General features: G+C 40.3%; 3 protein-coding genes across 14 annotated transcripts in view; 1 reads left to right on the top strand and 2 right to left on the bottom strand.

Annotated features, from left to right (window-relative positions):
- Window positions 1–18,843: 18,843 nt before the first annotated feature.
- Window positions 18,844–31,436, top strand: lrpap1 (low density lipoprotein receptor-related protein associated protein 1). Its single transcript, XM_086296813.1, has 8 exons — window positions 18,844–19,172; window positions 19,590–19,734; window positions 26,049–26,179; window positions 27,060–27,180; window positions 28,435–28,590; window positions 29,357–29,439; window positions 29,989–30,165; window positions 30,675–31,436. Exons 1-8 carry the CDS (start codon window positions 19,011–19,013, stop codon window positions 30,741–30,743), a joined length of 1,044 nt encoding a protein of 347 aa, XP_086152939.1. The 5' UTR covers window positions 18,844–19,010; the 3' UTR covers window positions 30,744–31,436.
- Window positions 30,982–57,779, bottom strand: LOC147328433 (protein Dok-7-like). Of its 2 annotated transcripts, none has more exons than XM_086296811.1 (13): window positions 57,491–57,779; window positions 57,334–57,379; window positions 56,453–56,535; window positions 55,648–55,798; window positions 53,771–53,971; window positions 48,169–48,288; window positions 45,457–45,567; window positions 44,018–44,892; window positions 38,209–38,280; window positions 35,438–35,486; window positions 34,706–34,858; window positions 34,325–34,546; window positions 30,982–33,052 (listed from the first exon to the last, which is right to left on the bottom strand). In XM_086296811.1, exons 1-13 carry the CDS (start codon window positions 57,542–57,544, stop codon window positions 32,916–32,918), a joined length of 2,274 nt encoding a protein of 757 aa, XP_086152937.1. In that variant the 5' UTR covers window positions 57,545–57,779; the 3' UTR covers window positions 30,982–32,915. The 2 variants fall into 2 exon arrangements, with proteins under 2 accessions (XP_086152937.1, XP_086152938.1); XM_086296812.1 differs by having other exon boundaries at window positions 45,457–45,564.
- Window positions 57,780–64,273: 6,494 nt separating this feature from the next.
- Window positions 64,274–71,597, bottom strand: part of rgs12b (regulator of G protein signaling 12b) — a 43,938-nt gene continuing 36,614 nt past the window's right edge. For 4 of the 11 annotated variants that reach the window (XM_086296800.1, XM_086296803.1, XM_086296801.1 and 1 more), the window contains exons 10-19: window positions 70,888–71,070; window positions 70,336–70,486; window positions 69,915–70,009; window positions 69,577–69,789; window positions 69,036–69,109; window positions 68,804–68,930; window positions 68,624–68,720; window positions 68,446–68,516; window positions 66,665–66,860; window positions 64,274–66,315 (exon numbers count right to left, since the gene is read on the bottom strand). In XM_086296800.1, the coding sequence (XP_086152926.1) occupies window positions 65,705–66,315; window positions 66,665–66,860; window positions 68,446–68,516; window positions 68,624–68,720; window positions 68,804–68,930; window positions 69,036–69,109; window positions 69,577–69,789; window positions 69,915–70,009; window positions 70,336–70,486; window positions 70,888–71,070 (1,818 nt within the window). In that variant the 3' untranslated portion in view covers window positions 64,274–65,704. The remainder of the gene's footprint in view (window positions 66,316–66,664; window positions 66,861–68,445; window positions 68,517–68,623; window positions 68,721–68,803; window positions 68,931–69,035; window positions 69,110–69,576; window positions 69,790–69,914; window positions 70,010–70,335; window positions 70,487–70,887; window positions 71,071–71,597) is intronic. The other 7 variants (XM_086296807.1, XM_086296804.1, XM_086296808.1 and 4 more) reach the window with 7 other exon arrangements.

Below are 71,597 nucleotides of genomic sequence, written 5' to 3'. Positions count from 1 at the left end.
TTTACTAATACAACATTTCTACAACCAAAGCAATTATGTATAATTTAGAAAGTACATATCTTTTTGACTTATTATGAATCCCACATTATTAACAAAGATTTGACTGAATAGTCTTCCAACACAACAAGGTTTGCAAAGTTTGTTAAACTGATTTTGCCCATCCTTTAGTAGGGCGATGAATGATATTCAGGTTTTAAAATCTTGTTCAACCGACATGACCTTCTGGTTCCAAATCAAATAAAATGCAGTAGCATTTATAAAATACGCGTTTTTTATCACAAGAATGCAGCAAGAATAGGCTTCTGCTATAAAGTGACTGCGGGGGCTGTTATGATTATCATTTGAAGGTTTTTAAGGCTATTTAAAACCTTCAGGTGGGTTTAAACTGTTTATAGCAATAACTAAAATTCCACATTGGGTTTTCATTTTGGTTAAGTGAGTATTCATAACAACTGGATCCAAATTTAATTGGAATCAAGTTGACCTTTGTTTTATTACATGCCTGCTAGTGTATGTATTGCTTATTTGATTTTTTTTCTCTCCAGTTCCATTGTTAGTTTTGTAGATAGATGTTGCATAAAAATGTCTTGTGGCCCATGGAAAAGATAAAAGTTACACAGCTGGTTAACTGGGGGTGATACTCATGGGTTGTGGTCTGGTCTCTGCTGATGCACCAGTTAGAATAGAACAGAGCTGCCCTTTTGTCATTGTACATGTACAACAAAATTATGGTTGGTTATCTCTAACCATAAAGTATAAAGCAGCTAATCTCCTGATGTCATTTGTTACAGTAAAGACTGTTGCTTTGTATATTCAGTGTATTTGTGTTCAGCTTGCATTTGATTGCCTTGGCTTGCCATTTTGGACCCCTGCCTTAGTCCCTAGTTCACCTGCATTCTCATTCCCATTAGGTTTGGAGATTTGCTCAATCTTGTCTAAAAGTTACCTAGACTCTCAAACCCCCTGGACCAATGGATTCCTTGTACTTCTATTATTCTGGCCTATGAAAATATTTTAATTGCTGTCTGCTCTCTGTTGATTTCACTGTACTCTCTTATTCGTATCTTAAATACAGAACAGGATTAACAGCAGAGTGCAAACCATAATAAATGCAAATGTATTTTGGGATTTGATGCCACATTGATGTTTTGCTTCACAGCGGATGCCGTCAGAAGCGGATATCGTAGTAGTTAAGTTAATAAGAACATAATGTCGAGGCTGATTCACACATCTCTCAGGCAGCATAGCCTGCAGCACTGTGCTTGGTATCCTATATATACGTAAATCTTCAGTGATGTGTTTTTCCTGTTGTTGTAGAGAGTTTAAGGATGAACTGTGACTTCGGTTACCTCCCAAGACAGAAATTACAGAAAAAAAACAAGAAAAACACCATAATAATCAGACATTAAAGGGAATGCTTAAAGAGAACAAATACAGTGTTTTCACCTGAGGGATGTATTTGTCTTATTTTATTGTGAATTACATTTGTTTGGAATAATGCATAACCCAACATTCTGCTTTTATGTAATTCCAAAATGGTTTTTTATAGCTTCAGGCTTAAAAAAGGGTTAGAATACAGAACACTAGTGACAGAGTTCTGTGTTGGTTACAATCGCAGAGATTGAACAAGGAAAAGTCAAAATGATTGCAGACACAAGCTGTGGGTGCTTTGTTGTACCTTATTATACCACATAATCTGAACTGCTCAATAAGATAAAGGGAACACTTGGTAATCACAGTATAATATAGTCAGTTAAACTTCAGGAATATGAATCTGTCAAGTTAAGAAGCATAAACCATTTTATTTCACTTTGTAAGTGACAACATGTTTAGTGGAAAGGCAACAACGAGACGATCTGTGGTGGCCACAGTTCATTGCTTTCTCCTTAAACCCTCCGTCTGATTTTCTCTCTGATTTTTCTGGTGTCCTTGTCACCAGTGGCATGACGTGAAACCTGCAGACCAATCTGATTGCACAGGTAGTCCAGCTCCACCAGGAAGTCACATCCATCTGTGCCATTACAAGACAGTTTGCTGTGGCTCAACGCAGTTTCAACAGTGTGGCAGAGATGGACCACACGAGAAGAGCTTGACAGGGGGAGAGAAGAAAATCAATCCAGCAGAAGGCCTAGCATCTGCTTCTTTGGAGAAATAGGTAAGACACTGACAGAGTCCTACAGTATGACTTGCAGCACGCTTTTCATGTGTAATTTAACATTTGTTTAACTGTAATAAATGTCTCAGTGAAACACATCAACAACTATTTGCATTTCTGTTTTTGCTTTTCTCTTGAAATAAAGGTTAGGGTTGTGTTTTGAAGCTGGGGTTGGAGCTGTAAACAGTGATGAATTAGACTTAAGAGGCATATCCTGAACAATTAAGCAGGAGTGTGTAAAATTTATTTAGGCTATATATTTACATAAACAGATTGTTCATGATTTAAGACTTTCTGTTTCATGCACTCAGTTACAGTGATTGTGTGGTTTAGAGATATGGCAGGATTTAAAATTATGGTAATTTTTTAAAACTTGAGTTCTTCCAGGGCCATAAAAACTGAGATACAACCAAGGCTTAATGAGGACATGTTAGTGGTATAAAGCAAGTTGCGCTGCAGCCAGGTGTTCCTTCCAGCTCTAAACAGTAATGTCACCCTACAGTTACAGTTACACATTCAACACATTGTTTTTTCCTTGTCATTCCAGATGTCAGTACAGATACTCAACAAGTATCAGCAAGCACAAAAACTCTTTGTGTGCAGTTTTACAAAAACTTTTGCAAGTTTTCCGGTCTGTCTATGAGCTAAAGGTACAGTTGTTTTATTTTCCAGGGAGACAACAAATCTGAATGTGTGATAAGTTATGTCAATAACAGTGTTGAGGTCATTACTCAAAAAAAAAAAAGATAGAGTACTCATGGGAGAAAGTAATTTGTTACACTGCTTGTTGCATCACTTCATCATTACTTGAAACACGCGGTCTCATAATTACCAGTTAACAATATAACCCTTACACTACAGTCCCGCAGTTAATGAAGTGCACCTTTAAACCAGTGGACTATATGTTATTGGAAAAAAGCACAAACTGAAGATTTAAAGCTTTCTAAAGAGCCGTTTGATGTGTTGCAAACAGCAGGGTGTATACCATCACAGCAGGTGGATCTGTAAATACTTTGAGCCCAACTTCACAATTGAGCAGGATGAATGTGGTAATTCAGAATGCTGCTCCTCCGTGGACCTGGATTGGGTTCCTTGTGTTATTTAGGAACATTTATCCTAATCTGATTAGGATTAGCTCAAAAGCAATGAATGATTAATGTAGATAAAGGAAAAAGAATCCTCCCACTCATCTATCCAAGAAAATAGCTTTGAAGGACAATATCACTCATTTAATGTCTACAGCGTCTGTAGTGTCGTGTCTATATCAAATGTATTTGGTTTTGTGTGGTGGTATGTGGTATATGTTGTTCTGTTCCCATTTACATGGCCACCTGGAATCCCATAGTCCTTTGTTTTCAGTGCCAGACTCCCTAGAGAACCACTTCACAGTTTTATTCCTATGTTTTTCTGGCACCTGGCGACACACCGGGATCCCTTTTTTCTACCTTTATTCTTAGTCTCCTCTTTTTAAATTCCAAGGGCAGGTTCATGGCTTATATGCTTTTACATGCATTGGGTGAATATGCTTCTCCTCTGTACATGAGAGCTGGGGATTTATTGAAACCCGAGCCTTGTAAAAAGGATCTGTTTGTGTAGGTGGCCAAATCCAAAACTGCTAATTCAAATATTTATGACTGATGTATTACTGATTGAAATTGTGTTTTCAGAAAATCATCCCAGAGGTGCCTTAAAATGGCTTGTATTTATATAGCGCTTTACTAGTCCCTAAGGACCCCAAAGCGCTTTACACATTCAGTCATCCACCCATTCACACACACATTCACACACAGGTGATGGCAAGCTACATTGTAGCCACAGCTGCCCTGGGACGCACTGACAGAGGCGAGGCTGCCGGAGACTGGCGCCACCGGGCCCTCTGACCACCACCAGTAGGCAATGGGTGAAGTATCTTGCCCAAGGACACAACGACCGATTACAAGACGAACTGCCAACTCTTGAGCCACGATTGCATAAGGAACAAGCTTAAAAACATTCATTGTTGTAATTACTCATTTTTGGCTTGGCCTTTTTGCCTAATTTACATTGTTTTCCACTGGCACTCATTAAGTAATTTATTCAAATAAACACTTAGTCAATTGTTCTGAAGCAAAAGAAAATGCAGGTTAATTGTATTAACTGTAGGCTACAAGTATTATTAATTATTGAAACATTCCAAAAAAAAGTTCCAAATGAATCTCAGAAGGCCAGTATTTAATTGAAAATCGTGTCGTGAAAATGAGGCTTTTCATTACCTCGTTCTAGCACACGATCCCAGAGAGTTATGTTTAGAAAAAAAATGTAGCGTCCTTGAATTTACTGCTCAACGTTTGAAACCACGTTAATAGAACAGAATGTTTTTCCCTACAGCAATATAATCACAGAAATCTTAACAAAGTGAGAGACAGACAAAATGTTTTTACTACTTAAGCATTTTGTCATGTGTTGGGGCGATTGTGGCTCAAGAGTTGGGAGTTTGCCTTGTAATTGGAAGGTTACTGGTTCGAGCCCCGGCTTGGACAGTCTTGCTCGTTGTGTCCTTGGGCAAGACACTTCACCCGTTGCCTACTGGTGGTGGTCAGAGGGCCCGGTGGTGCCAGTGTTCGGCAGCCTCGCCTCTGTCAGTGCGCCCCAGGGTGGCTGTGGCTGCCATCACCAGTGTGTGAATGGGTGGATGACTGAATGTGTAAAGCACTTTGGGGTCCTTAGGGACTAGTAAAGCGCTATACAAATACAGGCCATTTACCATTTAGTGTGGGAAGCATAGTGCCATTTGCAACTTAGAGGCACATAATTTATTAAGAAAGTCACTATCTCTCTTCATCAACAGGGTGAATGAGGCTTTTACATAACCTGACAAAATTCAGCAAAACACCTAAGGAGACTTGAAGGTGAGTTTAGGGATGTCTGCTAGATAAGAAAGACTGAGACATAGAAGATAGCTCGTTTTACATGGCATGTAGAGTCAGAAGCCCAAATAAATGTCACGATCAAAGTTAGGACAAAGTAAAAGGTAAACTAAAATTAACCAACAAAAAAGTACATAAAGTAAAATGTGATGCGTAGTTACAGATTAAAATTTCAAATTATAGTGAAGTGTAGTTCAGGCCACCGTGTATCTACAATATTGACCGTCATTGGCAGAGTGTCCCGTTCCTGTTCTGGATTCAAGTATTTTTAATTATGTGTGTGTATTTCACTATTAATGTTTGTAGCTGTGTCTCACTAATATTAACCTTTCACATCAGCTCTGTATGAAACTATTTTCTATGAAGACAAAATATTTCCAACTCCCTGTTGCTTTCAGCTGGCTAAACAGAGGAAAGCGTTTACTCCAAAAATTTAGAGTAAAATCAGAAATAAAAGTATTTATTGAAAAGACATAAATTTTCACTCTTTAGCCTTAAAAGCCTTCAGATTCAAGGTCAAAGGTCAAGCTCTGTGAAAATCTTGTAAATACATGTTAGAATTAGGTACTGTAAGATTTTCAGAATGATACCATAGGGGCATCTACTAGAAGGCTGAGGGGTAACACTGGCAGAGAGTATTTATTTAGGAAATGATAACAGGTTGCACAATGTATAAAGTTAGAAGATCAATATAATATAGTGCTTAAGTAAAGGTGCCTTTTAATACAATTTTTTACTCTTTAGAGGGAAATACTGTACTTTTCACTGCATTTCATTTATCTAACAGCTTTGTTATTAATTACTTTAAAAATTAAGATTTATGTGCAAAAAACATGTGGAAACAAAAAAACAATATGATGTTGTGTTGCGGATTAAAAAACCTATAGTTTATAAAACAAAGTTTATAGTTTATTATAGCAAAGCTGAAATGTTAGCTTAAGTAATCAATCTGACAAATGAAAAAATCATTCCACATTTTTCACTATTTGTAAATCTGCTATTATTTGTCACTGGAGAAAATAATGAGCAGATTAGTCCATGATTTGTTTTTTAAAGAAATAACAATCATTAAGGACATACTTTTACATACTATGTACTTTCATAGTAAAATCAATTATATAATGATATCCACTGATCAGGAATTGCATTTAACCACCTAACATTGCCTTCCTAATATTGTGCTTGACCACCAAAACAGCCCTGACCTGTCAAGGTATGGACTCGACTAGACTCCTGAAGGTGCGCTGTGATATCTGGCACCAAGATGTTAGCAACAGTTCTGTAGGTGGCGTGGCCTCAATGAACTTGTTTGTCCAGCGCATCCCACAGATGCTCCATTGGAATGAGATGTGGGGAACACCTCAAACTCTCTGATGTTCTCCTCAAACCGTTTGTGAACCATTTTGCACTGTTGAAGGGCTCATTGTGTTGCTGAAAGAGGCCACAGCCATCAGTTAATATCATATCTATGAAAGGGTGCACATGGTTTGCAGCAATATTCGGGTAGGTGATACTTGTCAAAGCAACATCCACATGGATGGCCAAAGTTTCCTAGCACAGCATCGCCCAAACCATCACACTACCCTGACTGGATTGTGATCTCTCCATACTGCATCCTGGTGCCAGGTGTTCCCCAGGGAAATAACACACATGCACCTGGAAATCCACATGATTTAAAAGAAAATGTGATTCATCAAACTCCATTGTTCATTGCTCATATGCCCATTGTTCTTTGCTTGGACCGCTGTTAATAGATACTGACAACTGCAGACCGGGAACACCCCAGAAGAGCTGCAGTTTTGGAGATGCTCTGCCTCAGTCGTCGAGCCATCACAATTGGCTCTTGCCGAACTCACTCAAATCCTTGCGGTTGCCCATTTTTCCTTTTTCTAACACATTACATCTGCCAACAAAATTTTTACTTGCTTCCTAATATATCCCACCCACTGACAGGTGCTGTGATGAGATAATCTTTGTTATTCAACTCACCTGTCAGTGATCATAATGTTTTGCCTGATTTGTGTACACAGAGCCAGTCACAGAGCCATTTTTATGCATTAAGTACTTTTAATAGCTTAAACCCAGGAAATTGATCAATTTTCTCCTCTTATGAGCTGACTTAATGTCATTAATGTCAGGACATCTGTCACATTGTTCTACTTCCCTGCTGGCAGCCGTGTGACTGCACTGGGATCCTCCAAAGAGTTTTTGAAGGATTTATTTTAATTACAAACCATAACATATGCATGGTGTCAAAAACATCCTATGGCACACCTGGGCTTACCTTATATCACATCGTTTGGTAACCACTGTTCTAATCCACACTGATTTAATAGAACTTATCACTTATTATTTGCTCTTATGCAACACTTGGATGTGAATCTTTAACACTATGTCCAGTGTATCAGTACGAAAAACGAAATCATAAAAACAAAACACTGTAGGTGTTAAAAAACAGCAGTTGTGGGATCAACACCCTGATCAACAGAAATATTCTCGGCTGTCTGTCTGGGTCTGTGCTGGTTTCAACACAAGCAGCAGGATCGCTCAGATAACAAGAGAAATCACATTTTCTCTCTTAGGTCTGTAGCCCCGGGCCTTAGCTGGTCTTTGAGAAATAGATTGCTGTGGACAAAGACGCTCTTTGCGAGCAATAGTCTACTGCGTTTGGCTGTCTCTGCTTGTTGTGTCAGCTTTGAATGCATCCTCGTGTCCACAGCAGTAAAGACATTTGGCACTGGTCAGCGGGCATCACACACACAGAAAGAGAGCAAAAAACAACTTCTTATATAGTTGTGGAAAAATTTTGAAACACTCAGTGAAAAAAAATACTAAATACTGACAAAACTTGTAAGGTAATACTCATATAAATTGGCCATAAAACCAACATAATAATTAGAAATTATATGTGTGCAAAGCATTTCACAAAAGCAAGACAAGAGCTATATTATTTACATTAGCAAAATCACTCAATTAAGAAAAATACAAAACCAAAATAAAAAGATATCCAACAGTAAGATTAAACATAAACAGTGTACATTTATTGTACATGCCTGCAGTTGTAAAACTACACTGGTATAGAATTAAGACAATTATCAGAACATAAATTATTGTGATTTTTCTCTCTCCAACCCTCAAAATGACAAAATAAGGATACTCTTACAACATAAACTGGGTCATTTACGTGCCTCTTTTGTCTTTCTTTTTCCTTTCCCCGATCAACTGTCATCCATCTCCTTTCCAGCTGATCTATACTGTCCTTCTTCCTTTCTCTCCTGTCTGTACACAAAGCAATGCCCCCAGGAAATAAATCTGTAAGTGAAGGTTTGCTTTGAAAATTAACGTCTCTTATTGAATCAAATGAAGCATGGACTCAGGGAGGAAGGAAAAGGTCAGCAGACTGAGAACATTTAATGAATATTGAATCCACCATTTTCTCTCTTTTTTTAACAAACACACACACACAAATAGGGGCAGGAAAACACGTGCATATAAGTAAAGATATGTATTCAGCATCAGAATGTTCACAATCTTTTTCACTGTTATGATATCTTCTCATCTCAAAAAGCACTCTTACATCTATTCTGACAAACATGACAAACATTGTTCTCTTGTGAGTCATGCTTGCTGGCTTTCACATCATCAGTGAAATCATCGCAAAGAAAATGCTAACTATTGAAATTCAGGGAAAGAATGTAAACTTTTAAAAGACAATAACAACTGAAATACTTTGTATGCTATATGTTATAGTTCTGCCTCCTAACATCATCCCACTTCTGTCATGTTTACGGCTGAACACATCTGACCAGTAAAAAAATATCTAAGCATCTGCAGTCCCTCTGTGTTTATATTAATCGGCTTCACAGGCAGAACTGATACAGCACATGCTATTCTTTCTGTTTCATCATTACAGATGTAGCATTAGTTTTCATTAATTGTGGCCCACTGTGTGAAATTTTAAAAAAAAATTCACTAAGATACCATATAATAATAATAATAATAAACTTTATTTATAAAGCACACTTAAAAACCAAGGGTATGCCAAGGTGCTTAACAAGTAAAATAGAGTATATGAGGAGGATAATAGAAATAGGACCAAAGCAAGTACTAAATATGCAAGCAGATAACTGTCACTAATACATAGGAAAGCAACAGGTACAGAGCAAACAAGAATTTAAATGAGCATAAAAGTGTGTGATATAAAATCATAAAAGAAATATTAACTAGAGGGAAAGGCAAGATTGAATAAGTGGGTTTTTAATCGTGATTTGAACAGTGCAATGGAATCAGATGCGCGGAGGTCGAGAGGAAGGGTGTTCCACAGTACCGGGGCAGCCAGAGCAAACGCACGGTCACCCCGAGACTTCAGTCGAGATCTGGGTTGGGTCAGAAGTAGTTGAGTGGCAGATCTGAGTGTTCTAGCAGGAGTATGTGGTTTGAGAAGTTCGCTAAGATAACTTGGCGCTAATTTATTAATAGTTTTGAAAGTAAGAAGTAATATTTTAAATTGAATACGGTACTTTATGGGCAGCCAATGCAGGCTAGCTAGGACAGGGGTAATATGGCAAAATTTCCTGGTACCTGTTAAAAGGCGGGCTGCTGCATTTTGGACTGTTTGCAGTCTAAGAAGAAGAGAAGAGGGAAGACCATAGTACAAGGAGTTACAATAATCCAACCTGGAGGTCACAAAAGCGTGAATAAGCTTCTCCAGGTCCTCATGCGGAATATAATGCCTAGCCTTAGAGATAAGGCTCAGTTGGTGGAAGCTAGATCTCACTACAGCAGACACTTGCTTATCGAGTTTGAGCGAGCTATCCAGCAGTACACCCAAGTTACTGACATAGTCACAAGAAAAACTAGCAAAGGAACCCAGGGCAGCACAGAGTTGGGCACGAGGGATTTTACTGTTGAACACCACAATCTCAGTCTTCTTATCATTTAAAACGAGGGAATTACTCAGGAACCATTCTTTGACCTCCCGCATGCATTCTTGGTATTCCTCTGCTACGATCTGGTGTTGCATACTTCATGTATTTAAATATTTCAATAGGTTAGTTTTGTTGTTGTGTTTTTTAGATACACTGGGTGGTTTCTCAGCAGACAGGCCCTTTTCTATTCACTGTATAGTAATATAACTTTTTTCTCTTGTTGTCAGGGGGAAAAAACAAAACATCAAAACTCAAAGTCTCGATTGCTAATTGTACTGACAGACAACAGACAAAGGATTTAATTAAGGTTGGAATCAAAAGATTCAAGGTTCAACATTCCAGACTTTTTATTATCATTATGCAATCAAAAAGAAATTAAGGCAATTACAGCTTTTATGCGAACAAAATCATATTCTCGTGTTTACTCATTATATTCTTATTAAAAAGAAAGAACGAAAGAAAAAAGGAGAAATCATAACAACAGAGATAGGAAAGATAATAACATTTAAAAACAAAACACCCGATTGACCCTGGAATTGTAGACATCCATGTCCATTTTATTGTGGAGGTTTAGATTCTTTATATTGATGAAAACTTTAAACCTAACCTTTACGAATTATTTTATCTGCAGTTTGCTTTTTTTCTATCTTTCTATCTTTGATAACATCAGTGTTAACCATCAACAAACGTTCATAACTAGTATGCTAATTCTTAATCTTGTAATTTGTTTTTGAGGAAATGTTTTCTTCATGTTGTGTTTGTCTGCAGCACATACACCGTCTGTAAACCTGGATAACAAACCATCCTTATCAGCACTTACATTTATGGTTAGTTTAACTTTTTGCTCATTTGGGTGTCACACTGATCCTTTCCTATACTGTATGTCTGAAGTTTTGTCAACTCATTCGTCAAACAAGGCCTTGCTAAACAGATTTTATGTCTGTATATAACATGGAGGCATAAAGTTATTGCAATCACAGAGAAAACTCTCCTAAAACTCTGAGAAAATTCCCACTCTCCCTTCATTGGTCCTTAACCAATTACTTTACCCTTACAATGGCTCCAGGAATAGTTTATCCATAATAGTGTACCAAGCTGGAGCTGAAATTTAAAAAGTGAAATATGGCTTAAATAACAGCATTTGCTGGTGTAAATGAATTGAGTTTTTCAGATCAGTGAAGCTGATTGTATGGTGGAAGGACACATTACTGGCAGCACTTTACATGTTAGTACATGTGCTATTAGTGGCACCTCAACCACATCCATTTTTAAATTTCACGCTGACATTTCAGGCTGGAAACTACATCAATGATGTCAGAGGTCGCGGGCCAACAAAACAGGTTTTATTTTACTCAAAATGAGAACAAACAAAGCTCTGCACTGCAGACATGAGGAAAAATCCATATCGCAGATTTTATGTATCAGCCAGTGTCTAAAGTTAGCACAGACATTTCTGAATTACTTTAATGCAATTTGCTATAAATAGGCAGTAGGCACCAGTAGAAATGGAGAGGAAGTCTGCAATAACAACAAGTAACAGGAAAGAGGGCATGATGATGGCTCAAATAGTAACAAATATATGAAAAACAAAATAAAAGCCCAAAATATAATGTGGTATAGTTCCATACATGATTCATGTCATTGAATTAGCTGCAGTTGCTTTACAACAGAGCTCTCATTTACATGGAGCTATGCAGATGAAGAAGAGACAGTCCAACAACATTTTGAACATGAGTCCTGCTCAGACAGAATGCACCAGGTGCTGTGCTTGGACACAGACATCTGGCAAATTTGCACAAGATCTGCTTCATAGTACAAAGATTGCTGCAAATGCCAACCAAGATGGGGGTTTTGCACTCCCCTTTTTTGTCTTTTGGGTTGTCTTACTCATCTTTTTCAAAAGCTCAGGTTTGGCTGGTACAGAGAAAATCAGATGAAAGACAAATGCTGACTTTGAACATGTTTCACTAAATATGCATCTGATGTGCATGTATGGACTGCATGACAATAATTCAATCATTCTTTTCAGTTGAACCTAAATAAAATTCATTAAACTTCATGTAGAGTGCTGTGCAAAATCTTGAGTTGCCTTTATTTTCATTATATCTTGCATCCAAAGAGCCAGAATTTCTTGCAAGTTTATTTATTAGCTCTCCATGTTTTCTGATGGTCTTTCAAAGTTTTTCTTTGGATGTTGCCCGCTTTCTAACTTGTGTTTTATTTGTTTGTTTGTTTGTTTCTTAAGCCCTAACCCTAACCTCCATCTGTGGGGAAAGAGCGAGACACCTGCCTGTCCCCTGTGCTCTGGAAGAGGGACCCTAGAACACCTCCTTAGCAGCTGCCCAAGGGCCCTGGCCGATGGTTGGTATCGTTGGCAGCACGACCAGGTGCTCAGAGTAGTTGCTGAAAAGATTGCCTCAGCAATCAGCACCAGCAAGCATCATCATGCTCCGAGGAAGGTAATCTCTTTTATTAAGGCTGGAGAGAAACCCCAGGTGCGCCCACATTTGACAACTGGCCTCCTCAACACAGCCTCTGATTGGCAGCTACAGGCTGACCTGGGTAAACAACTAAAGTTCCCTCAGAACATTGCAAAAACATCACTCCGGCCAGACATGATAATTATTTCTGAGGCCTCAAAACAGCTGATCATGCTGGAACTCACAGTGCCCTGGGAAGAGCGGATTGAGGAGGCCAATGAAAGGAAACGAGGAAAGTACCAGGAACTAGTGCAGGAGTGCAGGGGAAGGGGCTGGAAGACTTTCTATGAGCCCATAGAAGTGGGTTGTAGGGGCTTTGCAGGACGATCACTCTGCAAAGTCCTAGGCCGGCTGGGCGTGGCTGGGGCAGCCAAGAAGAGAGCCATCCAGGCTGTGAGTGAAGCGGCAGAGAAAGCCACAAGGTGGCTGTGGATCAAGAGGGCTGATCCGTGGGTAGCTACTGGTACACAAGTCGGGGCCTGATCACCACCGGCTGGGTTGCCTGGGCAAGGGTGTATGATGTTGTGAGACCCGAAACACCTGATGACCCTAGGATACATCACTGAAGATGCGTACCAGTGCATCCAGGAGATGTGTCTTTATAGTATAGCCACTTAAAACTGCTCTATTAATCATTCAAGCATATAAAGGCACTTAACTCAAGAGATGAACCCGTGATTTGTCAACCTAGCAAATAACCAATTTTAAGTTGTGTCTTTAGCCACTTTTTTACTGGCAGCCTGTCACAAAAACATATTATTTATTCCCATTCCTTTAGTAATTTTTTTTTTTTTTTAAAGAGAGAGAGAGAAAAAACACATTTGACAGACATAGAGTCGTATTTTGTCTTCTACCAACAAGGTGATTCCTAAAAAGCTACTAACTGAAAACTTCGCATATCTCAGGATGGTGTGTAGTGTGTCCTTTTGAGGAAATTGGACAAGTGGGGGACAAAAGAAGTAGTGGCAGATGAACAGTATCTGAATATTATTAAGAAATAGGAATAACTGGCACAAGACGTGAGCGATACATCTGGACCTTGAGTTGATTCGTCTGTGCTTTGCTGAAGTCTCATCAGAAATGGCCTCAGTGGAAGGGTGGCTGAAACAGCGAGAAAAGCCTCACGTAACAGTGGCAGTTTTCTTGGTTCTCAGGAGGATATGAACACAAAGTTGTTTTGTTTTCTTGTTTTTTGTTTTTAATTGTCAGAGGTTTCAATAAACACAATTTTCAATTATTTCATGGTTTCAGCTTTACAGGGTTAAAGTTCAGGCTTTGCTGAAGAATAAAGGCCGTCATACTAAATATCGACTTTTAGGCTTATTAGAATTGGCCAAATTTTTTTTTTGCTTTATATACTTTTTTCCGTGATTGCTTGAACATATTTTAAAACATTTCTCCACCTCTTTCCCATTTTCATAATGAAGCGTGGCTCAAGTGTTTTGCACAGCACAGCAAGTTATCTTTATGTAGCACAAACTGACTCAGCAATATAGTCTTTTAATTTAGACATCGTTGAGGTTAAGATTCTTTTTTTATTTCATTTTCACCTCCTACAACAGGATTCAAAATAAAGATGAAAATCCAAGTAAATTTCTTTTCCAGAGAATGTGAAAAGAGCTGCTAAATCAAGGGGTTCATCTGGTTTGCATAGAGTGATAATTAAAAGAAAAATATATAATTAAAAACAAATAGCGGGGGGAATTAACTCTATTTGTTTTCTCTGTCAGCAAACGTAGTTGAAATTTCAGTAGCCATTAAATATGCATTAACACTTAACAACAGTTTTTACTTCACCAAGAGTTATTTAGAAAAGCATACTATATAGGACACTGGGTATTGTTCATATATAAGAAAATTATTGCCAGCTCTGTTGAAACAACCTTGAAATAGTTGTCGACAGATTTTAATATGTTGAAAGTTTTGTTGATGAGGAGCTTTTCCAAGCAGAGCTATACTCCACACTAATGCGATGCCTGCTCCTGTTGTTCTCTGTGGTTGTATTAGCACAAGTAATAAGATAATCGAAGCCTGTTTATTGCAGTGGCTTGGTCTTAACGACTGTGTTTGTTTCAGGTCACTGATTGAATATACTCTTTATTTCATTATGACTTTCCTTAACACCCACAAGACATCGAGCCCCGCTGATCAAATGTCTGCTAACTGAGAGTTTTTCCCTTTTTTGTCGTTTCCTTTCTCCTTTTTGCTTTCTCCATTTTTCAGTTTGTGCTTCACTTGTTTCACTCTTCTTTTTCTCCTGTGTCTCACTGCTTTCATACAACATCTCAAACAATTTCTGTCTTTCCACCTAATGGAAGCTGAAGGGAGACAAAATGATGCCATCATCAAGCATGCTTTATATAACAGTCGTGCCACTGTGGCGCTCCTTGTTGTGACACAGCTTCCCACTGGCCTAATGTCTCTCTCCCCTTCTTGAGTTACCTCTCCAGGGACTTTTGCCAGAGTTGGGCCAGAAATTCTGGCCCAGTGTCATATTTTTTAATCTATAGACATATTGTCTTTGTGCACTGTTTAAAAAAAAAGATAAAATGTCAAGGCAAGAGTACATTTTGAATCATTTTTCATTTGATTTTTCTCTTGTGACTGCTGTTGACTTTACTAAGAGTTTTGGCAACTTGATTTTCTTGCTTATTTAATTACAATACTCCTGTGTGCATCTCATTTGACACGTTTTTACAGGAGCACACATGCTTTTTTTCCCCAAACTATCACAAAGCTGCACACAGAGAGAAACAGAGACCATTCATACATGCCTGTGCCCATATGGCCGATTTCATATTATTCAATTTTCAGTTCAATTAAAGAGAGCAACAGAGAAAGTGAGAGAGAGAGAGACAAATCACAACAACAGTCACCTCCAGATGCTTTATATTTTAAGGTACAGATCCTAGAATATTAGGGAGAAAATCCAACAATCAAACGAGACCCTTTGAGGAAGCACTTGACGACAGTGGGAAGGAAAAACTCCACTTCAATAGGAAGAATCCTCCTGCAGAACTGGGCTAAGGGAGGGGCAGTCATCTGGCACGACAGGCTGTGGATGATATGAGGAAGCCAGAATAACAGACAGACTGTAAACAGAGCCAGAGATTCATGATTACATGCAGTGTGGTGTGGAAGCACATAGTGACTGAAAAAGGTCCACCCACTGTATCATGGGAAGCCCTCAGTAGCCACGACCTATTGCAGCATTACTCATTCAGGTTCACTTGATCCAACCCTGACTATATGCTTTATCAAAAAGGAACATTTTAACCCTAATCTTTAAAGTAGAGAGGGTGTCTGTCTCAGTGAATCCAAACTGGGAGCTGGTTTCACAGAAAAGGAGTCTGAAAGTGAAGGCTCTGCCTCCCATTCTACTTTTAAATATCCTGGAACCACAAGTAAACCAGAAGTCTGCACGAGAAGTGCTCCACTGGGGCAATATGGTACTATGACATCTTTAAGATGGATGGTACCTGATTATACAAGACCTTAACACAAGGATTTTAAAATTGATTCTGGATTTAACAGGGAGCCATTAAAGAGAAGCCAATATGGAAGAAATTGGCTCTCTTTTTCCAGTCCCTGTCAGTATTCTCATTGCAGCATTTTGGATCAATAATAACGAATTACAATAGCCAGCCTAACAGTTATAATCATTGAACATTTTCTCTTTGAATTATGGGAAGAAACTAGAGACACTCAGATAAAACTTGCACAAGGCATAGACTCTTACTTCAGTGCAACAGCACAAACCGTTCTTGCTAAAAATTTACCAACAAAATAGAAAGGAAGAGAAAGTTTAGTTATTTATTCATCAGTTAACTCACTCAAACATTGCTCACTGAGTGTGCACAGATGCATATGGGGATGCTGCAGGTGAGGTAGACCACTGTGATGGGACAGAGAATGAAAAGTATACTTTTTTTGCAATTTTCTGATATTTTTACTGGGTGGTGTTGACCTTTCATGCTAGCCAGCTGTCCATTGGCAGGTAGACAGATTAATTAAGTGCGGCTCAATCAGTAGCAGATTCCTGGTGGACATTTCTGCTCATTAAATACCAACGCCTGTTAGCTGTAGAAGCTGTAAATAGAGATTAAAAACAAAAAAATGCTGAGAGAGAAATAAGGGCTGAAAATTTCAAGAACGTTTTGATTCTTTTTTTAGTTTCTTACATATGTAAATGAACACCAACTGATGAAAGTAAAGAGTTATAACAGCCAAATTATTCTAACTATGAATTAATTTGGTTCATCAAAAGGGGTACATAGTTTGTAGAAACGCCGTTTGATTAACAGTGCTCTAAATGGGTGCTAAAAATGTTTTAACCTGAAAGGATATTTATTGAACATTTGTCTGACTTTGTTTTTCACATTTTATACAACCGGGTAGGAAATTGCAATTAAATCCAGGCATGAATACATCAGCATTCATCAAACATTAGATGCTTCAGCTTTCTGCCTCTGTTCCTCTTTTTATATGCACCCTCTAATTTTGCTTGTAAGTTTGATCCATTATTGCATGAATATTCTGTTGTTGTGTTGTGGCAATGATTCTTACTTTATGCACTGAACCCTGCAAAATCACAGAAACATCTGTTTATTTGCTTTTGGCAGGCTGTGTCTTCAAATTTCAATATATGCACATGTAAATCTTTTCATTTTTAGATGATCAAATTTTAAACTTTTAAACACTAATGTCTACATTATGTTGGGAATATGACTGGATTCATCCTGAAGGACTGTGTTAGATTTCTGATCAAATGACTGTGTGATTTGTTTTGGACTTTTGATGCCACCTGTGAGATGCTGCATAGCACGCACCCACAAACCCATTATTGTATTTCTCTCTCCCAGCCTCACTTCACTTCAATTCAGTTTCAGCTGGATCAGATTTATTGACAATAAAGTTCTGAAACAATTTTATCAAGAAGTGCAGTATAATGTGTTTCTGTCTCACTTTTTTTGTCCTCACAGTTTAATATAGTCTAACTGAATTCACTTCAGTTATTGTGGTATATAAGCATGAACGTTATAGAAACAATATACTCAAGGTCGGATCAATAATAAAAAATGTATTTTGTCTCTCAAAAATTTTGATTATCTCAGCTTTTTTTGATATGTAGTGAGCAAAACCAACTATTAATAATAGTGTGTGTGTGCGTGTGTGTGTGTGTGTGTGTGTGTGTGTGTGTGTGTGTGTGTGTGTGTGTGTGTGTGTGTGTGTGTGTGTGTGTGTTTGTTTTAACTCCTTTAAACTTTTAAGGTAACTGACCACTGACCCAAACTGTAAAAGTAGTTTTCTTCTGTTTCTCAGTGATTTCAAACAATAAAAGCTTTTCTCCTTATACATTTTTTGGCATTTAGATCAATTTTGAAGGATCACACAGTTTTTAGTTTTTTATTTGTTTGCCTGTTTTGGTTTGTTTGTTTGTTCTGGTTTGATTTGCAGGGTTTCTGTTTGTTTGCTGGCTTATTTTTATGGGTTTTATATTATATTATCTTTCTTTTCTACCACACCGTGTTAATAGGTGGTGTCACTCATGTACAGGCTTGATTTTTGTAAATGTTTTACCTTTTATTGTAATAAAACAAAAAGTCAAATCTTTAGGTAGCCTTTCAATGCTAAACTGGCCTGTGTGCAGTTCAGTTCTTTCACCAACTGAAAACATTTGCTGTATCATTAAACACAAAAAGTACCCAGGACTGATGCTTAGAGACTGTAGTTAAAAGAAGAGGCGATGCTACACAAGTAGTAAAACAGGTTGCTGCCATCAAGTTTAACATTAGTTAACATTTTTATTGAAGTGTTAACTAATGGCCCACCTTCTTAGCTGTAGGTACCAACAACAAATGAGAACATTTTTCATTTTAAGCTGAAAAAATGTTTTTCAGCTTAAAATGCATAAGCTGAAAAACATTTTTCAGCTTATGCATTTTATATGTTTTCTGTGTAGTTTTGTGAATAACATATGGGCTTATGAGATTTGCAAATCATTGCTTTTTGTTTTTACTTATATTTTACACAGTATCCAATAATAATAATAATAATAATAATAATGGATATCAAATTCTTTTCGTTTTCTTTTAGAAAAACTTCGCATCCAGTTAACAGGTATCTTCTTTGGTATCTCCTTTAAGAAAGCGGTGTTTCCGTCATCCCAGTGTTTTAAAGTTACTTGGTCTTTTCAACGGGTACTTGAAAATAGAGACAGCATCCATACTAGTACAGTAAACGCGTGGAGGCTTTCTATTTGCTGTCGGAGTCTGCAGCCTTGTTGCTAGGTAACAGCGCAGAGCGGCATTTCCAGTGTAGTTCAAGGAACGCTCTTTCCGCTTTAGTAGCTACAGAAAGGCTGCGCCAAGAAAATACATATCCCACAGTGCACTTCTCGCGGAAATGCCCGCCTCTTTTGAGCATATGACTTTCGGTACTCCAGTGAATCACAACAATACCCCGTTTGTGGTGCTGTGTGGTTCATTTAAGTATTTTGGTGGTGTTTTTCTGTCGTTAGTTGCGCAGAGTTGTTTTGAAAATGAGGCTGCAGTGTTTGTTCGCAGCTTTGTGTCTCGGCGTTGGTGTAATGGCCGGGAAATACTCCCGGGAGCTGAATGAGCCCAAACCGAACGACAGAGATGGGCAGGCAGTGGAGTTCAGGATAGCTAAGCTAAACCAGGTCTGGGAGAAAGCTCAAAGGGTATGTATTTAAGACGATCAACAGCACGATTCATGTAGCACAAATAATTTGAGGAAAATGCTGAAACAATGAAGACAGGGCAATAAGAGATACATGATCGACGTACTGAGCTGTGCACAGACCCAGGGGATCAGGTGGACGTTTCCTTAGTTGGAAAAAAAAAATCAGGCGTCTTTTGTTCATTGTGAAGTTGGTACTGCGGCTAATCCCAGTGAGCATCATTTAGCATTTAACTGCCTCTTCAGCTGCCTCATCAGACCTTTGGTCAATATTTAATAGACTGTTATTGTGAGCAAAATTCTCCAGTAGGATTATGGAAAAAAAAAAAATCTCTCTGTGTACTTTTCTGTTTCTGCAAACTTTCTCCCTCTGCCTGTCTAACAAAGCCAACATTTTCTACTCTTTTGGATTTAACAGATGCAGTTGTCTCCAGTCCGACAGGCTGAGCTGCACAGTGACCTGAAGATCCAGGAGAAAGATGAGCTGCAGTGGAAAAAAATGAAGGTGGAGGGATTCGATGAAAATGGGGAGAAGGAGGCCCAGCTCAGGCGCAACTTCCATGGTAAGACAAACTGCAGACTGCTTCAATCAGCAGTAGTTAGAGCTTTGTCCTGAGTCAGTTTCCTCTAGATCCTTAATCACCATCTTTAACAATCCCTGTACTGACATTTTTTATGGGTTTGATTAGTAATAATGACTGCAACGTATCCTAACACACTGGTAGTCACTAAAGCCAACAAAAAAACAGGAACAGAGAGTATCACAGGATTTCTTCTTCTTCCTCTCCTTTCACTGCTTCCTTTAGGGGCCACCACAGCAGATCATCTAGCCTATCCCTAGCATCATCTTCCATCCTCTATGCCACTGCAACCCTCTGTATGTCCTCTTCAATTACATTTATGAACCCCCTCTGTGATCTGCCTCCTTCTCTCCTGCATAGTAGTTCCATCTTCAGCATCTTATCTTGCCTCTCTAATCAGTGGGTCACGATGCGTTGGTAAGAGCCATCTTCTCTCATCAAAAAGACAGATATTTTTAGAGTTAATGAATTTAAAGTTATTCCTTTTAATTTTCTTTTTGTCTAATATGGGAAAGCAGAAGGTTAATGACACCTGGCTTGAGAACAGCATCTTTAGTTTTTGTTTTAAACCTTGGAAAATAATAAAACGAAATCCTCTCATGCAAAAACACAAACAAAAGACTTTACAGAAGTTTTATCTTGTAAAACTGTCTGAGATCCTCCATTTTTCTTGCCACTGTAGACATGAAACGGGTCCTAAATTGCTTTGCTAGTGGTGTAAGAAAATAATAATAATCTTGAATCTAACTTTTACAAACTTTCTGAATTTCAATGTCATTTAAACCCAGTGCTAAAAAGAGACATGTTAAGACAGATTGTTTAGGTAGGTCTAATTTAGTCAAGGCATATACTGTAGATGTCAATCGAACAAAGACAAAGAAAATGTTTAATGATAGATTAAGTACATGTACTTTTTATAGTATATGTGCTAAACATGGCAAAGTTTAAGGATCACATACTTGACCATAAAAGTAAAAGTTTAACCGGAGTAAACATTCTGATGTACTGGTTTGTCATTTAAAATAAACTCTGAAGGTCATACTTCTAAGCTGTGGTAGTGATTCCCCCACTGCTCCTTCCTGCTGTTATCAGTAGCACTCTTCATATCTCACTTAATCTGTTCACTTGTCACCTGGCAGATGAGTTACTAAAAGCATACCAATTTTATTTTATGTGCTATTCAGGCTGTGGGTAAAAAGATATTTCTGTATTTTGAATTACACTTTAGATATTCTTTATGTAGTATTTAGCAGTGTTTAGACTGAGGTCCTATTGTATGATTTTAAAGGATAGGCATACTGTATCTCCCTTTATTCCTTGTGAGAGCTCGGCCAGCAGTCCACCTGCTCTGGTTCCTCTCCTTCCTCGCTCCCCTGTGGTGCAGTGACCTTCCTGCTACAGGCAGAGCAACACAGTCCCTCCTTTAGCTGGCTAAATATAATTTTTTAAGGAGCACGTTGAGTCATCTTTTCCATGCTGAATCCTGTCCTTCTCCTTAACTCATTCTAATTGAGCTTCACAGTCATTTTGTCTCCCTCATTACCTTCATTTCCTCTGCGCTTGTTCTTGATGTATTTTATATGTCAAAAGACACTCCTCACACCGGTCAGTCGGAGAACGTAAACACACAACGATGAAAGTGTGCAATGTAAACTGTTTAACTCCTCCAGCACCACAGAGATTTTCTACGGTCTTAATAAAGATTTTAAACTAGCATGCTGTATATGTAAACACACTTATTGAAGTTAATAAATGACACTGGTGATTTGCAAAAATGCTGTGATGGTGCTGAATCAGCACCTACAATAAACGTTTACTGGAGAATAATGAGGGCAGAGATTTCTCAGTCCCAAGTCCATCTTTATATGCTTTGTTTTTCAATTTGCCAAATTCATCAAATTTTTTTTTTGACCACTTATTCAGTTCAGGGTCACAGAATAACTGGAGCATGGCTGGTACACCCTGGACCGGTTAACAGTCACTGACAAATATTTACCTTTTTATTTGCCAATAATAATAGTTATCTTTCCTGAAGGTTTTTGAATGTGCTTATTATCGTTATTATTATTATTATTATTATTATTATTATTATTATTATCTCTTGTCTTATTCACTTTATGATGTAGACATTCTGCAAAATTGTGGGGTTGTTCACGATGCCACTGCTACTAAATTAATTAATTGACAAATACTACTTAATGTCTTGAAAAAATATTCATTCTAGGTTGTTTTTAAAAGCCATTGGCAGCCTTATCATTAGGGGTGCAACGATACTCGTATCGATATTGAACCGTTCGATACAGTGCTTTCGGTTCGGTACGCATATGTATCGAACAATACAAAATTTGTAATTTATTTTATCAACTTTCCTTCTGACGATGCTGTCTGTGTTGAGCCCTCAGTGGATCTGCGCTGGACAGTGCAGCCTAGGCGGAGTAGTCGAACGCAGATTCACTGAGGGCAGGGCAAGCTAGCGAGACAGAAGTTACGCTCTCCTTGCAACATGGCAAATTGAACCTCTCCCACCCTCATTCAGATCTGGCGTTTGGAACTATTTTGGTTTTCATGTGACGTATGACCCTGAAGGTAAGCGTGTCATGGACTAAAGTAAAACAGTATGTTGGATGTGCCACGCAATGCTCAATTACATGGGTGGGAGCTAGTGTGTTAGCGCAGTTAGCTCGTTAACGTGTTGGCCGTCCAGCCCCATGCACGGGCGATCCGCGGTAGCTCGTTAACGGAGATTTGCCGTTGTGGCGTTAAGGTCATTTCAATGAGATTTATGCTGACAGCACCAGTGGGAACACAACGAATATGACTGCACATTTACACCGACATCATCCTAGTGCAAAGACAAGTGGAAGCAGAAAACAACAAGCAGCATGCTACAAACTTTACCCGAGTCATTTAGACAGCCGTTAGCACATGATTCTCCTTATGGGGACCTGATATGTTTAATATGCTGCTGAGAATATAGCCCAGAAGAAGCGTATAGTATCGCTTTTATTTTGGAAAGAGCCATTTCTCTGTAATAAACTCTCTTTTCCAAAGATGAGTGATTCCTCAATCAGATACAGGGCTCGCAAAATCGCCTGCCCAACGTCCCTGGGCTAGCGATTTTTCGGGCTACCAAAATTTATCTCTGCCCTGCCCGTCGGCCTATCGTAGGAAGGAAAAATATATGTCAATGCTTTTGCATTCTTTCGGAAATGTAGCTGGGTAATTATGTCATTGGCATCGGTGAGCCACTGTCAATATGTGACATATTGAAATCGCGTTTGAATTTGCGCTTGTTTTTTGCTTTCACTTTGCAATTGCGCACTGTGTATAGAGAGCGACAGCACTGATTGGTGAGTGATGATAATTTGCGCACCAATTCCTCTGACATCGTCTTATCAATCGTTAGCTTACTATGCAAACATGACAAGTGAAATCTCCTGCAGCAAGCTTAAACATGTGAGAGGTTGATCGCGCAGAGAATCCCTGAGCGTTATGTGAGTGCGTGTGTAAAAGCAGCAGGATATATATTGTAGCGGGTCAGGGCTGTTCGGGGTTCTGTTTGTACAGTTATGTTTTGTTTTTATTGCCATAGTGACGGGTGACGCCCTCTCGCTGCGACGGTGTGTCCTTCCGGGGTCAGAGGGCGCCCTGTGTGGTGGTGTTGTTGTTGTTGTTGCTCTGCTGTTGCGGCGCTGAGCAGTTGGCTAGCGGCAGTGTTCTTCTGCAGATGTCAATAAACGGCTGTGCTCCCTGGCTAGCTCACGGGAAGCAAGACCAAACGACACCTCCGTCTCCTCCTTGTCTGAGCTCGCCACATTGGTGTCAGAAGTGGGATGATGGTGGCACCCCATGTTCTGACCCGAGTGACTTTTCCCCCGCCGGTCGTGACCGGCCGGTGCGCCAAAAGAAGGCACCTGGACATTTGCAGGACTTTGTGTGGGGTAATGGGGTCGTCGGGGACGACTGACCCCTTAGGTGGGGGCTATGTAGCGGGTCAGGGCTGTTCGGGGTTCTGTTTGTACAGTTATGTTTTGTTTTTATTGCCATAGTGACGGGTGACGCCCTCTCACTGCGACGGTGTGTCCTTCCGGGGTCAGAGGGCGCCCTGTGTGGTGTTGTTGTTGTTGCTGTGCTGTTGCCGCGCTGAGCAGTTAGCTAGCGGCAGTGTTCTTCTGCAGATGTCAACAAACGGCTGTGCTCCCTGGCTAGCTCACGGGAAGCAAGACCAAACGACACCTCCGTCTCCTCCTTGTCTGAGCTCGCCACAATATTTTAGTTCTGCTGAGCCAAATAAGACAGGTCAGGGTGAAGAAGTGACAGCCAAAGAAAAGCTTACCACAAAACGGAAAAGTTATGACAAATCAGACTATAAGGCAAAAAGAAAGTGCAGCTTTATGGTTTCACGGACAAAAGAATTTCTGTGGCTGCAATATGACAAGCGAAATAACCAGGGCTGCACATAAGTGGTCCGCAGGTGCGCATTCGCTGTCAAAATAAAAAACGGGCACAAGATAAGAAGTTGCAACGCGTGTTTACATACATAAGATTTTCAGAAGGAGGACAGACATTTGTTTAGAACTCTTAAAGATGTCGAAGAAGCAAGCTCCTTTAAGCAATTGCTGTGATGTTCCTCCACCTCCAAAGAAATGTCAGGAGTCCGAACCACAAAAGAAGCACGTATTCTCGGAAAAGTAGTTGCAGGAGGTGAGCTGGCTTCAAACAAATGATGAACGCACAGAGATGTGGTGCGGAATGTGCCGTGAAAACTTAATAAATGACAAATTAAAAAGGCATGAACATTTTTTTTTATCGAAAAAATATCGAACCGTGACACCAAAGTATCGAACCGAACCGAGAATTTTGTGTATTGTTGCACCCCTACTTATCATGTGCTATATAGACAGAAATATAATATAATACAGCAGACATGGGCACTCAAACAATCCTGAAAGGAAACCTATAAATCCAATGAAGTTGGCCTTTGTCCAGGGTGGCTGTAGCTCACTCAGAGCAGGTTACCTACTAATCAGAAGTTTGTTTGATCACCATCTGCTCCAGTCTGCATGCCAAATATCACTGGGCAACATACTAACCCCAAGTTGCTCTCCAGTGCATCCATCCGAGTATGAATGCGTGTGAATGTTAGATAGAAAGCACTTACATAGAAGAAAGTGCTTGTGTGAATGGGTGAGTGAGACAAGTAGCCTTGAGAGCTCAGAGTAGAAAGGTGCTATATAAGAACCAGTCCATTTACCATGTCCCACCCCTGCCCCCAAAGAGCTATAGCTTTATAATAGATCAGAACTTACTGCTCACTTTTTCCATATTAACTTAGGCACAGACTTATTCTTACTGGCCCAAAATGATTTCCCAGAGGTCTTTGACTCAGTAGAGTTGACCAAGTTATTGTTTGGCTGGTATTTAGTTGCTATAAAGAAAGCAGAGAAGGCTGTCATCATATGTCAGTCAGGGTAACATCTGACTGTGTTTTGCTGCTAAGTCACAGTTTATGTAGATTTGGCTGATATATGATAGAAACTATGACAAACTCATAACTGGATGAAGCTGGTGGAAAGTGATTAATTTCGCATTTGGGAGAAAATTACGTGCAGTGATGCATTAAGTCAGCAGCAACTATGTGATTACAAAGTTTTTAAATTACACCAAGCATCTTTTTTGCTTTTCTTCAGGGGAAGAAAAGAGTATATGCTTATATTAGACAACAAATGCATATTCCATTCTCTTCCACTTATCCTTGTCAGGGTCACGGGGGAGCTGGAGCCTATCGCTGCTACCATAGGGCGAGAGGCAGGGTACACACCTGGACAGGTTGCCAGTCTTGTCACAGGGCTAACACAGAGAGAGACAACCATTCACACTCACATTCAAACCTATGGACAATTTAGAATTACCAGCTAACTTAACCTTACTAACTGCATGTCTTTGGATTTTGGGAAGAAGCTGGACTCCACACAGAAAGGCCCCAGGAAAATAAAATAACCACTAAAAATATATCTATAGTCCGACATCGACTGACTAAAATATTGGTCTGGCTCTACTTCTTCGCTTCATTAGGGATCCTACTCCCCTTGATGTTTCCTTTGAAATTTATGAGTTACTGTCAAGGGGTTTAGAGTCTTGTTAAATGATTAATATGCATGTCTTAGTCACTTTAGATTCTCTTGCCTATCTCCCGCTTCCTCCCAAGATACAGCCTCTGTTGTTGTTCCTTAGAGGCTCATGTCAGGATAATTCAACACAGCGTTTGTTTAAAGTCTTGTGGTTGTGTTATGCAGTGATCCTCGCCAAGTATGGGATGGATGGGAAAAGGGACACACGGCCACTGGAGAGCAACTCACTGAAAGATCACGACATCAAGGAGGAAGATGCATTTGAGGATCCCAGACTGGACAAACTCTGGAACAAGGTTTGTGTTTGTGTGCATAATTCTGAAAATGCTGAAGTATTGCTTTATGTAAGGTGCTTTGATTTAATGCTTGCATTGTTTGTAGTGTAACTGTAAGACTTCAATGCCAACCCTGTTGCTGTTCCTCTTTAAAAACCTTATCACAGCCAGTAAAAAGAAAAACTTATGGACATGAACTTCAGATCAGCTTAGTGCCACTCGGCTTCCAAGAAACAAAGAACAAGAGAACTAAACACTTTACAAGGTAACAAGCTTGTAAAATGTTTAGTGAGTCTCTGATTTCATCATTTTCACTGAACACAGCAAATCCACTACTGCGTGACAAATACATTTTTGCCACATTCTTCCATACACAGTCAACAGATACATTCAGTCTAATCAGAACTTCAAGACTCATTGATCAAATTACGTCAAATCTGTAAGATCTAAACTTGTTTAATGGCCAACCAGTCACAAAGGGAGCAGCGTGAGCTAGTTCAAGCAGGAAATTCGAGCTGCATCACACACTGACAACACTAATGCAAGTGCTGATTGCTGCCTTGCATCACTGTTTCAGCTTCTCTTCCACCCCAGCATTCACACCGTAGACCCCAACTCCCCAATTTTCTAAAGTCTTTGTGTGAAAATGAGCAATCTCTGACTATTTTTATATGTCCAATATAGTTGATTGGCTTTAAAATATTCATATAAATGTAATCATTAAAATCACTACACTTAATAAGCCTAAACCTTCTCAGACTCTTACCAAACAGTCCTGCTGCACTAAGCGTTGATTCTTTTACTGCTACTTGTAATAGTAAATTCTTTCCCATGCAAAAGATCCTCGTTCTTCTGATGCCTTTGAAACTAACTATATCTCTAATGCCTCTTCCCCCACCAGGCTAAGATCTCGGGGAAGTTCTCTGATGAGGAGCTGCTGAACTTGAAGAGGGAGTTCCAGCACCACAAGGACAAGATCCACGAGTACAACATCCTCATGGACACCGTCAGCAGGACTGAGGGTGAGCCATGTGAATCACTCCCTTTGATCCGCTGCAGGCGCGTGTGTCGCACTACTTCTGTTTAGCTTTATTAGTGTTTTCTGAGGCCAGGTTTAAAAGCAGTTCAACCCAGTCCTCCTTTCTGTTGCTTCGTCCTTCGTCTATTCAAGAGATCTCCTGCAGAATATCCCTTTCTATCTTAGCAGCTCTTATTGACCCTTTTATGCCATTTACTGCTATTTTTTTTTCTCTGCAGACCTAGCTGGTGTTTGTGATCATATCAGAATCATTTTAAAAAACATAAAGCGGAGTAAATGTAAGAAATGTAAGAAATAAGGCTTACAAGGTTATAAAGTAATATTTTCTAGATGCCATGGCTGTTCTGCACACCCGTGTTTTATAGGGTTGAAGTCTGAAGTGCTCTCTGTCTGTCTGCTCAGTCTTGTGGTCATATACGTAGGTGGCAGGTATCAGACTGCACATGTTACCACCCTTTGTGCTCTATCAGTGCTTGTCAAATCACATCAAGCTGTGAGTTTTAAGAGGAGCTGACAGGCCCCACTGTGTTTCAAGTAGGCACGGGGAGGACAGGCACGTCTTCGGATGTGACTTGACACTTTGCAGCTGTTACGTGCCAGAACTTTCCCGATAGCGCTGCACAGCGCTGCGTTTTTGCCATACAAGCCGGGGGTATTTCTTCTGCTTGTCTGATGCTTTTAAATATTAAGCCAATCACATGTTGCCTTGAGGGATTGTCTGTGAACTTCCACAGTACCTCCACCTCCATCCACTGCCTGTCTAGGTTCCTCAGTTTTCATCCAGTTTGGCTTCTCTTCTTTTTTTCTCCCCCTTTTCTCATCCAAATGTCAACCGTTATCATTTAGTCAGTGTGGTGCTGTACACTTAGGCTTTGTTTGGCTTTTACTTTTTTCTAGCACCACACAGGCTGTTCAAGGTTCTCCTGAAAAAGTTGCTAAATAAATGACAAATAAGCCAGTTTTCTAAAATGACCTTAATCTTTAACGGGTTATTTAATGTAATAATGTAAAAAGCTGCTAATAAAAACTGCCTTTCTTTTTGTCTTTTATTAGTTTAATTTACTTTTTGTCTCTTTCCTATTCCCTTCTGTCATCCATCCCTCATTTTCTCCATCCATCTCCTCTGCCCTCACTCCTATCTAACCCACCCACACTACCCTGCGGGCTTTTCACTTCTAATTTGCCCCCTCTCTCCCTCTTCTCCCCTTTATTTCCTTTCATCTGTTCCTCTCAACAGAAATACACAAGAACGTGATCTCTCCCCTGGAGGGTGATACCAAAGAGCACGTGCTGCAGCAGAAGCACACAGAGCTGAAGCACAAAATGAGAGACCTCAACCAGGGCTTTGAGCGCCTCCGTAAGCTCAGCCACGAGGGCTTCAGTGAAGATAGCGGTGAGACATGAAAAGCACACACACTCCCCGCTTGTCTCTTTTTGCATCTCCATTAGACGCTACATTTATCTCATCAGCTTAATTACTGGGAGTTGTAATCATAATAACACATTACTGTATCACGGCTGATGGCTTTAAGTGTTTTGCATTTTTAAAGACGTTCATTGAAAGCAGCTCACTACGCTGCATTCGCCCAGTGACGTCAAACAGCTCGGCCTTGTGCTGTTTAACAGACGAAACATTTCACTCACCAGTGCATTTTATCTCCACTCCTCAGATATGTAAGGCTGCTGTTAGTTGAGTGTGCTGCAGTTTGTGTTAGGCTTCACTTGCAGGTACAGGTTTCAGCGGGAGGTTGTTGAGAAGTTTAGATGAAGGCATTGTACCTTCTGCTGATTCATAATGATTTTGTTGCTGCGCCTTCACGTCTTTGCTTCCTCTTGCAGAAATCTGTTTTTGATCCCCTTCCCTCTTTTTTTTTTTTTTTTTTCTTTTACACTTGCAGTGTTGCAGTTTTGTAGTACTTCAGGAGCGAAGAGAGAGTGTGTGACAGCACCTCAAGATTAAATTCTTAATGCGAGCATTTTGCCTCTTTCATATTTTGTGTGTATTTCTATAAAGTGATAGGTTGTTGTGATTGCATGATATGAAATATCTGCTGCGACTGCTCCTCCTCAGAGCTCCCTTTCTCTTGAGTGTTTGTGGCTCCAAAATGTCTCTTTGGATTGTTTATCTTTTCATCTGCCTTTCCCTTCCTGGTCTGTAGAGTTTCGGGAGCCGCGTGTGATTGAACTGTGGGAGGCTGCCAAGAGAACCAACCTCAGCAACGATGAGCTAGAGTCTCTCAAGGTAGTGCTTACATCTCTTGTGACTGTTTTTATGTTTTTGGACACGCTCTTGCCCTGTCTGTTCCTAAATGACACTTTTTGTTTTAATGTGGTGCTACAATCTAACTTTGACTCCAACTCCACAAAACTTTTTAATCGAGCGCTCTTCTGGCACAGAAGCATTAACTGTATTATTTTCCACTACTTAGTAGCTAAGTACTACTTGTGTACTGTAAGCCACGGAAAGTGCAACTTATTATGATCATATTTTTATGTATTGCACTTTTGAAATTCACAAGTATTCCACTCTCCTGGATCTCGTTGTGCTCCTTTCACCGTTTGTCCCCTTGGGCAGCAGATTGCAGTGAACAACTCAATTTAAATGTTTTGGGGTTTCTATCAGGTTTCAGGATCAAATCTATCACAGGAAACATTCAGCTTGAATTTCCTCTGTGGCACTTAACTTCTATTTGCCTCTTGAGATACATATAAGCTACTTGTTCAGCTGTGCATGTAACTGAAGGTTAACTGAACTTACACCCCTCTATGTTGGCTGCTCTTATTCAATTAGGAGGAGCTACGTCACTTTGAGACTAAGGTAGAGAAGCACAGTCATTACAAGGAGCAGCTGGAGTTGTCCCATCAGAAGTTGCAGCATGTGGAGGCTCTAGGAGACAAGGAGCACATCAAGAGGAACAAGGAAAAGTATGACACACTCGCTGAGAAGACTAGGGAGATGGGCTACAAGGTAAGTAAGAATAAAGAGGTTCTCTTAGCATTTAATATGCTGTTTGACTTCTCACCTGCATTAGAAATGAATAATTATATGTAGTATTTGGTAATTGCTTGTAAGGCTGGAAAGGTCTGGTTGTTGGAGGACTGCAGTAATCCCAGTGTTAAGTGGCTTTTTATTTTCACAGCTTTTTGTTTGCGCTTCAAAGTTTATAACCATCTCAAAGCCATCCACACTTATCTAAGTGAAGTGTATGTATTAACGTGTGCTGTAAGGCCAGATGCATATAACAAACATTGCCAATACAGTAACATAAATGCATAAATAAAATCAAGACAACTGGTTTTCCAGTTTTCACTCCCTGCAACTTGAGCTTGAAATGTGAACAGAATTACAATTTACTATGAAAACAAGCAAACTATTGTTTTCATAGGAAGTAAACTAATAATCATTTGTGTTGACAAGCCCCTGTTTAGCTGCATAGTGGTCTTGCATTTAAATGGCGTGTGTGTGTTTGATTTCAGATGAAGAAACATATGCAGGATTTGTCCAACAAGATTTCTCGCCAGGGACTCCAACACAACGAACTCTGAGAGGTCATCACACCAGTGAAAGAACTGTAATGTTTTTGTTTAGTCACACACAACCTTGATCAACCATGCCACCATTTCTTTTTAACTTAATCAGTGTTTTCTGTGAGTCTTTTTCTACTTTTCTAGAGAATGAAATGCTTAATGAGTGAATTCCTGGTTATTTGTATGTAATATGCATGAAGTATTATAAAGCAGCTTAGACTGTCAGTCAAGGTACAGATAAATTAAATATAGAAGTGTGAGCACCAGTGTGGTACTCCATAGAACAGTTATTTGTATAACAAGTGGAAATAATGTCTTATTGTTGGTGGTAGATAAGGGATAGACAGCATTATTGGCTGTCTTGACCAGACCAGGTGCAGTTGGTCTGTTTGTCCACATTACATCATATGTGCTGTTGCCACTGTAGGACCTCATAGTTTCCCTATTGACATATTTTGGTGTTACTCGAACTGTCTGATCAATATAAAATGAAGATCAAGAGTAGAAGCACTGAAAACTAGTGATCTGAAAATAAAATAGCAATCTTTAATATTCAGTAAGATACAGGTGCCAACAACAGACATACAGTAATATTTTAAAAATACAGATTTACAACATTCGTATGCTTTGGCATGAATAAAAGCACTTAATACACTGTAGAGAAAAGCGGTCTCTGTAGTGACATTAAAGGATATTTTTTGCAAAACGTTACATTTTCGTGAGTCATCCTCATGCCGTTTCTTTCTCCTCAGAGACACTAGTGGGGAACCAAAATTATAAAAATAAATTTGCATCCATTATTTTACAATTTGTCCTGATGATATCAGGAGGGAGGTGAGAAATTGAAACAAACACTATGCTTTTCCATTCATCTGTCCCTGGCCTCTCACAGACCAGAAGCAGAGGCATTGATTACTGTGATGAATAATGTTTCTGGATGGCTGATTACTTAGTCATGTCCTGCTTGGACCACATGGGCCTGGATTAATGTAATTTGCACCCTGGGTATAACTGTAAGCTGCTTATTTTTATCGAATGCTTTTCCGCTTTGAGGTGAAATGATCACCAAGGAAGTTGGGGCTCTTGGCATTCAATTGTAAGGCATGAGATGAGATGGGCTTTATCTCACTGTGAAATCTTATTTTGATCCAAACCCAATGGCAGTCGGTGACCTCTTGTGAAAAGAGGTAGCATAAATTATATGGTGATCACAAAGCCTGAAGAAAATCAACCCAGCAAGAAATGTAAATACATTGTTTTCCATACGCAATAGCGATGATAAAAATAGTTTACGCCCATCCCCTTATAATTAAAGCCATTCAACCAGTAATCTTGGTAGTCTTGAGATTACTTGTTGGCATCGGTAAGGTAGGTTTCCATCAATCCAAAGCATATACAAGGTGTGATCATAAAGTTCCAGGACTCATATAATAAAAGGACTGTTACATTCAGCTGCGTGCTCATTCCCAAAGGCTTGCCACAGCAGATGGATTTGCTGTTTTTGATGTGGCACAGATTTTATACCTGATGCTCTTCCTTATCCAGCCCTCCCTTTAATCCACACCTGGGACTGACACTGAGTACACTCGCTTGTGATCACCTGAGGATGGGTTTGTGTGTCCTCCTCAAACCAGAAATTTTTGCCTGTAAGGCAAATCTGGATCCAAAAAATACTAAAAGGACTTAAAATATGACTAAATTTGGGGAATCGCCCCTTTAAGGCCTTTTCCTGGATCCCAAAACACAGCAGATCATTTGCAACTACTGCTTAACCACAGACCTTGTTAATGATTTTGTTTTAAACTGGCTTGACTTTCATGTCTGTGTTGAAGAAGACATTGAGGGGGTTGAGTTTTTTGCATCTTGCATAAAAGCCAAGCAGACAACTATGTAACATTTCTGTGATAAAAGGTATCGAGACAAACGCAGGAAAAAGCTAGTTTAAAAGCAAGTAAGAGAAAAACACTTAACACAAAATAGAAGCTGCATAAGAAAGCTCCCAAAGCTTTACCGTTAGTGGAATGGACTGTGGGAATTTCATTACAATGTCACAACTGTGGGTGTGTTATTAAGTACAAAATAACCGGTATGATAATCCACCACATTTGAGTATGTCAGCTTTTCCAGAGAGTTGGAGAGAATCTGCAGTCAAAACTATTCTGAAGTGTCATCCAGTTGGGCGTTCCAGAGTCAGTTTGGTGGCCCTTGCCGCCTGCTCTCCAGCTGAGTCAGTCTGTCCTCCCTGGCCTGAACATGCTCCGCCCCCACTCTCTGAGCTGTTTCCATGGCAGTGATGTCCAGGTGGGCGTACCTGATGGAGCCCTCTTCTGGATGAGAAAATGATGGAGGGGGTTAATAAAAATAAAATAAAATAAAAAAAAGTCTTGCTACAGTGTGTCATATAATCTTAGACCAGTCTCCCAGAGATGCATTATACCCTCACTCTGCCCCTTCTGTCTCCTCAGACTGATTTTTAGTTGGTATTTCTGAAATACACATTTAACACATTAACTTCGTCTGTGTATTAAAAAGCCATAAAATTGCCTGTAATCGAAATGCTCTCATTTTATTAGGTTTTAACTGATGTAAATTGCTTTCCATCCCTCTAATAAATTGCTTCATTTTCACAGTCTAAATACGTCAGATTATGTTAATTCAGTTAGTTTACACAGAAGCACCGGGAAATAAATTGACTGTTTTCTATAAAAAAAGAATTGCACCTCCTCATTTATTGAACGTATTTATCAGGTTTTTCCTAACAGTGTGAGCTGATCCAAGAACACATTTTCATACATATATATACATATATATATATATATGTGTGTGTGTGTGTGTGTGTGTGCGCAGCGTGATAGTGTAGTGGTAAAACGACCTTTTGAGTGGGAGTCACAAGTTTGATTCCAGTAAGGGATGTCTGGGTCCAGTAAGGTGGGCAAGAGAAAAACTAGTAGCTCAGCTTTCCAACATTCGAAAGAAGGCTAGAGATTGAAGGTACAACACACATGCTACGGCAAGGGGGAGCCAAGACGACAGGTTGGGGGGAGAATATCATCAGCCCCACCCGCTTGGGTGAAAGCTGCAACCTAGTACCTTATACCGGGTACAACAACAAGGGGGCTATGAACACCTGCCTGTGATAATAAGCTGGCCAAAGATGGATATTGCTGTCATAAGATCCCCAAATAACCATCATGGAAGGACAGTATACTGCCCAGTATGAACCGGCAGATAGAAGCAGTAACTGACATCCTGTGGCATCCATAGTGGTGGCTTACCATTAAATGATGCTCAAGAAGAGCCCAGTGGTAATCAGAGCACTAAGTGCAGTGACCCCCATCATACCTATCATATTGTTATGATAGATATGCAGAGAATAATCAACAAATCAACCATCTGTTTCATAGCTGTTTGCCCCAGCTTTGCTTGCTATTCTATATTCTAACAACGTCTCAAACATGCCATGCATTATAACAGTGGAGATATTGCACGCAAAATGGGATTTGAAGCTATTCACTTGGCATATATAAAACCAAAAAAGAAAGCAGCAGCAGGAAAAGATAAATAGTTATCTAAAACTGTTTGAGGTGCAATGTTCTTACTGAGTCTGCAGAGCTGCACTGAGTTACCTCTCTCAGCACTGTGCGGACTGGAGCCTGGAGCCGAGCTGGGTTTCTGCAGCTCCAGCTCTGTGTAGAGTAGCTCTCTAGTTTTATACAGCAGAGGGCTAACGGGGATGTTGACATAATTAGTACTGCTGTTACTGCAAGGCCCGCAGTCCTGGGATGCAGGCGGAGGAGCCTCGTGGGAAAACCTGAACATGCCTGAAGGAGAAAACCAAAAGCAGGGGAATTAAATCTGTTGTTTGCAGGACAAAAAGTGTTACATGTAATTCATTTTAGAGTTAGAAGTCAGTATGGCAACAACAAAACTGTTACACCAGGAAAACATGAGATGTTTTGATTTATTGCAAATTTTCTTACCACAAGCTGATGTTGGTCTGTGCATGCTCGGTGGGACAGGAGGTGGTGGAGGGGCATGCAAGAGCAGAGATGGCAACAGTTTCTTCAGACTTGCAAGCTTAGAACTGATGTCACTGCTGTCGTGCCGTTCCTCCCTGATACAGAGAGGAGAGTCTGGAAACACATTTTTAGGACACTAGGATTAGACTCAAACATTCAGTATGCAGTATACATTAAGTAATGATGTAAAAAACAGTCCCTTAAGTTCTTATTTAACATTAATCAGCTAAACATCTATTAATATTTCCAGCAGATGTAGTTAAATTATGTAATTATTATTACTGATCCATAGACAGCATGTATTTATTTCACCATTTTAGGTGAAGGTCATTTTTAACAGCCTTTTCAGTCGGGTAGTTCAGTCTCAGCGGTGACTCATATTTGCTAAACTCTCACTTTTTAAGTGAAAGTAACTGATAATTGTCCCTTTGAATAAATGTACTGAAACATAATTTCTCATTAAAATGTACTGGAGTGGAAGCAAAAAAGTACTCATCTAAAGTACATTAATAAAACTGTACATCAGTGCAGTACTTGGATTAATATAGCCTGTGTTTCCTGAACTGCATTTGCAAACTGCAAACATATATTTACAATATAAATACATTTCTGGGGAAAGAACGTTTTTGTATGGAGGAAGTATCTTGCAGTGCTTCTAATGAAATAAGGACACAGTTTCATTAACAAACACACCTTGTGAATCTGCAGAAGGTGTCAGGTGCATCAGTGGAGAGCTGTCAGTCTAAAACATACGGGACACAAACAATTATTTTAAAGATTTCCCTTAAAGTGCTTTTGAATTGAATCAAAAACGTCTCAATTTACAGCTCAGTTTTAAAGACAAACATTCGAAGCTGCGTTTTGTCGTCCATTCAGAGTATTAAAGTACCATGCAATTATGCTTATTAATGGCCTTAAAGGGGCCTAGTATGCCCATAATCAGCTCCATACACTGATTCTTGGACTCTGCAAGAGTAGCAACTCTGCTACTGTCTTTTTATGCATCCTCTCAGTTCATTCACTTTGAAATGCGACGTTTCAATGTTTAAGACCCTTTTAAGACCACTCTTTAAAGCCCGTCTTCAAGCTTGGCTGGTGCTTGCAAATAGAAGGTGTGAACAGCAGGTGGGGCTACTGCGCTCACTGTTGTTCGTCTGAGACGTCACTATTAAAAGGCGTTCTATAGCCTCAGCGTAGACTAGAATTCGTTTGCCTGCCAACTTTTTGTGACCCCCACAGGCTTATCTGCAGGGACACTACATTACAATCCACATACTATGCACACATCTTTTAGACACACTGCAAGCAGAATTCGGAACCTGCATCTCTCTGAATCCATGTCCATAACCTTGCCTAAGGGTATCTGCTTTGGTTCATTGGGATAATCGATTGAATATTGATTAGTAAATAATGGAATTTGAAAAAGGGGGGTTTAAAGTTAAAACTTCATTCTACTCCTTTTCGAGCATAAACGTTGTGTAGGTATAGAGATATTAATGAAAACTTGATGTTTTAAGTTTTTCAGTTTGACTAATAACCAAAAAGCAGTTGTATTTTTGTCTTCATTTCAGACAAGTAGTGATTATTTACAGCCCAGATGGAAGAAGTCAGCTCTTAACTTGGTAACTCGTTAAGCCTCTTTTAGCTGCAGCAGCCTGTATCAGATGTTTCCTGTATGATGATGAGCAGGTTAAACAGGACAAAGATTTCTGAGATGTCTTGATTTAAAAACACTCTTCGGGTCATGTCCGAACAGCTCATTAAAATGAAGGTCAGTACCTGCCAGTGCTTGACCATTTGATAACAGTTCCTTTCTTTTGGTTTATTTCTTTTCTTTGGGTTGTTTTCTTGTTGATCACCTTAGCTGCCCACACTTCAGGTCATAAACTACAGCTTTGACACTTTTCTGTTAAATTTCCTCCATAATCCCAGTGTGACCAGCCCCTGAGGTAGCAAGGCAGCCGAAGCCATGATGCCCCTGCCACCATGCTTTACAGTTAGGATTTTGGTGTGTTTTGCCTTTTTCTTTCAAATTAAGTTATTTCAAAAGACATTCAGCAGTCAGTGTTTTGCAGTGTTGAATCAGACTGAAATGTTTATGTAGAGAGCAGTAATTTTGTTTGTAGTGACCTTCCTTTAACACTTTTCCTTTTTCTTATAGTGGACACATACACAGAGACTTTAATGTGAAGAGATTGCTGCGGGCGCTTTGAGCTTTTACCTTTGAGTTCTTTAGTACTGAGCATCGTGCTCTTCGTGTAATGGTGGACAGCCAATCCTATCAAGAGTAGAAACAGCACAAGCATCTAACAGCAGCCTCAAACTTGCAGAGGAGCTCAACACCTTTTTTGCTTGGTTTGAGACCACCCCTCCACGACTCACCCTGCTCCCCACCTCCCCTTCACCCAGCACATCCCCCCTGTACCTCCAGGAACATGAGGTCAGGAGGAGACTGGGGTGAATCCCGGAAGGCCGGACAGCATCCCAGGGACTGTGGTTAAAGCCTGTGCGGACCAACTGGCAGGGATCCTCATCAGGTTATTCAAACTCTCCATGACTCATGCCACCGTTCCCACCTGTCTGAAGGCCTCCGCTATCATTTCTATGCCCAAAAAGACTGATATAGACAGACTCATGGACTACAGACTTATAGCCCTCACATCTGTAGATTACAACATATATATTGTTTGGGACTGCTTTGGTACCTCAGGCCAGTAATTCACATAACAATTAAACCAATTACTGTAACTATGAAAGGTTGAAAAAGAAGAAAATGAATGCTTGTGAATCGCCAACTCAAGGAATCGTGACCTTAACCCAATCGATGCTGTGGCATGATGTGGATAGAGTCGTTCAGGTTAGACATCCAAGATCTATTTATGAGACCAGAGAAATGGTCCAAATACCCGTCTGATCACTGTGCAAGTCTCTAAAGACCTTAAAATACAACTGTCTGAGTGTTATTAGTTTATTTGAATTTTAATGACCACTTTGCTTTTTGGAAAGGTCAAAACAGTCACTGCAGGATGCTTGTTTAAATACATGAACAGAAGACCGAATGTCTGCCATTTCCACTAACAATATTTATTACTTACAGTGTTTGTTTCCGAGCAGAATTTGAATTTTCTATAGTAAATCTAATTCTATAGCATCAAAACAAAACAAAAAAACAATACACTTGTGTTGGGAGCAACATCTGTGTGAGGTGAACCTCTTTATTTTATCACAGCTGACTAAATGGTAATAGCTCTACTCCCCCTGGCTTTTATACATATTTGGGGTTTGTTTGTTTGTTTTTTCTAACATTGTGACTGAAGATGCAATCATTAGAGATAATCAGTGCAGAAACCCTTCTAATTCCAAAGGGCAGAGTATTCTTGCAGCTGAAGACCTGCTTTAATCTTACAAAAGTAATTTTATGGCTCCTGCCCTGCACAAGCCAAAATGGGCAGATGCAATCTTACCTGCGTGTAGCTTGTGTTCCTCACTGACCGCCACTGCTCTTGTGTAATGTAGTTGTCTAAACCATGACTGCACTGGGTGGGAGATAAGAGGACATACTGTCAAGGCTCGGTTAATTGCTTTTACTGCAAAATTCAGGAAAAAGGCATGATTTTAAGGTACAGAGAAAGGGGATGCAGAGGAGGGAGGCAAAATAGCTATAGCCAAAGAGGCTTGAAAATAAACTGGTTTGGAGAAAGACTTAGGAAAAGGGGGAACAGAGAACAAGAGGTGAAGAGGAAAAAAAGCTGCAGAGCTGAGAGGTTAGAGCTGACATCTTTAGAGGCAGACTAAAGGATAGCTGGCTCAGACTCCTCTCCTCAGCAGCTAATAACACAGCAGGCTGGAGTTTCACAGATATTATCCATCATACAGTCTGTCTCAACAGACATGATGGTACACGTGAATTTAGTAGGGGTGCAACGATACACAAAATTCACGGTTCGGTTCGATACTTTGGTGTCACGGTTCGATATTTTTTCGATACAAAAAAAATGTTCATGCCTTTTTAATTTGTCATTTATTAAAATTCTAAATATATATTTTAACTCAAAAGTACAGTTTTTAAATGTAATGTTGCTGAAACAAAAGTAATTAAAAAAATAAATATATCTCAGGGCTCTCAAAATTTCAAAATCCCTGGTAGCCCTTCGGGCAGGGACTCTTCAGTTTTTGGTAGCCCAAAATAAATGTAAGTAGCCCGAATAAAAAAAGAGAGCAATTTTTTGATTGATGTTTTGTTTCCTGTTTTGTTTCCTTTACAACATTGTATAAAAATTACAATCATCAACTCAAATACTTGGTTCTAATTGAACAGAAATTTCTATGAACTTGTAAGAACTGTGTAGGACATGAATCAGTCTGTGTCAGATCCTGAATTTGAAATTTCCACTGAAGTCTCGGGTAAGAGACAAGTGGAACCAAGATCGAGGCCATTTGCTTTTTGAAGTTTGCAAAGACTGCTAAATTTTGCCAGTGGTAGTTCACTCTTTGCAACATAGTACGCTGTTCTAAACAGATTTTTCAGGTTTATTTTTAGTATGTGATTTGCAATTGGTGTTTGTTCTGGGAAAGATATTGCAGACTGAGCAATAATGCATTTCTTGCATTTCTCATGGGTTCTAATGGGGGCCTTTCTTAAAATGACTGGTCCCAGTAACAAAGGCGCTTGTCGACTCAGAAATCGAGAGAAAACCAACAACACACCCGGCAGAACATTATGTTAAGTTAAGTGTTAAGTGGTCCGCATGTGCGCATTCGCTGTCAAAATAAAAGACGCGCACCAGATAAGAAGTTGCAACGCGTGTTTGCGTCCATATAAAAAGCACTGTTTTTGTCCGCTAGAGTGGGATTTTCACGGCACATTCCGCACCACATCTCTGTGCGTTCATCATTTGTTTGAAGCCAGCTCACCTCCTGCAACCACTTTTCCGAGAATACGCGCTTCTTTTGTGGTTCGGACTCCTTCTGACATTTCTTTGGAGGTGGAGGAACATCACAGTAATTGCTTAAAGGAGCTTCTTCGACATCTTTAAGAGTTTTAAACAAATGTCTGTCCTCCTCCAGAAAATCTTATGTATGCAAACACGCGTTGCAACTTCATATCTTGTGTGTGTTTTTTTTGTTTTTTTTTGACAGCGAATGCGCACCTGCGGACCACTTATGTGCAGCCCTGGTTGCAGCCACAGAAATTCTTTTGTCCATGAAACCATAAAGCTGCACTTTCTTTTTGCCTTATAGTCTGATTTGTCATAACTTTTCCGTTTTGTGGTAAGCTTTTCTTTGGCTGTCACTTCTTCACCCTGACCTGTCTTATTTGGCTCAGCAGAACTAAAATATATATCCTGCTGCTTTTACACACGCACTCACATAACGGTCAGCGATTCTCTGCGCGATCAACCTCTCACATGTTTAAGCTTGCTGCAGGAGATTTCACTTGTCATGTTTGCATAGTAAGCTAACGATTGATAAGACGATGTCAGAGGAATTGGTGCGCAAATTATCATCACTCACCAATCAGTGCTGTCGCTCTCTATACACAGTGCGCGATTGCAAAGTGAAAGCAAAAAACAAGCGCAAATTCAAACGCGATTTCAATATGTCACATATTGACAGTGGCTCACCGATGCCAATGACATAATTACCCAGCTACATTTCCGAAAGAATGCAAAAGCATTGACATATATTTTTCCTTCCTACAATAGCCCGACGGGCAGGGCAGAGATAGATCTTTGGTAGCCCGACTGGAAAAATCGCTAGCCCCGGGACGTCGGGCTAGCGATTTTGCCAGCCCTGTATCTGATTGAGGAATCACTCATCTTTGGAAAAGAGAGTTTATTACAGAGAAATGGCTCTTTCCAAAATCTATACTATACGCTTCTTCTGGGCTATATTCTCAGCAGCATATTGTAGCGGGTCAGGGCTGTTCGGGGTTCTGTTTGTACAGTTATGTTTTGTTTATGTTGCCATAGTGACGGGTGACGCCCTCTCGCTGCGACGGTGTGTCCTTCCGGGGTCAGAGGGCGCTCTGTGTGTTGTTGTTGCTGTGCGGTTGCTGCGCTGAGCAGTTAGCTAGCGGCAGTGTTCTTCTGCAGATGTCAATAAACGGCTGTGCTCCCTGGCTAGCTCACGGGAAGCAAGACCAAACGATACCTCCGTCTCCTCCTTGTCTGAGCTCGCCACAATATTAAACATATCAGGTCCCCATAAGGAGAATCATGTGCTAACGGCTGTCTAAATGACTCGGGTAAAGTTTGTAGCATGCTTGTTGTTTTTGTCTGCTTCCACTTGTCTTTGCACTAGGATGATGTCGGCGTAAATGTGCAGTCATATTCGTTGTGTTCCCACTAGTGCTGCCAGCGTTAATCTCGTTGAAATGACGTTAACGCCACAACACGGCAAATCTCCGTTAACGAGCTACCCCTGCTTGGGGCTAGACGGCCAACACGTTAATGAGCTAACTGCGCTAACACACTAGTTCTCACCCATGTAATTGAGCATTGCGTGGCACATCCAACATACTGTTTTACTTTAGTCCATGACTCGCTTACCTTCAGGGTCATACGTCACATGAAAACCAAAATAATTCCAAACGCCAGATCTGAATGAGGGTGGGGGAGGTTCAATTTGCCATGTTGCAAGGAGAGCTTAACTTCTGTCTCGCTAGCTTGCCCTGCGCTCTTCCTTCTGACGATGCTGTCTGTGTTGAACGCTCAGTGGATCTGCGCTCGACAGTGCAGCCTAGGCGGAGTAGTCGAACGCAGATTCACTGAGCGCTCAACACAGACAGCATCGTCAGAAGGAAAGTTGATAAAATAAATTACAAATTTTGTATTGTTCGATACATATGCGTACCGAACCGAAAGCACTGTATCGAACGGTTCAATATCGATACGAGTATCGTTGCACCCCTAGAATTTAGGTATTCTAACCATTACCAAACATGAAGGACGCTGAGTTTCTGCTACACTGAACCACCAACTCTTGAGGAATGAAAATAAGGAAAACTCATTTGTGTTTCACACAGTGGGATTCTCCTCTCTGAGGATTTCAGCCAGTTTCATCACTACTTATTAACTTTTTCAGTCCCCTTTGCTCCCTCTCACTCTCTGCAGCATGCACGCTGTATAATGAACACACACACACTCCTACACAACCTGTCAGAAATCACAAGACATGCTGTTTCCTCTCCTGTTCTGATGATAATTTGCCTGTTACAAGGGGGAAGCGCTTTTCACAACCCATCAAAAAATTAATTACACACAATGTGGGAAAGTCTCTTCTGAGAGCATTTGAGGTTTCAGACAAAAGTATGAAAATCAAAAACAACGCCAGCTCGAGACAGGTGTGCGACAGACACCCACACTGATTTTGTTTTCCTATATGGGCGATTGAGTGGCTCAGCGGGTGGAACTGTCACCTCACAGTGAGAAGAACCTGGCTTTGGTTCACACATACTTCTGCCTGTTTCTAAGTCTTCTCACCATGGTTCCTCACCCTGTGGTTTTCAGGCCAAAGGCATCTAAAATCATTTGGACCCTAAACTGCCCATATGGAAGAGACACAGGAAGCATGCTGCAAGTGCAGAAAAGCACCGCACTGTAGAACAGAACGAAGCGAAAAAGAAATCACATTTTAAAACAAATGAAAGGAAAAAAGTTTTGTCCCTAAAGCCCTGTGATACATCGATAAGGGTTTGCAATGCTAGAGCGCCTCAGCTTGAATCACAGAAAAGAATATTTTATAGAGAAATTCATTCTTCCTACTTTTCTGCTCCTCTGGCAGATTTTTTCTCCCCTCCACAGTTTTTTCAGCTTCCTAATGATCCTTTAAAGCATCGACTGTACTGTAAATCACAATTACAAAAGCAGCCACCCAAGTTAGTCATTAGTTCCAAAGCAAGTAGTGGTGTCTATGTGAAAAGGCCAGATAATTGCTGCTTGAAGCGCTGCTGCATCAGTTGCAAACACTGCAGGGTTATGTAATACTGTGAAGCAGAGGGCAAACAGAGGAAAAGTGCTTTAGGAAAATAGACCATAGACTTATTAAAATAGACTTAAGTTGAGATCTCTGGTGCTATTAATTTAAAAAGAAAACCCACTAAAAAAGTCACCAAATTACTGTTTAAGGGTATATTTTAGCAGGTGTTGGTGTTCCACTTTCAACTAACTTCCACTGCAAGTTTCTGTTTTAATCCAAGCTCTTAAATATTTTTCCTCTTGATTTTACTAGCAACAGAATTTCTGACATTAAAGAGAAAAAATACTAGATAGATAATTGGAGTATTCGGTCTACATAGAATTATTGATAGGTGGATGTAAATACAATAGTTTAACTTTTTTCTGCAGATGTTGCATATATATCACAGCATTAACAGCTGTGGTTTATTTTTATTTTAATTAAAGAACATAAAATAGAACATTATAGATTTTATTAATAAAACCAGTGTTTTTGAACCTTTGAGGGATGTGATTCAGGCTTATTTGCTGCACTAAGGTGGTTGATTTGTCTGTTTTTTAAGTTACAGACAGATTTGATTCACCTTTACTTGACGTTGATCCAGGAAGTTTTCTGAGGATTCTTTTACCGTTGAAAGATAAATAAAAATACAAATGAAGCTGAAATTTAAAAAAAAAAACTACATGATGAAATTGTTTATATGTTTTCTAGACATGATGACATTAAAATGTCTCTTTGAAAGCAGGAAAAAATCTGGCGAGTGATATTTTTGTGTTGTATTTTAGTAACTCAGGGTCTTATTCTGCAAAATGATTGACTATATTTCTTTAAATGCAATAATAAATAATAATGTTTCAGTACTTTCACACAAATAGGGGTTTGAACACAGAAGGTTTTCTTTTATTAGACAGGGAATTATTTATTTTCTACTAATTTCACTGAGGTACCTCAACTCTAGTAGAGCTAAATATTTTTGACAACAGGTCCCAGATTTTCAGGAATATCACTTATAGTCATCTTGCTCTCTTTCCTATTCCCATAACTTCCAAACTCTACTTGGGAGCACGTTCTTGCCTATTTACACAGGAGAGTTACATAAGATCTCTTTTAATAGCATAAGAATAGAAATACGCCATAGTGGGTTTATTTAGTGAGTTATGGAGATTTGCATTAGTGGGGGCAAAGTATAGCATGATTAGCAAGAGTGATTAACTTAATGATTGGTAATTATTAGTATTTCATTTGTTTTGTTTCTTTATGGAAACAGCAGAGAGAACAGAATGAGGGAGTGAAACACTGTGACCCTCCCTGTACCTGCTTTTCTACATTAAACAAGCCTCCAGGGACCAACAAGGGTCTGGGTGTGGCCCTCCCCTCACTGTCCACAGAGGGCGCCCTCTCGCTACCCCAGGAGTGTGAGCGCTGCATCATGACTTGACGCTGAGCCATCACTCCTCCTTGTCCCTGACCATCACCTCCATCTTCACTGCTCTTATTGTCTTTGCTGAGCTCAGACTGGGCTCCGTGGGACCATGGCTTCTTTTGAGGTTGAGCTCGGAGCAGACTCCTGGGGGTATCATACCACAGTCTAAGCAGACTGGGAATCCGGTATTCTTCACTATGCCTTCGAGATGTACGAGATGCAGATCTGGAGGAGCAGGAACAGGAGGCTGTGTTCCCCTCTGGGATAAGCATGGGTTGAAAAGGAGAAGAAGGAGGAGTTGGCGGTGGTGCAGAAGGAGGTGAGGAAGGAAAAGAAGGAGCAGGAGGAAGGCTGGCCACCGAGCCAAATTCCTCCCCTACTCCCCCGCTGGCCATGTCCAGACTCCCCGTACATGAGGAATAGCTCCCTGAGTAAGAAGAGTGGCTGCCTGTTGCTATCCCAATCCCACTGTCTAATGAACTCTGCCGCCCGCTGTCATGGAGACCGCGAGGATGGATGTGGGTGGAGGAGGGATGGCTCCTGGAGCCTCCCACTACAGCAGAATAAAGCCGGTCATCTGAACTGGCCAGTGCTTTCAGCGTGGAAGAGCTTGAAGCTGTCTCACTGGAGAGGTGCAGTCTGCCTAATGGCTCCGCCCACACTGGAAGTCTGCTTCCATAGCTCGCATCTGATTGACTGGAGGAAGAGCTGGAAATACTGCTGTGGTCATCTCCAGCAACAGATGTACTGCAGCTGTAAGAGGAGGCTGAAGAGGGAGAGAAAGGTAATTGACTGTAATGAGTAATAAGTGAGACACACACTGAAATAAATCAGTTTGTAAGCACCAAACGCCAAGTTAAACTGCAGATAGTGATGTTTAATCAATAATATATAAATCACACCTTTAACTTGGTGCTGTGGGCAAATTATTACAACTCTGTGAAGTCAGTGTTCAATCATCTGCTCATTAATTACAGTACAGGTCATTAACAGGTGCTGCTAATCAGTGCAGGCAGGAAAAGGAAATATTTATTTCACTAACTCTCAGCAGACATGAATCATCTGCTCTGACTATACTGACATTCACATATGTACACACATAATTACGATGAAAATCCCGAAATAGCAGCATGAATATAGAGCAGGGATTAAACGACTGTGTGGTCAGGTCAGCGGTCCAAATATGCACGGAGCAACAACGTGAAAGAGATTCATAGTTCACAGAAACATCTGAAGGTCCTCAGATGATGCAATTTTTCCTTATGAAACATTATGAAAAGAGTTATGTGTTGGCTGTATAAGCTGAGGTGAACTTTACAAAATAACGTACCTGTGCTGCTTGCTAAGCTGCACTGAGACAACATGCTCAGTCTTTTCTCCAGCACTGATGCCTCGAGGTTGATTCGTTCCTCTGCTGAAGCTGGATCGGCACTGGGATCTGCTACGTAAATAAATAATTGAATGAACAGTTATTTGCAAATCTCATTAAGCCATACTTTACAACACAGAAATCTGAGACATTTTACTATTTAATGAAAAATGTTAGCTCATTGTTTTTGTTTTTGCTTTTAAGTTGATGACAGCAACAAATCTAAAAATCGGGATGGGAGCAGAAACAGGGCGGAAAGGTAGGACACACCTACAAACCTCAATCTACCGACACTGTAAAGAAGACATGGCCGAAATTCGTCCACAACAATGAGATGATTTAATAAGTTCATGAAAATTATACTTCAAGTTACTACTACGAAAGGTGGTTCTACTGAATGGTGGAGTGTGCTTTTAGTTTCACATGAAGTTACATTGCAGAATAAAACACCAGGCCATTGACATTTGACTTTTTTTAAGCACAATAATAAAGTGTTTCATTGTGTTAAGTATATTTCAGATGCTGCTGTGATCTTAATACAAAATGTATAAAATCAAAACTAAAGTTGTAAGACATCTGCTGCATTTATCAGACTGCTCTTTAAAATATGAGTGTGTGTGCATGTGTGTGTGTGTCCATCTAATTCTTTCAACAGCTTGTAAATTTAACATCTCCCGAGGACGCTATAGGCGCCTCGACAATCTGTTAGAACACTAATTTTGTGTAAAACCTTGCTAATTACACTCCTAATTCCTGCTATATATACATACTGTAGAGGTGAGTGAGTGTTAGAGGGGCAGCATGGCTCCTGTTTGTGTGTGCGCGCCAGTGTGTGTGCGCGCCAGTGTCCGCACATTGCAGTGGGTCAGTGGGTGCTTGTATAGGTGTCAACAACCTAACACCTGGAACTCTACTCCCTGGACTCCAGCAGCTAATGCTAATATGTAGATGCCAAGTTTCTTCACTACACTATGTGAGGTGTCAGCTAACATTTGCTTGACTAATTATAGCCAGTTCTCAGCACTGAATGTCACAGTGGGGTTACAGTGGGCCTCATAGCTGATGACGCAGGCTGGTTAATGCTGGAATAAACTTTGGTTTATTTTCAACCTGGAATTCATTTTTCCCCCATTCCTGTCAAACTGGTTGACCCAGATATTCAACGCATTCACACAGCTATTTGCCCTGATTTTGTTTGATCTAGTCCTAGTTTGTCTGTACACATGTTTTACTCCAATACCAGTATTTGCACTTGCAATGTTTATCTTTAAATATAGATTTATAGTAAGCGAAAAATAAAATATGTAGCGCATAAAGTTATGTAATGAATGTGGGCTTAAAGTGCAGAATTTGCAGCTTTAGCTGAACAGTACTGCATTTATCATTTTCATGAGTATAAGGAGCTTGGAAAGGAAAAAGAAACTTAGAGAAGTCCAGTCTCTTTCTTTCCAGGCTCTTTGTACTGCCGTGACCTTGATGACTGAGAACCTACACAGACATTTTCATGAGTCATTCTTATACATAGTTTCCAACTTTTGTCACTGTTCAGAAATGTATAGACCTACCTAAACACTATATTTAAAGGTATCCTCTGGAGCTACTGAACAGTACTGGGGGGCTATGGAGCAATGTTTTTAATCACTGGCTCTTCTGTTTTGTTTGTTTGTCTTATGCATGAGTTCAAGAATATTTATTATTCCTGGCTATGATTTCACATAATTCAGCTAATCTAAAGAGGGAATACACAAAGAAATGAAACAACAACAGGCAGAGAATATGAGGAAAAGCATAGATTCAGTATGCAAATGTTAACGCAGATAAAAACCTGTCCTAGTAAGCTGGCAAAGCCCTTGCTGTTAAAGAAGAACAAGTCTTAGGACTGATATTTGTCCTCAGTGGTATAAAACTTCAGTACAGCGCTGTGCTTACTGACATGTGAGATATAAATAATTCTTCAGAGACTTCCAGTATGATGGATGACTGGGGGGGAAATGGGTCCGGGTGAAAAAAGACATACTATTTTAAGTTTGAATGCAGAAAAAGTGTAGTAATGCTAGCTAATGTGCAATGCTGTGTCAATGTTCATTTCACTACAAACTGTAAAAATTATACGTTGATGCTAAGGTAATGTTTATTCAAACTCTCTATTCAGTTCCTGGAGCAAAAATTACTGTGGAATTAGAAATATATTACAGTAAAGCACAAGTCACACACAAAGGAATGACACCCTTAATCTACAGCATGAGTCTTGGGGGCATAAAGCATGTGGTGTTTCTGTTACTGTGGCGCCTGACACAAATGTTAAACATGTGCAGGAAACAGGCGGTAAATCTTTTCATGGAAGTCACAAACCGAGTCAAGTGTCCTTGACTTGTTTGGAAGTTGTTCTTCTAAACATGGAAATAATAGCTTCCTAGCTATCCCAGTTTATACTGGCATTGCTTTCGGGCTCATATATAAAATTACACAAACAGACTGATTATTTCTGATCCTCTGAAAATGTGGGACTATTAAGGACTAAAGTAAAACACATCACCACCACAACAGCTGTCCACAGTCTTATCACCAAGGCCTGTCCATCTTTTACCTACATTTTTTTACTTGCACACTTTTGTAAACATATTCCTGACAAATTTCACTTGTGTTCTGTTTGCAGTTTCTAAGTGTTTTTACCTGGCAGGTCAGGTTGCAGGCCATGTGGTGCCCTGCTGGGGTTGATGCCCCTGACGATGCAGTCGAATAGGAAACTGATCTGCTCTCCTTCTGAACAGGACAAGAAGAAAACACCAGCCCCTGGACAAGCGAAGAGGAGATAATGTGTATACCATAAAAAGCAGTTTAATAAATAATATAACAGACAGCAGAAGTGAGAAAACTGCTGTAGTAAATTGCTGAAATATTGAGTGAAACATTTTTAAACAAGGTCAAATAATATTCACTGTGGTTCAGAAGCCTGCTGTGAAGGCAAAGCTATTTTTTTAAAGGTTACATAAAATGTCTATCAATTCAAGCTCCCACTCTCCTATAAAACCCACACAGAGGTGGATGTCAGTGAAAACAAAAGGAAGGGAAAAAATAAGTAAAAAAAAAAAATAATAATAATGTAACATCAAAACTTCACGCTACAAACATTTAGGGGGGGGGGGGGGGAAACAGCCATAAATCAAGGCATTACTCAGGGTTTTGGCTAAGAAAGAAAACAAACGTATGAAACTGAGTTTGCTGTTAATATAAAAGCAGCTCAGAATCCCAAACAGAAAATTGTACACACAATCTATTGGCATGATAACATCATTCAGTCCTAAATAATGCCACTCAGTCTTTTAAATGTATTTTCAATAGTAGTAATTTTCTTAAAGGAAAAACCCAAATGTCACAAAGAAATTGTGCCCCCTCCTTTAATAAATAAGGAGCGCTGGTACAATATGCTTTCAGATGACCGTGTGGCTCCTCAGACTGAATAATTGAAAAGAGTTTCTCGTTTATATCACCACTGAACATTAAATGTAATGGAAATGCATTAGCTGAATTATGTGTTGCATTTTCCCTGAGTCAGTGGAACAGCGTGATAGCGACACACTGCTTCAGTCAGTTTTCCACCACAAGACCTATGAAAGCAAGCACTTTGCTAAAAAAGTGTGTATGTGTGTGAGAGAGAGTGAGAGCTATTAGACCTATGAATCATACAAAAAAAATACGGAGGTGGAAATTAGCATAATATTAGCCCCCCTTTAAACAAAGAAGACACATCGTAGCAGTCAGAGTAACTGGTATATGTTAGGTTGAAATAAACTCTTTTTTTCTGCAATTATCTCTGGGGCTGTTGTAGCGATGAGACCTTTTTGTACACACTTCTCATTTATTTCTCACAAATTTACAAAACTCTGCTGTATGACAATTCATCTTCAAAGAAACAGGTTTTTATTTGCTTGTTGCGGCGGCGTTTTCCACTGAAAACAAGAAAAAAAACATTCCTGTGTGCAGGGGATTTGTGTTCATCTAAACTAACTAAAAACTATTTTAAGAAGACTTGTCCAGTCAGTCAGTCTGTTTTTAATATCTGCTGGATTTTCATTGTTTGGTTTTGATCCAACACCCAGTCTACTGAAGGATGCCCGATGGCTTTGACTGTTTCACTTCAAGAGAAAAAAATCATTTCTAATGACAGATTGAGACAGCAAGAGACATTTTAACCTCTGTGGATCACTTGACACTTTATCAAAAGACAAGAGAGTTGCTAAAGTTAGATTTACTTTTAAAATGCCCTTTCATCAAGAGAACAGGGAATAAACTAAAGGATGGAAAAAAGTGTGCAATGTACGACACGAAAGAAAAATGCTGTAACACGTGCATTAACATACTACAAGATCGGGGTGGGTGTGCCATTACCCACTGAGAGGCACTGAACAATTGCTGACATAGCATGTGAGCTTAAAATTGCTTTTATCTGGATCACAGGACTTGACGGCGATCCAAACTCTGCGGAGCGTCATTTACGTCTCTGCATGTGTGCATAAAGACGCGTGTGTGGATGTGCGTGAGTTTCTGTGTAACCAGGTCGCCGTGAACATGTGCGGCCCTGATAAGCCAGGAAATATCCATCCAGCTAAGATGCAGGCTCTCTTCCAAACATCATCGGTTACAGAACACAGTGGCCTCATTATCACATCTAATAGAAGGGGCTCTGATATCACTTTACACTGCTACAAAGTGCATGCATGTGACTCTACAACCCAAGGCACACACCCAACAGGCAACCGTGAAGACCTGATTACTGATTACTGCTATCCCAAAGGACCGCCTGGTCTGTTGGCTATCTGAGTGTGCATGATTAGTGCCCATGACACTAAAAAGGCTTGTCATCATTACTACAGTGCATGTCTTTAATTCTGAAGCCGACTTTGAAAATGCAGATGCAGCAGAAAGTACTGCAGGACTTGACAAGAGCAAGAGCAGTTCTACCAGCTTTCTGTAGCAAAAAAGGGCCACAGAACTGTTAGTCTCATTTAGCATAATTATTCCAACGCATTTGCACATCTTTGCACTGATGATGTTATAATAATCTTCTGGGAACCTTTAAAATTTACAAAGAGGACCACACAAAATTGCTGGTCTGTGAAAGAGCGCTGTGATTTCTCCAATGATGAATAGAGATCATAAGATTGTCCATGATTAAAAGCGGAGTGATAAACAGTATAATTTCCTCTGCTTACTGAACAGATTTAATGAGACTGATAACTCGAGTAGAGCTAAATACACTCATATTTTATTACCAAGTATCCCCAAGCATAGAGTGGTAAAGGAATCGCACAATATTTGCAGCAGAAAACACACAACTTAAGCAAAATTCAGGGAACAGTTTGAAAACACTTTAGATCTCAACTGGGAAAAATATCATGCTGGATACTTATACTGATATGGACTGGGTAATGTGTCAGGAACGAAAAAATACCACGTCATTTGATGGATATTAAATTTGCCGGCCTGCAGAGTGCTGAATTCAAAGTGAAAAAAGATTCAGCAGGCTAGGCCATTTTGCCTGGTTTGTATGCCCCCCACATGCTTGTATGCATGCCTGGCAACAATGAAAACATAATTTCCCAGAGGTGTTCAAATGGATTTAGTTCAGGCAGGTGTGGGCCAGGGACTAATGGTATTCATTTCTTCAACATCCAGGAAAAGTTGCACTCTTGACACAAGAGGCCGGGCCCTGTTGTGGATCATGATGCAGCACTGTATGCTCTGTCAGTAAGTCCAAGGACCACATCCTGATACCTGGCAGTCAGTGTGCCATTCTCTAGCCTGTAGAGGTCTGTGACCAACAAAATGTTATAAGCAGCATAACATTCTCCATGGCTTCTCCAGACCTTTTCAGGCCTGTCATGTGTTCACAGGGAGAACCTAATATGTGAAAAGCACAGGGTCCCAGTGGTAGACCTGCCAGTTCCAGTAGTGCTAGCCAGTAGGTGCAGGGTCCATAGAGGATGTCGGGCCCTCAGGCGACAGGCGAAGTTTGGTCCTGGATGGTTTTGTCAGAGACATTCACACCAGAGGGCCACTGAAGGTCTTTTTTTTAGTATTCTGACAGATCTCCAGCCTCTCTCCTAAAATCTCCTCCATGCTCTTGAGACTGTGTTGGGAGACAAACCTTCTGGCAGTAGCACGTATTGATGTGCCATCCTGGAGGAGCTGGATTGCCTGTGCAACATCTGTAGGTGTCGCCTCATGCTACCAGCAGTGACACTGACACTAGATATGAGAATGCTAACCACTGTACCACTCTTCCTTCGTTGACGTTAAAGTGTGGCTCTTCTGGCTTATTTAGAAAGCATTGTTTCCAGTTTCATGAGAGCATTTACAAGAGGATCTACAGAGAACAAGGCATGGCCCAAAAATATGATGTTCATTCTGCAAAAAAATATCAGTTTTCGTTATAGCCTCTATAGATTAGCTCTGGCGAGGTGTCTGGTAGAGTTAGATGCGAAATGTTGAAAGCCTGCACTCCACAAAACTACTGCTCGGTGTGGACGTGTCACATGTACTCACCAACTACAAATAAACATGTGAAAATGTAAACTAACACTCCGCTTTACCTTGCACTCATGCAAGGAATGTCAGTTGCCTACTCGACTCTCACATCTTTCTGCTTCTCGTGCTATGCCAAGAGAGTCTCTTCCTACTGCCCCTGTGACTGCTGGGTAATATGCAGATCAGATGAAGGGGAAAACTATGATTGGACATGCAGCCACCAGGGAATTTGTGACTGGCTGAGTGTCCACTACAGGGGAGTGACTGGTATTTATAGATGTTGCTCATCAGAACACTGAAACCAGACCTTGTGGTTATTCTTGTACACACACACACACACTCAAAAACACAGACAATCGCAAAGCAGCATACAAGGACAAAGAGTTCTAACTAAATGAAAAATTTAATCTTGTATTTCCAGATACCTGGGTGACAGCAACTTGAAAACTTCAAACAGGTTCCATTATCACCTTTGTCCATGTATCTGGCCCCTCCCTCTCTAATTCACACACACACACACACACACATCCCACCTAAAAACATAAAGCTGCCAGTCATTCTTTACATTCATGCCCACATGAGCTGGACATTCAGAGGATATCTAAACCCTGGCAACAACACAAACACACACATACATGCCATTATTTGGTGGGCAGGTGGGCAGTGTGGAGGGTTCATACATAGAAAGTGGATATAGTTACGCTATAAACACTTATAATAAATCACGTTTTTGCAAAGGTGTGTTAGCGTTAGTGTGACAGCTCTATTAACCCGTGAGCACTGAAGCAAACTTTAAAGGAGGTTATATTAACCTAAGTAAAGACCTTTTTAAAAGTGGAACTGCTGCTGTGATTGTGCACTCATCAACTGTTTCTGGACCAAAGAATTAACTAAAGAACGGTTGGTTAGATTTTAAAGTTGAGCTTCAAGTATTGTTAAGATGAACATCTGTCTTTGGTGGCTGAATGAATTCTCACGGGCGGTGACTTTCTTCTGTTGCGTCCTTCAGTGTGCAATTTCCACTTGAGTGAGTGAGACCTTGAATTTCCGTGAATATACTCGGGTTGTCTCTAGAGGACGAGCACAATCTGTGATTAACCAGGCACAGTTTTCTCTGTGGTCATTCGAGCTCACACCTTGTATGATTTTATATTTAAAAATTTTTAAAAAACGTATTAAATGGACTGTCAGTTCATTTAGTAGTTCTTTTGGAGCTTTAAATTACTGCAATAGAATATGATTGAAAGCAATGAGCGCAACAGCAACTGAATGAACAGTGAAACTGTTTTCTCAACTACAGTTTCCAAAATGAACTTTTCAGCTTAGGCTAATACGTCAAGAATGGAGAAAAAGAAGAAAAACATCTGTAATTTCATGACAAAAGGGGAAGTTTCATCTGCTGAGGAAGGTCATGTAACATGATCAAAAGCTCCAGAACACTTTAGAAATGTGGGCCTGTTTTGTCAACGTACAAGCCCTTTCATGTCTATATGTCGACAATGTCAGATTTCACCTGACTGAACATATAAAGGTCTTTGATTCTGAGGGACTGAGATCGCATTGAAGTTTTGTAATCTCTGATCTGACATCATCCACTAAAACATAACAAATAATAACATCAAAGGACGTGATGTAGTACGGCACTGCGAGTGATGATTTTTCACTTGGTAATGTCAGAGTGTTTCATTTCTGGGTGCAGGCTGTAGGGCTAAATAAATTAAAGCTTCTCAGTCCACCAGATACTTACAATATCCACACCGAGTCCCTCCCTCGAACACGAAGCCATTTGGCACAGCACCGTAGCGACGTAACGCCGACAACTTCCAGTGGCCAACGACGACGGGAGGGAGGCCTCTGGTGAGGACCAGCAAGTTGTTGCACAGGTGGAGTGACGCAGGACCGCTTTCCAGTTTGGTACCTGGTTCAACGTTGACGCTAAACCTGTGGACTGGCAGGGAGAAGAAAGACAGACATTTGAAAAGAGCGTTTAATGGCCATGCAATCATGATGGCTTCGAATCACTTAGGCTGCAGACAACTAAAGTGCCACTGATCGTGCAGCACATCCATCACGTAACAAATGAGGTGGAGCATAAAAACACACACGTGCATAAACACATATGCACCACGTAACTGATGACTGTGGCAATAATGATTGAGCAGTTTTTTAAGCCTGGCAGGCTGCAATTTGTCATTGCCCAGTTTGTGCAGATGGCCCCAGTGCGGTGCCAAGGACTGCCTCTCCCTCTCAAAGCCATGTACTGCACAGTGCCACATACAGAGTACAAGCATGGGAGTGAAAGAGCCAGGTAAATGATAGGAATTATCCTTCACCGTGTAGGTGACTAAGCACGAAATAAATCATCTAAAAATCTATAAAAAAACACTTTCAAAGAAACATTATGTAAAGACGTAATAGATCAAGCTCACTTTGTCGCCCTGAGCGAAGAGCTAGAGCAACAAGCAGGCTTTGAGGCTTTGAGAGGAGCTAAATACTCCAATGATGAAATAATGTGAAACAGAAGGGAGCTTTACAGGCAAAAGCAAAATAATAAAAATAATAATTTTAAAAAACTGGCAGCTTAAACAGCAGTGTAAATTGAGGGGAGATAGTTTCCAGAAAACAAAAGTGCTCAGTTTTATTGAGTGATGTTAACCCAAAATATTTCTAAGATTTAATCTTAATACTTAGACTGGCAAAAAAAATAATGCTCTGTGACATTACAACCTAAAAGGCAAATCAAGAACCGGCCATTTGTGGATTTCAAAGGTAGATAACACTGTGTGACTTCTACGTAGTGGTGGAGGATCAGAATGCTTGTGGATAATAACATTAAGGAACAAGATGGACATTTGTAAATATCCTGAAGGTGATATTTTAGGAGGAGGAGGATGAATTGCATGGTCAGAGAAATGTTTAGAAATATAAGCAGTGATAGGACCAGCTGGTGCTGCTCAAAAGAAATATCAGTTCATCTCACAGCATGGCTGTTCAAAATTAGACCCGAGCTTCAATAAGTTATTAATATTGGTGATGGTTAATAAGACTAGTTTAGGAGAAACATTGAACAGGATCAGAGTGTTTCTGAAAGTTCTCAGCGGGACGATTTTAGGCCAACTACTGAGATATAACTGAGAGTTTTAAATAATAGATTAAACACTCGTATTTATGGCTGTTTGAAATGTTCGGCTGGAATAGTTTTTGTTTTCCTTTTAAACTGTACCGGTGATATATTTCTATCATTGCTTTACTTTTCAATATCCCTTATAATGAGGAAATTGGGATGTATTTACACAAGTTTACACACAGAGGATCACTTTCAAAGTTTACTGTTTGCAGTGTGAGAAATTCAATTCAATTCAGTAGATAAGTAAGAATACAATGCTCTAAATTTTTAAAAAGGAGTATTTGAACAGTGAATAATGACAATAAGTCAATTAAGTCTGTAGAATCTGCTGAAATTTCTGCCTCTCCACACATTTTTTATTAAAAGTAAGCTTCTGGTCAGATCAACAGAGATCAAGGAAAATACTCTTATGAGCAGTCATGAGACAATAACTACAACTACTAGAGCTACTATTCTACTTAGAGAATGCTACACCTACACAAGGCCAAACCACTGACCTTCTCCCAAGCTGTAGCGGATGCGGGCATCCCAGGCCAGCAGGGTGTCCCGGTTGTTGAACCCAAGGACCAGCATGTGTGCCAAGCAAAGGATGGAGAGGGTGTAGGACACGCCATCGTATCCGAGCCCTGGCTCCACGCCACAGATCCCCTGAAGAAGCAGAGTAAACCAAAGGTAGAGTTTGCGTTTTACTACTGATATGCTCCTTAGAAATTGAATGGAGATGGAACAGATCTAGTCTGGAGTAACTCAGGTCAGATAGATGAAATTCTGACATCAGGTGTAATACTTTTCTAGCTTTTTGGTGACATGACACCAAAGCTCAAAAAGATTTGTAATATCAACGAGTGAGATCTCGATTCAGAGAAAACAGCTTGTTTATTTTACAAGAGCGTGTGTAAACCTCCGGTTCATTTGGTGTCAGTTTACTGATGAGATCACATTGTTTCTACAAAAGAGTTCATTCAGATACTGATGATGTGCACTTTGAAGTTGCTTTTATTTTTTAATATATAGAGGATAAATAAGTATGAGTCATCCCTATTGGGTATTTTCAGAAAGTGCCCCTATTCATCTTTAGTTCCCTTTTGACTATTTGAGCAGCTTACTCCAAAACCCACTTTACCCTTATCTATCCATGTGGCATTTACATTATAGTACCTAGAAGCGACAGCAGTCTCCTAAAAGCTGTAGCTTAGAAAGGCTTATTTATGTGAAGGAGAACTACTAAAGAGCTGCTACCAGTACAGAGCACCTGCACTTGAGATCAGAGACAGCCAGGCTTTGTTCTGCTGCTTAACTTACCTCCAGTGTTACATTCAGCCTCTCCTTGTGGCCGCTGCCCTTCTCCTTCCCTTTCTTCTTATACACCAGCAAGGACAGGCAGTCTGACCACGTGCGGAGAAAAACATTACAGGCCGACAGAGTCAAAAGTACATTTCGTGTTTAATAGCAGAATAATACAAGTGTCACTTGTTGTAATCCCTGCTGCATGCCTGCTGTCTACTATGGCACAGCTGTCATAACAAACCCTAAAACAATGAATTGATCCAGCTTATAATGAAAGCGAGCCACAAGCTCACACAGGTTTTGACACACACAAGCACAGTCACAGGGTACAGAGCAGAGTTGCCCATTATTCCCACCACTCTTGCCATTTTTTTCTTCCAGGGACAGAGCAGCAGCGCACTGGGCCATATGTTTTTGTATGCTCAGAGGATCTATGTCTGTCTCCACAGCATCTCAAATTAATCTCTGTTTAGATTTCAAGACATGCGCCCCCAGTCATGGCAAGCTACAGAGAAGACAATGCACTGTGACAGTTTATGATTTTGACTGGGAGGTTTTCAAATTATTAACCCTAATTCGAACTGGCACCAAAAGTCCCCCTCCAGGATTTAATATCCAGACTCAAATTTTTTTCTGATCAATTACAGAAAATACCTTCACTCGATCGATTGACCTGATGCATTGCACAATGTCCGCACGTGTTTACGCGGATACGTTGCGTTACGCGCTCAGTGGCGCACAGCCAAGAGACCAACTGACAAGTTGGTATCAGTTTAAGTGGAGGAAAATCAAAGAGTTTAGTGCATCGTTACACGAATCAATCAACAGATCGTAGTGTCACCGTGGAAATGTTAAAATCTGGGTGGGAATTAAGTGAAGCCAAAAAAGACACGAACCTGCGACCGGAGAGGGCTTCCGAAGAACGACCCACCGAGTCTTCCACTGTGAAGAAGTTTGGAAAGAAGTAAATCACAAAGGAGATTCCTGTATTTGGCCTAGAGGCATGGGAGCACATTTAAAGTGAAAAATGAGACGCAAATATGTGGAATTAACCTTTTTTCCATCTCTAAACTTGACTTGTCCCTCCGCGACAACTGTGTCCGTCATCTTCTGTCATGGTTTCGAGCAGCTGCGTGTGCGTGTGTGTGTGCGTGCGTACAGGGGCTCACTTTTCAAAATAGCCTTTGGAGTCCGGGCCCCCGCCGGCAGACTGCACCCTGCCTCCTGCGCCATCAGACCACCGAGGCAGTGAGTATTGTTTACAGTGGAGTTCATTCGATTAAAAGCACAGTCTGCGCACCTTTCACTTAACTCTCCCTCAGTCCGGTATCAGACAGGGATTAGTGTTGCCTCGACGCTAATCTGTAGAGCCTAAACCCTAACTGAGAAAATCCAAAACTAATCCATAAGGCTTTCTGGAGAATAATGCCAATTAAAAGACATTAAATGCTCAAATAGTTTCAAATCTGAAAACAAAATACTCTAAATTAATTATTATAGCGCCATTATTCCTGGAATAAAGGTGTTTGTGGGGGGTGGGGGTGTCTATGGGGCGCCGTTTGTTAAGTGAAACATGCTGAAATTAACAGCAACATTTTCCATATTTAGCTCAAAACCTTACAAAAACATGTTTTTTCAAGTCATTTTTTAACGACATATAATATATATCGACAATATAATATTTGTAACTTTTCATATTTAAAACACAATTTTAAATGTTAAGAACATGTTTTTGTAAGGTTTTGAGCTAAATGTGGAAAATTGTTGCCGTTAATTTCAGCATGTTTCACTTTACAAACTGCAGGTTTTACGGGGTTCACTCTTTTCTTAGAGCAGCATGCTCTGTCTGGTATTCAGTCTTCTTCCACTGCTATTGACCTCTGAGGATCAATGATGCTATTTGCCCGGCTAACAACAGGTGAACCACACTGCTGGTGCCAGAACAACAACTTACATTTATTTATCCTTAGGCATCCTAATTGCCTCCTCCGAGGAGGTCGTGTTGTTGTTGTTGTTGTTGTTGTTGAGTTTAGTTTTTTGGTAGTTTGCCTGCATCCGTGCCTGTCATCATCTGTCTGTAAACACTATAGCTCGAAAAGTTTTGAATGAACTCTGAAGTGGGGTCATGTTAATACTTCGTTACAGTTTGGCTTACATCCACCAAGGTCAACTTACTGATTGGTCGAAAAATTGGCAAAAAGTTTTATAACTCAGAAGCTAAGATTCTTACAGGTGTGTATTGTCATCATATTGTGGCTTACCAAAAGTACCTTTTTACAGTATGTCAAATTTGACCTCTAACCTCTCCTTTGGTATCAAAAGACTGATTTAAAGGTCAAAGAATTAATAATAATATTTTTTTAAACAAACTATAAACTGTGTTTATTACTGCCACTGATTGTATTGAAAACTGAGTAAAAGGAATAATATAGTCTCATGTTACTGATGTTACTAAATCTCATGTTACTTTGGACCTCAAAGAAGAGGTCAAACTTTTATCTTTTATCTTTATCACTATTCTCAGTGTTGTACTGCCTTTGTTTGTATCAGCAGCATTTAGGAAATTATACTGGGTATATTTTAGTATGCATCTAAATTTAGCACATTTAACACCTGACCCATTTACATATTACACATGTGCATTTCTCTCATGTTCACCCCAAAATGCATTATTTTTACTGTACTGTACATTTCTTAAAGAGTGTTTAAAAAGAATAAAAAACTAAAGTAATATATATAAAACACAATACTATTCCCTTTATAACTGCCTTGGTGGAGACTTGTTCTCTCTGAGAGCTTTTTGTGATGTTAGGGTTTTCTCTTTTTTTATTTTTTTTAATGGCACCCAATTTATTTATTTTTTAAATTATACACATGAACACGATCACTCACCGTGGTTAGTTTGTCATCTGTAAAGTTTTTTTTTCTCTGGAGCTCTAGAGGAGCTTGGTGAAGTCTGAGTAAATAATTGGATGATGTTATCTAAAGCTGCATTGTAGGAAATGTAGTCTGAAATGTTAGCAGATTGTGACTCACTGGGGACTAAAAATCAGAATACATTTCAACATGTGCCGCCCTTCAGCCCTATCATGAGTTTTCTTTAGATAGCATCAAAGAAATCAGGAAATCATCACATTAGCCAAACTTTCACTTTAGAAGGTCGACTTTTAAACTTTACGAAACAGCATATTTCTGACGCTTGAATAACTATTGTTGTTGGAACTGATTCATTGCTCAGCTTTATCATTTATGTCTTATTTTTGTACATACGATTGTGAAATTATCATACTAATGTTTAAAAGAAGATTTTTTGTCTATTGTTGATTTTTTTTTGTTTATTATCTTGTTATTCATCTGTCCTGTTGGAAAGATCCCAAAATCCTGATTATAAAAAAGAAAGCCGTTTTTCAGCTCTTTATCAAACCAAAGTTTAGCTAGCAAAATATTATGTGGCAACACAGTAAATGGATGTAGCCACTATGGAGGCTCACAATGGTTTGTTTACTTCCATTTGTATTTGGACCTGTGCCATCAGTTTTTATTTATTTTTATTTTTTTAGGAGATGCAGTGAGCAAGTGGTTCTGACTAAGAGGCAAGGACACTGCAGTTCATATCATGAGGTAGCCTGGAGGACACTCTGCCTTAATTCTCTATTTATCTCTATTTGGAACCCCAATTTCAAGTTATTGTGTAACTAACTGTGTAAAATGTAAATAAAAACAGAATACAATGATCTGCAAATCTCCTAAATCATTTTTTTTTCCACAGCAGAGCATTAAATCATTAAACTGAGAAAAAGTACAATTGTAAGAAACTCAGGTCTGTAAAGTATCAGTGCTCTTTTCATCAAATTCAAAATGAGCTAATATTTTCTGACTATAAATATAAATAAATATTGATATATTTTTATCTTCTACTGTGAATAAAATATGGGTTTATGAATCAAATCAAAAAAAGTGTTTGAGGCCATAAATTCAGCGAGCTATAGGATCATTTTCTGTTACATACATTATATACAACTGGGCTTCTTTTGCATCCCCCTGCTGGCCGTTAGAAAGAATGCAAATGTAAGACATCTGCACTGGTTTCTCTTTTTAGACGCAGAAGCTAAATCCATCTTTTAAACACAGTCTGTTTGGCATAATAGCTAAATTATGACCACTGCCATTAGTAAGTGTCATCTAGAGCCTGTAGGGTGACATTAGTATCAATGTTCAGCCCATGTAGCTGTTAAGGCAGTGTGAGCATATAGCCACCGCTGTGCTGTAAATGCTGTGTATGAGCACACAGTATGGAATTGGGACACAGCTTTGATTAATCTCAGGCTGCCATCCACTAATAGCAGCCCTCAGTAGGGAGGTCTGAGAGCAGCTGCACAGTTGTTGACACTGGGCCCTTAGCCTCCACTTTCAAACTGAGACAATATTTCAGCTGCTGTAGAGAACATCCGCATGGTGTGAGTCACGGACAATGACCGCAGCCCAGACAGTCTGTGAACCAGCCAAACGCTGGGCTCCTTAAACAAAAGTTGCTTTCAGTTTGCTCCGGTCGATCTGCCCTTTGCCCTCACTGTGCTCCACCTGTCTCTTGGCTTTGTACATGGAGGGCAGCTCTGAAGTCTGGTACACTGCTGACCTCATCCTGCTGCCTCGGCACCGCAGCTCTAAAGCCACACCTTCCCATTTCCTGTCTAGCTCTGAACCATGATGGCCTCGCAGGTCAAGGGACCCTCTGCAGGTTGGCCTGGCGTCTTCTGCGTCACAGCTGTGCTCAATTTTGTCCAAATCCAAGGCTCGTTTTGGAGTTATGTGGTTAGAACGAGAGGAAGGCGATTTGGATTTGCGGCGTGAACGAAGAGGTGGTCTCGGTGGAGGTGGAAGAGGAGGTGATGGAGCGATGGGTGGGTTGGAAGTTGTCCTTCTGTTGGGCATTTTAAAATCCCCTCCACCTCTTTCCCTTCCTCTTCCCCTATGTCTGTCTTTACCTGAGGAGGAAGAGGCTGCTTTTAAAAGACAAATGGATAGAGGGAGAGATGGAGGAGAAATGGCCAAGCACTCAATGCCACTGCAAACACCCCACATGCAGGAAACACTCAGAGGAAACTCAAAATGCCATGAATTTCTTGAAAAGAGTGTGCAGCAGAGAGAAGGCGAGAGAGATAGAGAGAGCTGGGAGGCAATAGGAAACAAAGTGAATGTGACAGATATTCCCATGCTGGCTGTTGGCTATGACATCATGGGAAAGATGGTTAGATGGCAAATACTCTGTGTGCATCTGTGCGAGTGTAAAGACCCCGACTTTAATGCGGGCTGCTGCCATCTACTGGCCACAAGAAGGAGGGACACACGTTCTCATTTGTTAAAGGTTGAGTTGAATTTGATGAGTCGAACTTTGTGTTTAGCACCAGTTAGCAAAAAAAGAATATCTAAAGACAAGCATGGGAAGTTTAAAAACTTGCTTTTGAGTCTTTCAGGATTCATTTTACAAGAAAAGCAGGCTGCAGTGGTCCAGTAGTTCATCTCTTTGCAACTCCACACCACCCCTTGACTTTTTTTAAGTTAAATTACTTGAAGCATTTGATCAAGCTTCAAACATCAGCCGAAGAAACTTTTTTCACGTTGTACTCAAGAGTTTGCCGACACAGCTGATTTCACTTATTGCCTGATTAGACCCGTTCTCAGTCCCATGTGATTCATGTGACAGCCCACTCCCTCTGCTGTCAGCTTCTCTGTACTTGTTAGGGAGAAACTGCACCTTTGCCATTTTACTCCTATATGCAGCTGTGATGTATAATTCTCAAGAGCGCTGGCTGAATTAAACCTGAATAGAGTCTAATCAGTGAGAGTGACTGAAAATACCTGTGTGAAAGGCCTTGATTGATTGTGGGCTGTTTTGAATATTCCACTGAATTACTTATTAATACCGTAATAAAGCAAATACATGAAACACTTTAGGACTCGGGAGCTCTGTAACTAGGACCAAGACCTGCATTAATATAGCGGAGTCCTTGTTGTCCCAGCTCTATTTAAAAAAAAGGGGGTTTACTTGTTTTTCTCTCTTCATCTCGCTGCCAGTCTAGATTTATTTACTTTTATTTAAACTGAAAATCCCACTGAGATCCAGTTTCCCTTACAGGGGAGACCTGACCAAGGTAGCAGCCATACAAACTCAACAAATGCAACAAAAACAACATAAAATGAAGGTTTTGCAACATAATATAGAACAAAAACACTACTGGGACTCTGAGAAAAATGTCCGTGTGTCCTTCAGCGTGTTCCTTAAGATGCTTTTAAATTCAGGCCTAGATATCAGTATGTTTAAGATGATTATATTCATTTGAGAAGCACAATGAGGAGCAAATATTTTTAGCATATGGACATGGACCCAGCATGAGCCATTGAATTTAAACCCATTATTCATATACCAGCTTCTGTAACCAAACATTTCCCAGTTAGCGTGACAAAAGAGGACTCACCAGGTCCTGTGCTATGAAAACAAGAATTACACCCACAGATTGGTTTGCTCAGAGAACTAGATTATCCCCATGTTCACAGACACAGATGCTTGTTTTTATCCCTTTTATCAATGTCTACTCTATCAGCAGAGGCCTCTGGTAACTACTTTAGAAAACCAGAACTCCTCTGCCTCATACGTCTCACTTGGACGGTAACTTGATTTAGAGTGGGCATAAAGTGAAACAGGCAATTGCAGTTCATCTCTCTGTTTCAATATAGACATGTTTTTCTAAATGATCATGACCGGTTAAATAAAAATCAGTCTCTGCTGTCGTCACAAGTTAACCCCGGAGGAAACGCAAACACAGCGAACAACAATGAAGAATTATTCTAACGATAACCACGACAGAATAAGATCCTCATGTGATGTGAGAGATGCACAGATATAGACGATCTTTCTAAGTAAGCGCATGCATGTGTGAAGTGTGTAAAATGAGCATTGGTGTATGTATGTGTGTGTGTGTGTGTACGAGGAAGAAACAGGACCTGGTTTTGTTTGGTGACTACCAAATAGCCCAGCATGATAAAGCTTGCTTAACAAGGCATTGAGCAGAGGGGAACCCATGCATAGCTAATAACCCAGTCCTCCAAAAATCCTTTGTACCCCAAAACAAAAGCCCTGTCCTTTTACACACACACACACACACACACACACACACACACACACACACACACACACACACACACACACACACACACACACACACACACACACACACACACACACACACACACACGGCAACAGAGAGAGGAGAGGAATATCAAGTACGATAGGAGAGAAATTATACAGATGGAGCGAAGTAGACAGAGGTCAACTAAAGGATCTGTTGTATTTTCTTAGCTGTAATAGAAAAGAATTTGAATAGAGTAGCTGTCAGCGATTTCATGAATTTAAAAACTTTAAGTCTAATGACCTGAAATACAAACAGAACTTTTTTCCTGGGCGTGGAAGAAGTGCTCAGATCTTTCACTAAAGTTAAACTATTAATTCAACTATATAAAACTCTAGTAAAAGACTAATTACAAAATTAAAATATGCTATCATTAAATGTTTCTTAACTGTGAAAATAAAGCCTTTACGTCACATATTAGTTCTCATGTCAGATTTAAACAAACTCAAAAGGTTGCTTGAGTTATAACACTATTTTGATGGCATTCCCAAAAATTCCCTCTTCCGGGATTTTTTTTTTTAACACTGTCCCAATTTTTGTGCCTTCTAGCTGGAAAACCTCAGAGGCGCACACTCGAAATACATCCAACAAATCGGATATTATTGAAACTCTGAGAAAAGAAAGGAGGTCGCTCACGTAAGAGTTCAACACAGAGTTTAACCTCTAAAACATTTATTTGATCTATTTACAGACAGTACAGTTCGCTGAACAGAACAGAGGAGAATTGATTCTTATTGTGACACAACTGAAGAAACAGTATTGCAATTCAACAATGACTACAGCAATATGGTGGCTTCACAAAGTAGACTATATACAAATTAATACTTTTAACTGATAGAAGGTCATTTTGAAGAGGAGGAGAGATGAAGTGATATACTCTCGATGATACAGAAGCCATATTAAAACCTTCGGCAGTTTTTACGGTTTTGACTCATTTGTACAATTCTACTTTCTACCACAGCCTCTGCACAGAAGCGACAGCTTATCGATCTGTTGACTGAACATGAAATGACGAAGAAGAAGAGTGAATTGTTCTACCACAGAAGCTTCTGGATCGTTTGGTCAGAATGCAAGACTGGATGCACGAGCACTCGCGTCCTGTTTTTATTTTCTGTGAGAAATGCCTGAGGTGAGAGAATAGGTGTGGAAACCCAGAAGTTGCTGTGCTTTAAAGAGAGTCTGAGTAAATGTTACTTCTGCATACTCTACCCATAATGAGATCAAGCCTGCTGCATGCTCAAAAGCTTGTAATAAGTTCAAATATCACATGGCTCACTTGTAAATCTGAAATGTGCTGCAGCTGGATCTGAATGTGGAACACTTACTGACTCTTAATAGATATGAACTGTTTTCTGGAAAGATGGCAGTCACAGTGGCTGCTTGAAAAGTTAAAGAGAAGAAGTGAGAGTAAAATTATTTTTTTTTTAAAATGTGGAGAGTCTTGTTTATAATTGGCTAAAGTGCATTGTTAGAATCTGTACATTGAGGGGCTAGAGGATGAAGTCTGGCACCGGCTATAACCATTTCATCCTCAACCTGCCCTCAAGTTTTCGTCTCCAGAAAGAAATCCACAGCAAGTCTGCTCAAAAGTTCACACAGATGCACACCATGCAGACAAAGTTCTAGGGAGAAGTTCTGTTCAAGCTTAATGCATCCGTTCTTCCTCACTTTGTGTGCCTGACATATTTTATCTTAGATCTGTTGTTGACTCACAGTGGATTGCTGGACGCAAAGTAGGGATGTAGCACACACAGCACTTAATCAAGTCAACGTATTTACTTTGACTAAATGAACTAATTGTTGATCTATGCTATATTTTGTTTATATTAGTTGTGTGCATTTTTACACAGATCTGAGCGAAAATGCTGTGATGTGTAATAAATTGTAGAAAGTGATCTTTATAACTGAAAGTCACTGGATTATTTGGTTAAATGGGAGGAGGAGCTCTAGATGCATTTTGGACTGTTCAACAACAGACAAACAGCGGTCAAGTTCATACTGACTCCGGCAGGACTCCAGTTCCGCTTACAGTCAGGTGGAAAGAAAAAAAAAGGAGGTGAAACTTTAAAGTTTAAAGAGTTCACACTGGGGGTGTACCTGAGCCAGGCCGACCATCCTGTGCTTGTGATTTGGGACGGGGGTGGGGTTTGCTGGGAAGGGAAGAGGGAGTGACGTAGTTGAGGCTGGGGCTGTTAATGTCCCCCTCGCCCACTAGAGTCAGATCGGAAAGAGTGTCCTCCTCCAGCATCTGGACTGATTCTCCCCTGCCAGAGTCCTGGAGGAGACCTCGCTGGGCTCCCTGACTTGGGTGGATGGGGGAGACTGTGCCAGGAAATGGAGGAGGTGGTCTGCTTCTCTCCCCTCTTCCACTCTCAGTGCCCATTCCAGAGTCCAAGCTCTGGGACTGATGGCTTGCATTAAGCAAGTGGGTGCCGCCTACTCCTCCTCCCCTGTCGCCTCCATTTGCCTTATTGCCCCGGTGACCGCTCCGAGGGAAGCTGCCGTTGTTGGAGTGATGAGAATTAGGGGTGGAGCAACTTGGTTCAGGGTTGTGGGGAGCAGGTGGAGTCTGGTTTGTTGCCACTGGTGACAGGCGCAGAAAGTCTGGGAGCTGCAGGTCGTTTTTGTTTAGCAGGCCTCGCTGGTCGTCTGCTCGGTTGCTCTGAGCTTTGGATATGAGGTCGAAGAACTCTGCAGGAACACACGCACACACAGAGCACAGCGCGCATACACACACAAACACGTGAAAGTGTGTACAAGTGTTTTCATTTACACAAATTTATAACCCATGTAACATCTTTAGAAAATACAGTAAACACTTTCATTTTCATTCAGTAAACATGCAGCATTGTGTGTTAATCAATTAGACAGGTCAAAGCTACATTCAGTATAAGCAGAGGTGACTGTGCTACATATAGTTAGCTTTGAAAGCATTTGGTGCTTCTGTAATATCGCAGACAGGCAAAAGGGTTAATGTAATCACAGCCACACAGCTACAGAAACAAAGGAGAGAGATAGAGGGAGGTTGTTCAGTCTTTACCTTCAGCTTCGTCTATATTAATCTTTTTCTGCTTTCTTTTCTCCGGAGCCTTATGGAGAGAGAGAGAGTGGTTGCTTGTGTCAAGGCTGGGCCCAGCCCTGCCGTTTTCCCCTTGGGGATGGGCTGAACCGGCTTTCCCTGAAGGCCTGTCCTCCCCCTGGGAGCCACAAGGAGAGCGGAGCAGGGCATTAGAGCCCTGATGAATCATTGTGGAAGTATGGGAAACAGTAATGACAACAAGTGGGGACCAGTACTACTGATGGTGAGGAGGGTGACAAGTTGTAAATAAGATGTGTGATCAAAAGGTTTCAAAACTCTGGCTATAAAAAGCAAAAATCCGAGTTGTCTCTGTGTAAAGTGCTGCAACACTTCCAGCACTTCTGGTAGATTTAAATCACTCCTAAAAATTTCCCTTCTGAGTACTCGCATCTGGCTTTCTCCAACGTGCACTGGATTTTGTCAGGATTTGACATGTTTGTCTAGAATAGAGAACAAAGCTGACAGGCACCACATTTTAGGTTTTTCCATCCAAAGTTCTCCTTTTAACACCTCAGGATATTGCAGCAGAGCATGGATGGCCTGACCCTGGGGGACACAATTTATACACCATAAACTACTGGATGTGACACAATGAGGAGCATGCTCCTTTTTGTGCTTCTGACCGAATTCTTCAGGGTTACTGCGGGTCTGGAAAATACTCGATGGTCTGTGGGTCGGAGCCAGAGTCTGGCATTACCTGACATGGTTGTTTGACACAGAAGTTGAGTTTTGATTTCCATTTTTGTCCGAGCTCCATGGTGATACTGTCGGCAGGCACTTGCAAGGGGTCAGAAGGGAACTTCTAGGGAGAGATCTAAAAGTAGCAGAAGAACTGCAAGTAGTGCAGCGCTTTACAACGAGCTACCCTCGAATTTGTGTTAAAAATCTTTTTTTGCTTAATATTTTTAGAGTTCTGGTTCCTTGTAAAAACAATTTAATGGGCAGTGATTGACACGAGTTTCACTGATTTGGGGTGTTTGAAAAACAATTAAATGGGATCAAATCATCGGCTGTTTTGCGATAAAGAATCAATGACAGGTACTGGAAAAACTTCAGACATATGCAGTTGATCAAAGACAGCTGAGATGTTCCATTCAGACAGCCATAATGTCCATTGTGTGCACTAAGCATCATCAACGTGTAGGCTAACAGTAGCATACACCACAACACAAGAGGGACCAACTATCAACTACTTAAAGCTGCACTACTAAAGATTGAAGAATCAATAAGGAAGGCGATGAATGACCACTTCAGCTGGTCATCAAACCCCACTAGCTTCAAGAAACCCAGACAGCAAGTTAAAGTTCTACTGCCACCACGAACTACAACCCTTCAAGTGCCCAGAGTGAGTTTTTGAGGTTCCGATACCCGGCAAAAGCTCTATGAACACGAGCTCACATTGCCCAGCGGGTGGGTTTGTTATGGAAAAAAAGAGAACCAGAAACCAGAGAGAAAAGTTGATGATGCATTCGGCCACAGGCAGACCACAGTAATGGAACATTAGGAACCCTGACAGTGTCACGAGGTTATCTGCCCCACAGCAACAGTCCACATAGACACAGACACAGCCACATAATACACCTGCACATTTGTACCACATTGCAAACAGACATGGGTGATTGAAGACAGCAACAGAGACACTTAGTAGCGTGATATCATCAACCAGGCAGTGGAGACATTCGGTGGGTTATGGAACATTCCAGAGCAAGAAATTGGAAATAAGAAGCTGTAGGAGATCTTACTGTTGTTGATTGGTTTCTGCTTGTAGAAGCCGGGAGGTGACTCTTAGAGGGAGCTACTTTCTGTTTGTCTGCTGAACAACACCGGCGTACAGATACACATGCAAAAGGAATAAGAAATGAGACAGTTTTCACATTTGGTATTTACAGGAGAGTGTGTGTGTGTGTATGTGTTCCTCACCTTTTCCAGGAGAATGTTCTGCTACATCTAATACCACTCGAAGGCCGTCCAGGTTGGAAATAGGAAGACCTAAATCTAAAGGCTCGGACTCTCCACTCTGCATCACACAGACACAAATTCAATAAGAGTTTGATATCATTACCTACATGCCTTTCTGCAGTCTGAGGAGGAGTGACTTACAATGCGTGCCACCAAGTCAGAAAGGTGCAGGCCATATTTGGCCACAACAGGTCTCAGGACTTCAGTCACCGGCTTCGTAGGCTTCGCTTTCAGACCCACTGATCGGTTGATGGGAACCAAGTCCAGTCTAGATTAAAGGAATACAGAGTTACCATTCTGAAATAGCAACTTTAATGTAAACCAAGCTTTTAAAGTCAGAATGCGCCAATGTGGAACTGTTTTTGTACTGTACCTGAACAGGGTGCGCTTTTCTAGTCTGAGGTCCCGAGAGCACAGAGTCATACAGTCTTGGTCCAAAACAAGTGGCTGAGAAACAGAAAAATAAGCACATCAATCATTAAAGAAATCCGGCTAGTTGCATGGTCATAAAGGTTGACAGTTGTAGCTTCTTTAGGTAAAAATCGCCATGCTCACAACAAGCTAAAAAAAAGTACCTGACACGCTTTGAACATAGGAAGTTGATGTATGGTATTTCTAACATTTTGACAAATTGCTTCTTTGTTTGAGAGTGAATAAAAGTATTAAAGCTGTTCACCATGAATCCAAAACATTATCTTTAAATAGAGTAATATGCTAGTTTTATAAAGTGAGGATGAACTACTAGGCTGGAAGCTAATTAGTTTATCCTGAGCCCCATGTTAATTAAAAACAGACGAGAAAACCAAGCCAGACCTACTTTTGTTCGTTTGTGTCATGTGGAATTATTTTTTATTTGTATAGAAGCTTTGAAAAAAAGGATCTTTAAGACTGAACCATATCTAACAGAGTTTTACCTTCTCCCCTCCAACCAGGAAGAGGTCTATAGCTGCCAGGTTGATGCAGAGCTTCTCACAGATGCCCAACAGCAGGTCTCTGATGGACACACCTGCCCTCAGTGGCACAGAGCAACACGAGCCATCTGGCAATGTTATATTACACTGCCTGAAGGGGGCGCCGCCTCCTCCTCGCTCTGCTGACACTGACAATGCACTACGAGAAACATCACCCTGGGAGAAGAAGAAAAAGGTGAAAAGTAAAAACTCTGATTAAAAAAAAAAGTTGTTATTTTAGTTTTAAAGGAGAAGCCGCTCCATGCTGATACGCATCTGATCATGTTTCTTTCCAGACTGACCTCATTCCTTCCCAACCCTGACGTCCCAAGCTCCAGGCTGGCTCCTGAAGACAGCGAACCCTGAGACTCACGGCGCCCATTGCTGCCAGCAAAGTCTAATAAAAAAACAAACCAAAAATATCATTAGTCGTGTCGAGAAAAAAACAGACACAATCATTTCAAACCTAAATTGACAGCAATAATCGAGCTTATGTAGAAAAGAGGGAAAAGACAAAATGAGTTTTATCTATATGTTTAATTTAGCAAGTTCTTTAGAATGTCAAATGCAAACAGCTTTTTGGGATCTGCACACAATCAGTTTTCGGTGACCTTTATGATGAAAAAGTAACTGTACGGCAACTGACATTTTCTAGAAATATGTTTTCCTTCCTGAAAACTCTTAATCTGCAGGAATTCAATGGAAAAAAAGAAAAAGACTGACTGTAGTTAAAGTCTGTCAGCTCTCGTTTCTTGGGCCCTTTGCCAAAACTCCTGTTTCGGGACCAAGAGAAAAACATCCCTTTCTTCCGATCTCCCGAATCATCTCCTCTGTCCTCATTTACAGATCGACCCGATTTGCTCTTTTTGTCCTCCTGTATGACACAAACAAAAACAAAGAAGAGCACAAACTGGTAAAAACATACAGAAGTACACAAATAATCAGAAAAAATAGTTCTTGTAATCCCATTACAGTACACAAAAGTGCAAATGCACAAGACAGCTGCTGATATTTTAGCCCACAAGTTATTTTTCTGACGTGCTCAAGATAGTTCACATTCCCTGGCCCACAATTTCTATCAATCCTTAATAACAAAAGGATCCCATTTGAATTTTACAATAAATGTGATCACAGTAGCCTCAACAAACTCCCGTGACCTTCTACGTCTATCAGGAGGGTCCAAACCACACTGTTTTTTTAAAAGTTAAGAACAAAGTTTTTGTTTCAAACTAAGCTCTGTTGCATTGCAGGGTAGAAAGCTTTTTGTTGAATTACCTTCTTGGGTGTAGAGAGGTTGGAGCGGTCAGACCCAGTGGTGCTGTGTTTGGAGGTGGGGCTGCTTGGGATGTGGTAAGGATCAGGCAATGGTCTGCCCTCAACCTCTGCCAGCATACACTCCTGGTACAGCAGAGACTTGAGAAACCTTGTGTAACTGTCAAACTTCATCAGGTTGAAAATCTAAAGGAGTGAAGAGAAAGGAAAAGGTGATGAGTGATCAAAAGAAAAGAGCAAAGCAAAAACGAAAGAAGAACAAAAGATTGTGCCCACAAGCAAACACTACAGAATACGGAGAGAAAACAAGAGAGGAGGAGGATTGTAAAGGTTAAGAAACAGCAGCAAAAACTGACAGAAGGAAAGCAAAAAAAGACAAGAGGTTCAACACAACAAAAAATAATTAAACTAAAATAAGATTATATTATTAGATCAGCAAGTCTATAAACCTAATGAATATTTATTACTATTTTTCTGGATTATTTTTTTTGGATGAACAGATGAAGAGGAAATGATGTAAGTATGTATGTTAGTGTTTATATGTTCAATTCAGCATTTGTATGTAAGTCTGAACCTACATCTTTCCTAAACAGTACCATGAGATCCTGGAAAAGATGTGATGTGTGATGTGCAAAAGTACAGAGGGTGCTGGTAGGGATGCCCTCCTAGCCTTGTGACTTTTATCTTAGTCTGAACATCTGAGCTGAGCTGTA

The sequence above is a fragment of the Aulonocara sp. 'chitande type north' Nkhata Bay genome, linkage group LG6 (assembly GCF_057382095.1).
Source record: "Aulonocara sp. 'chitande type north' Nkhata Bay isolate Kocher_YH1m ecotype deep benthic linkage group LG6, A_spYH_male_GT1.1, whole genome shotgun sequence".
NCBI classification, from domain to species: Eukaryota; Metazoa; Chordata; class Actinopteri; order Cichliformes; family Cichlidae; genus Aulonocara; species Aulonocara sp. 'chitande type north' Nkhata Bay.
This window is presented reverse-complemented; position numbering and strand designations above follow the sequence as displayed.

What these genes read in the sequence shown, in the direction of transcription:
- lrpap1 (XM_086296813.1), top strand. Translation starts at nt 19,011, where the DNA reads ATGAGGCTGCAGTGTTTGTTCGCAGCTTTGTGTCTCGGCGTTGGTGTA. An exon ending in GCTCAGGCGCAACTTCCATG is followed by an intron (nt 19,735 to 26,048) that starts GTAAGACAAACT and finishes TGTGTTATGCAG; the next exon opens with TGATCCTCGCCAAGTATGGG. An exon ending in GGGCTTCAGTGAAGATAGCG is followed by an intron (nt 28,591 to 29,356) that starts GTGAGACATGAA and finishes CCTGGTCTGTAG; the next exon opens with AGTTTCGGGAGCCGCGTGTG.
- LOC147328433 (XM_086296811.1), bottom strand. Translation starts at nt 57,544, where the DNA reads ATGACGGACACAGTTGTCGCGGAGGGACAAGTCAAGTTTAGAGATGGA. An exon ending in CCGCTACAGCTTGGGAGAAG is followed by an intron (nt 53,972 to 55,647) that starts GTCAGTGGTTTG and finishes TCTCCCTGCCAG; the next exon opens with TCCACAGGTTTAGCGTCAAC. An exon ending in CCTGCAACCTGACCTGCCAG is followed by an intron (nt 45,568 to 48,168) that starts GTAAAAACACTT and finishes TTATTTACGTAG; the next exon opens with CAGATCCCAGTGCCGATCCA.